The sequence below is a fragment of the Eleutherodactylus coqui genome, chromosome 13, assembly GCF_035609145.1.
Source record: "Eleutherodactylus coqui strain aEleCoq1 chromosome 13, aEleCoq1.hap1, whole genome shotgun sequence".
Classification (NCBI taxonomy): domain Eukaryota; kingdom Metazoa; phylum Chordata; class Amphibia; order Anura; family Eleutherodactylidae; genus Eleutherodactylus; species Eleutherodactylus coqui.
The window spans coordinates 124,131,689-124,200,393 of record NC_089849.1 but is presented as its reverse complement, the minus strand read 5'-3'; the positions used below and the strand labels follow the sequence as shown (position 1 = coordinate 124,200,393).

The 68,705-nt window shown below is 44.2% G+C and overlaps 1 protein-coding gene across 1 annotated transcript; it reads left to right on the top strand.

Annotated features, from left to right (window-relative positions):
* The first annotated feature begins 8,958 nt into the window (after positions 1 to 8,958).
* Positions 8,959 to 40,422, top strand: LOC136588092 (oocyte zinc finger protein XlCOF7.1-like). The gene is made up of 8 exons (XM_066587041.1): positions 8,959 to 9,046; positions 14,701 to 14,846; positions 18,461 to 18,619; positions 20,488 to 20,608; positions 20,692 to 20,786; positions 22,931 to 23,042; positions 33,110 to 33,316; positions 38,655 to 40,422. Exons 2-8 carry the CDS (start codon positions 14,739 to 14,741, stop codon positions 39,497 to 39,499), a joined length of 1,647 nt encoding a protein of 548 aa, XP_066443138.1. The 5' UTR covers positions 8,959 to 9,046; positions 14,701 to 14,738; the 3' UTR covers positions 39,500 to 40,422.
* The last annotated feature ends 28,283 nt before the right edge of the window (positions 40,423 to 68,705 follow it).

The window sequence follows — 68,705 nt, the reverse complement described above, 5'->3', positions numbered from 1 at the left end:
TATAGAACGCCTGACACCTTTTCTAAAGTTAAGCCTGAGGGATCCTTCACACGGCTGTAGGCGTTCTTACGTGCGCCGCCGACGCCGTAAAAATGTGTGAACGGGCACACAAATCAAATGTTTATGCGCCTGTTCAGATGTCATGGGCCCCGGCGTGTACACGCCGAGCCCGCAATGCTGATAGGCCTCCCCTCCTTCCCCGGCTCACCTCCTCTCTCTTCCCTTCCGGCTGTTTGCAATGGGAGATGGTGGGACGGGCGGAGCTAAACTCTCTCCCCTTGTCCGCAGCCAGCCCCCTCACATTGCAAACAGCCAGAGGGGAGGAGAGAGAAGAGGGAGGGAGTTTAACAGTCACGCCAATATAGCACCAAGCGCTTTCACGCCGCAGGAATATAGCCATGTGGTCCAATGCACAATGAAAAAAAGCGATGCTCGATTGCGAAATTGCCCTAAACGAGTACCTTCGCTCATCTCTAATCTGAATCTATGAGCTGATAGGAGTATAGGTTGTCTCGTTGTGTATACCCCTCCCCCCCCCCCCCCCATTGTGTTTGTCCCCTAAGGTTGACAAGTTTTACACAGGCCACTGAATCCCACACAGTATAACGGGAAGACTTCAGTGCTACGAAGCGGCCTTCCCTGGACTCAATGCTCATGCCTTCACGTGTGGGACCTGCGAGTCCGCTTTATTCATGTTACTTACTTTATTCTTTTGACTGAAGGATCAGATGTTTCAATCCTGCTTGTTCAATAAAAAGAGATTCGGGACTGCAGCAAGCCTGCAGCGCTGGATCCTGGTGACCGCAGAGGGGTACGTGTACCTCACTTTATTTTAATGCAGGCAGCCCTATTAAAGCAGGCTTGTCCAGTAACCAGACAATCCCTTTAAGTCCTGCCTAGGCTTCAGAATGCCATGTGACCCCATCAGCAACCCCTGATCAAGTCGTGGGGGCGGGGGTGAAGAGGCACTTGAGCGGGTTCTCACCTCCCTGTAGCTACTTGGTGGCAGTTCTGAGAGTGGCAAACAAGGGTCCCAGAATACTCCAGTGTGAAAATATATCTAAATAAAACAATTTAGATGGATTTCAATGGTTTTCCACGTTTTTATAGATTTTTCCACTTAGGTACACTTAGAGACTATCACCGTGTGCGCTGTCTTCTATCTCTGTGTACATTTCTCCAGAGCAGCACCAGCCCTCTGGAACGCATTACCAAAGGATACCCGGGCAATCCAGGACTCGAAAAACTTCAGGCGTGCTCTAAAAACGCACCTTTTCAGGGAGGCATACCGCATACCCTAAACCGACTCCTCTGTATGCCACCTGATAACATGCTCCCTGACCTATTGACTGCAATACCTGCTAGCTGTCATAAACTGCCCCTGCAGTCATACCGATTCTGCCGTCACACGGCCAAACATCTGACCATTGTTTGTGTATAGAATCCCTCACTCTCCACCCCGCCATACCGTGCACATCTCCAGCCCTTTATCTTTTGTATTCCCCCATTACTTGTAGTATGTAAGCTCGTTGGAGCAGGACCCTTCCCTATTGTTTCCACCAACTGATTACGATTGTAACCGTGGTTCTGTAATTTTTTGTACTTTTGTCTCTCTGTATTCCCCTGTCTATGTAAGCGCTGCGGAATATGTTGGCGCTATACAAATAAAGATTATTATTATTATTATTTATATTTTTACTAGCTGATATACCCGGCTTCGCCCGAGTTAATTTGGTACTGGTGTTTATCTGGTGTTCGGACGGAAAATCTTATGAAGTCGTGGTTACTTTAGAGATACTGAGGAAAAACATATGGTCACCATTTTGCATCGTTCTCTGCGTTACCCAGGAAACACCACGTAGAGGCAACCATGCGACGTTTCCTTTATATAAAATGACCTCAGGAAGTGAGAGAATTAGATTATGTACATAAAATTTGGACACTAATTCTTTTGCGCTTAGATTTCAATAATCGAGTAGGGACCCATTAGCTTTTCATATTTATGACACAATCAATGCTTGTGCCAAATTTCATGTTTCTATGACATTGGGAAGTGAGAGATTTAGATTATGTACGTAAAATTTGGACGCTAATTCTTTTGCGCATAGAATTGAATAATGGAGTTGGGACCCATTAGCTTTCCCTATTTATGACATAATCAATGCTCGTGCCAAATTTCCCGTTTCTATGACACCGGAAAGTGAGAAAATTACATTCCGCACGTAAAATTTGGATGCTAATTCTTTTGCGCATAGAATTGAATAATGGAGTTGGGACCCATTAGCTTTTCCTATTTATGACATAATCAATGCTCGTGCCAAATTTCCCGTTTCTATGACACCGGAAAGTGAGAAAATTACATTCCGCATGTAAAATTTGGACGCTAATTCTTTTGCGCATAGAATTGAATAATGGAGTTGGGACCCATTAGCTTTCCCTATTTATGACATAATCAATGCTCGTGCCAAATTTCCAGTTTCTATGACACCGGAAAGTGAGAAAATTACATTCCGCACGTAAAATTTGGATGCTAATTCTTTTGCGCATAGAATTGAATAATGGAGTTGGGACCCATTAGCTTTTCCTATTTATGACATAATCAATGCTCGTGCCAAATTTCCCGTTTCTATGACACCGGAAAGTGAGAAAATTACATTCCGCATGTAAAATTTGGACGCTAATTCTTTTGCGCATAGAATTGAATAATGGAGTTGGGACCCATTAGCTTTTCTTATTTATGACATAATCAATGCTCATGCCAAATTTCCCGTTTCTATGACACCGGAAAGTGAGAAAATTAGATTCCGCACGTAAAATTGCGACGCCAATTCTTTTGCGCTAGAACTGAATAATGGAGTTGGGACCTATGAACTTTTCCTATTTATGACATAATCAATGCTCGTGCCAAATTTCCTGTTTCTATGACATCGGAAAGTGAAGAAATTACATTCCGCACGTAAAATTTGGACGCTAATTCTTTTGCGCATAGAATTGAATAATCGAGTTGGGACCCATTAGCTTTTCCTACTTATGACATAATCAATGCTCGTGCCAAATTTCACGTTTCTATGACACCGGAAAGTGAGAAAATTACATTCCGCACGTAAAAGTTCGACGCCAATTCTTTTACGCTAGAATTAAATAATTGAGTTGGGACCCATTAACTTTTTCTATTTATGACATAATCAATGCTCGCGTCAAATTTCCCGTTTCTATGACATTGAGAAGGGAGAGATTTAGATTATGTACGTTAAATTTTGATGCTAATTCTTTTGCGCTAGAATTGAATAATCGAGTTGGGACCCAATTACTTTTCCTATTTTGGAGATCTATGCTTCTGCCAAATTTCATGTTTCTACGACATCGGGAAGTTGGAGAACTTTTGGCGAGTCAGTCAGTGAGTCAGTGAGTCAGTGAATGAGTCAGTGAGGGCTTTCAGCTTTATATATATAGACTAGCTGATATACCCGGCTTCGCCCGAGTTAATTTGGTACTGGTGTTTATCTGGTGTTCACACGGAAAATCTTATGAAGTCGTGGTTACTTTAGAGATACTGAGGAAAAAGATATGTTCACCATTTTGCATAGTTCTCTGCGTTACCCAGGAAACACCACGGGGAGGCAACCATGCGACGTTTCCTTCATATAAAATGACATCAGGAAATGAGAGAATTAGATTACATACGTAAAATTTGGACGCTAATTCTTTTGCGCTTAGAATTGAATAATCGACTTGGGACCCATTCGCTTTTCCTATTTATGACATAACCAATGCTCGTGCCAAATTTCACGTTTCTATGACACCGGAAAGTGAGAAAATTACATTCCGTACGTAAAATTTGCACGCCAATTCTTTTGCGCATAGAATTGAACAATCGAGTTGGGACCCATTAGCTTTTCCTATTTATGACATAATCAATGCTCGTGCCAAATTTCCCGTTTCTATGACACCGGAAAGTGAAAAAGTTACATTCCGCACGTAAAATTTTGACGCCAATTCTTTTGCGCTAGAATTGAATAATTGAGTTGGGACCTATGAACTTTTCCTATTTATGACATTATCAGTGCTCGTGCCAAATTTCACATTTCTATGACACCGGAAAGTGAAAAAATTAGATTCCGTAAGTAAAATTTGGACGCTAATTCTTTTGCGTATAGAATTGAATAATCGAGTTGGGACCCATTAGCTTTTCCTATTTATGACATAATCAATGCTCGTGCCAAATTTTAAGTTTCTAAGGCATTGGGAAGTGACAGATTTAGATTATGTACGTAAAATTTCGACGCAAATTCTTTTGCGCTAGAATTGAATAATCGAGTTGGGACCCAATTACTTTTCCTATTTTGGAGATAATCTATGCTCGTTCCAAAATTCATGTTTCTACGATATCGGGACGTTGGAGAACTTTTGGCGAGTCAGTCAGTCAGTCAGTGAGGGCTTTCAGCTTTATATATATAGATACATATTGTAGCAAGTTTAGTACACAGAATGGCCTGCGGGGGGCTGGACAACAGGCAGACAGAGTCCTAATTAGAAGGCATAGCTGTAGGGGTGTGGTTGGAGGAGGTAAAACCTCTAGACCAGTGATGGCGAACCTTTTATAGACCGAGTGCCCAAACTGCAACCTAAAACCTACTTATTTATCGCAAAGTGCCAAGAGGTCAGGGGGTGGGGCTTATCACCACGTATGATTTTACCCCTGTCGTTCTAAAAAGGACCGGGCCGCATCTAAATAGACCGGGTGCAGATCTTAACTGCTTTTTAGATGCGGAAATACTGCAGAACGTCCTCAACGGAAAATACTGGGGAAAATTCTGCAGCATTTTCGCATCCAAAAAGTAGTCAAAATCTGCACCCTGTCTATTGTGAGACAGCCCTGCCCATGTCCGCCACATGTAAACATACCCCAGCAGTAATAGTGACCCCCCTCTCCCAGCAGTAATAGTGCCCCCCCAGCGGTAATAGTGACCCCCCACAGCGATAATAGTGACCCCCACCACACAGCAGCCTCAGCGGTAATAGGGCCCCCACCCCCCAGCAATAATAGTGACCCCCCCCCAGCAGCCCTGGCGGTAATAGTGACCCCCACCCCACAGCGGCCCCAGCGGTGATAGTGATCCCCACCCCACAGCGGCCCCATAGGTGATGGTGACCCCCACCCAACAGCGGCCCCAGCGGTGATAGTGACCCCCACCCCACAGCAGCCCCAGCGGTGATGGTGAACCCCACAGCGGCCCCAGCAGTGATGGTGACCCCCACCCACAGCGGCCCCAGCAGTGATAGTGACCCCCACCCCACAGCAGCCCCAGCGGTGATGATGACCCCCACCCCACAGCGGCCCCAGCGGTAATAGTGACCCCCACCCCACAGCGGCCCCAAAGATAATAGTGACCCCCCCACCCCACAGTGGCCCCCCAGTGCATTAGGGACGCCCCACAGCGGCCCCAGCGGTAATAGTGTCCCCCACCCCCCAGCGGTAATAGTGACCCCCCACCCACCCCCCAGCGGCCTCCAGTGCAGTAGTGACACCCCCCAGCACCCCCCCCCCAGTGCAGTAGTGACACCCCCCAGCAGCCCCGCCAGTGCAGTAGTGACACCCCCCAGCGGCCCCCCAGTGCAGTAGTGACACCCCCCAGCGGCCCCCCAGGGCAGTAGTGACACCCCCCAGCGGCTCCCCAGGGCAGTAGTGACACCCCCCAGCAGCCCCCCAGGGCAGTAGTGACACCCTCCAGCGGCCCCCCAGGGCAGTAGTGACACCCCCCAGCGGCCCCCCAGGGCAGTAGTGACACCCTCCAGCGGCCCCCCCAGGGTAGTAGTGACACCCTCCAGCGGCCCCCTAGGGCAGTAGTGACACCCTCCAGCGGCCCCCCCAGGGCAGTAGTGACACCCTCCAGCGGCCCCCCAGGGCAGTAGTGACACCCTCCAGCGGCCCCCCAGTGCAGTAGTGACACCCCACAGTGGCCCCCCGGTGCAGTAGTGACACCCTACAGTGGCCCCCCCAGTGCAGCAGTGACACCCCACAGTAGCCCCCCAATGCAGTAGTGACACCCCACAGTGCCCCTCCCAAGACCCACATACTTACCTCCTCCTCCTCCTGGAAGCTCAGTTCCTCTTCTGGTCAGCGATGGTCCCAGCATGCATATTAACTTTTTCTTACCCACTTCTGCCTCAATAGGTAAATCCCAGCAACCTGATTGGTTGTTTGGTGAATCAGCCAACCCAAACAACCAATCAGGTTGCTGGGAATTGCTGATTGCGGCAGAAGTGGGGAAGAAAGAGTTAATATGCTCCCGGCACACACTCTCACTTCAGTGTGCTGCTGGACGCCTCCCTCCTCCTGGCGGAACCAAGTAGTAGGAGACGTCGGGGCAGGGGGGAGGTGGATTCCAGCTGCACACTGAAGTTAGTGTGTGTCGGGATCAGCGCGGCTAGCAGTGCTGTTTGTGAATGCCGGCAGGGGAGCCGCGGCCCTTGCTGGTATTCACAAGTGGTGAGCAGCCGATGCGGCGTGTGCCAGTAGGGAGGGCTCTGTGTGCCGCCTCTGGCACGCGTGCCATAGGTTCGCCACCACTGCTCTAGACGGAGCTGAGAGGGCTGCAAGACTCGGGTCCGGAGCGGACCAAGCTGTGGGGATACCACGAGTCTGAAAGGGGGGGACGCCCCCTAGACACCCTAGGAGCATGGAGCTGAGGTGCAACCCCATCTAGGTGGAGGAAAGATGGGGATGTGAGTGGTGACTGATCCCCTATTGTGTATTATCTACACTCAGGTACAGCCGGGCCTCGTGGGTTCGGGGGCCACATGTGTTCTTGAGTCATACAATGCTTACAGCCTGCTCTCCTCTGGATCTCACTCAATAAGGCATATAGATGTCTTTGTACATGTGAGTGTTTGGTAATGCTGAGAGGGGCAGTCACACCCTAAATGAGTCTGTTTACTAGTGTGTCAATAAAAGAGAAGTGGGGCTCATTCCTGGTTTCAGCCTCTCATGATAGGAAGGTCACATGGTACATCCATCTGTCTCATTGTAGGAAGGTCACATGGTACATCCATCTGTCTCATTGTAGGAAGGTCACATGGTACATCCATCTGTCTCATTGTAGGAAGGTCACATGGTACATCCGCCTGTCTCATGGTAGGAAGGTCACATGGTGCATCCGCCTGTCTCATGGTAGGAAGGTCACATGGTGCATCCACCTGTCACATGGTAGGAAGGTCACATGGTGCATCCATGCCTGTCACATGGTAGGAAGGTCACATGGTACCTCCACCTGTCTCATGGTAGGAAGGTCACATGGTGCATCCGCCTGTCTCATGGTGGGAAGGTCACATGGTACCTCTGCCTGTCTAATGGTGGGAAGGTCACATGGTGCACCCACCTGTTTCATGGTAGGAAGGTCACACGGTACCTCCGCCTGTCTCATGGTAGGAAGGTCACATGGTACCTCTTCCTCTCATGGAAGGTCACATGGTGCATCCGCCTGTCTCATGGTAGGAAGGTCACATGGTACATCCGCCTGTCTCATGGTAGGAAGGTCACATGGTACATCCGCCTGTCTCATGGTAGGAAGGTCACATGGTACCTCCGCCTGTCTCATGGTGGGAAGGTCACATGGTACCTCCGCCTGTCTCATGGTAGGAAGGTCACATGGTACCTCCGCCTGTCTCATGGTAGGAAGGTCACATGGTACATCCGCCTGTCTCATGGTGGGAAGGTCACATGATGCATCCGCCTGTCTCATGGTGGGAAGGTCACATGGTACCTCCGCCTGCCTCTGTCCATTACCCTCTCTGTAGTTGTTGGAGTTCTCTCCGCAGCTTCAGACGTTTCCTTTTCTCCAGCGGGTCACTGAGTCCCTGGAGACGTGTCCTTCTTTTTCAGGTCGCTCCATCCCACCATAAGAAGGAATACATGCAGGAAACAAGTGGTTGTAGCGCAGCCGTTCTCTTAAAGAGGCGGTAGACGGATTTCTGAGCTCCACTCCTCTGTATACGATAGACACGTTTCGTTGCCGCTGCGCCCCTTCCTCAGTATTTAGCTGGGGACACACAGCCGGCGCTGGTATGTTCTTTCTACGGAGTAGTGGAGCTCTGCCCCATTGGAAGAAAGAAGGCCCCGGCTCAAGAAACTTCCTATAGTTTTCTGACCGCGGTGCAGCGCCGCCCTGGAGGCAGATTATAGAATAATTCCTAGAGAAGACTGTACCAGCAGCGGACAACTCTGCGCCCACCAGTGAGCCCTCCCAACAATCTAGCTTGGCTTTCTTCACAAAATTAAACGGATGTACAACGCCGGGGTTAGCGCTCCGCTGAGCTCCTACCAAGGGAAGACCTGAAGACAGTGACCAGGCGTCACCACAGCCGCTGCCAGCACTAAGAGGGAACACACAGAACACTACACGTTATCCCACAACCCCGCCCACCCGGAGTCACGTGTCTGGTCACATGAGCGGCTTCTAGGGACCTAGCAGCGCTGCTGAACTGCGGCTGAAGTCCTATATATGCCCTCCGGCAATGCTCCTCCCACGCAGGAGTCACATGTGCATGACGTCACCACAGGTCCTTTAACCCACTATGATTTAGCCTGTAGTCCACCAAGAGGCCGTTGCATGTGTGAGTTGCCCTGATTGTGTGCGGCTCCTCTCGGTGGTCCTGGGAGGTCTGCAGGGTGTGAGTACATAGCGGCGGCGCACACTGCTCTGAGCCGCCGTGGCAGCAGTCCCCGCCGGCTTATTACTCGTGTGATCGCCTCTTTATGCGGCGCCAGAAGTCGTCTGTCGACCACGCAATGTGAGTTGTGCCCCAACAAGTGTCATCCCTGCAGCGGAGCAGGAAGGGTTAATGGGTTATGGTCAAGTTGTGCCTGAAGAGGAGTTCTCCTTCAGAGCAGCAGTTCTAGGTACACTTGCACTCAGTTTTTGAAGGCACTCGGCAGGGAGGTTGTTCCAAACATCTTGGAGGACTAATCACAGATCTTCTATGGATGTCGGCTCGCTCCAATCCTTCTGTCTCTTCATGTAATCCCAGACAGGCTGGATGATGTGAGGTCAGTGGGGCCCATAGGAGAGGGGGCGCCATCCGCATGATGTCTGGAGACCAGACAGCCTCAGGAGGACCACCGCTGTGTGGGGGGGCTACAGAGCCTGGTGGGCGGTGGGACGTGGTATCCAACCTCTGTGTTATTAGATCTATTACTGACCAGCACAGGATCCGCCGTCCGGGGAGACCCTTCCTCAGCCACGCTGGGTGGGACGTCCCTTCTAGGACTAAGAGGATGGATCCCGAAAACTGCCGGAGGAACAGGAGAGGTGGGGGATGTGACTGAGGGAGGGGGCTCCCCGAAACACAGATCCTGATTGTCAATATACTAAATAAAACACAAGTTGGCTATATCCTACCGTCCACCATCTTTCCTGGAGAGTCGCACCTATCCACCAGTCTTTTGTTATTGTACGACTCGCCTCCCTGCTTCCCTGCTGCCTGCAGACACTCATTATTGTACTGCTCTCTCCACTATGCTTCACTGCTGCCTGCAAACACTGCTTATTGTACCGCTCTCCACCATGCTTTACTGCTGCCCGCAGACACTCATTATTGTACCACTCGCTTCCCTGCTGCCGGCAAACACTCATTATTGTACCGCTCTTTCCACCATGCTTCACTGCTGCCTGCAGACACTCATTATTGTACCGCTCTCCACCATGCTTCACTTCTGCCTGCAAGCACTCATTATTGTACCGCTCTCCACCATGCTTCACTGCTGTCTGCAGACACTCATTATTGTACCGCTCTCCACCATGCTACACTGCTGCCTGCAGACACTCCTTATTGTACCACTCTCCACCATGCTACACTGCTGCCTGCAGACACTCCTTATTGTACCGCTCTCCACCATGCTTCACTGCTGCCTGCAAACACTCATTGTACCGCTCTCTCCACCATGCTTCACTGCTGCCTGCAGACACTCATTATTGTACAACTCTCCACCATGCTTCACTGCTGCCTGCAGACACTCATTATTGTACCGCTCTCTCCACCATGCTTCACTGCTGCCTGCAGACACTCATTATTGTACCGCTCTCTCCACCATGCTTCACTGCTGCCTGCAGACACTCATTATTGTACCGCTCTCTTCACCATGCTTCACTGCTGCCTGCAGACACTCCTTATTGTACTGCTGTCCACCATGCTTCACTGCTGCCTGCAGACACTCCTTATTGTACTGCTGTCCACCATGCTTCGCTGCTGCCCGCAGACACTCCTTATTGTACTGCTGTCCACCATGCTTCGCTGCTGCCCGCAGACACTCCTTATTGTACTGCTGTCCACCATGCTTCGCTGCTGCCCGCAGACACTCCTTATTGTACTGCTGTCCACCATGCTTCACTGCTGCCCGCAGACACTCATTATTGTACCGGCTCTCTCCACCATGCTTCACTGCTGCTTGCAGACACTCCTTATTCTACTGCTGTCCACCATGCTTCACTGCTGCCCACAGACACTCATTGTACCGCTCTCTCCACCATGCTTCACTGCTGCCTGCAGACACTCCTTATTGCACCGCTCTCTCCACCATGCTTCACTGCTGCCTGCAGGCACTCCTTATTGCACCGCTCTCCACCATGCTTAACTTCTGCCTGCAGATACTCCTTATTGTACCGCTCTCCACCATGCTTCACTGCTGCCTGCAAACACTCATTATTGTACCGCTATCTCCACCATGCTTCACTGCTGCCTGCAGACACTGCTTATTGTACCGCTGTCCACCATGCTTCACTGCTGCCTGCAGACACTGCTTATTGTACCGCTGTCCACCATGCTTCACTGCTGCCTGCAGACACTCCTTATTGTACCGCTCTCCACCATGCTTCACTACTGCCTGCAGACACTCATTGTACTGCTCTCCACCATGCTTCACTGCTACCTGCAGACACTCCTTATTGTACCGCTCTCCCCATGCTTCACTGCAGCTTGCAGACACTCATTATTGTACTGCTCTCCCCATGCTTCACTGCTACCTGCAGACACTCATTCTTGTACAGCTCTCCATAATGCTTCACTGCTGCCTGCAGACACTCCTTATTGTACCACTTTCCACCATGCTTCACTGCTGCCTGCAGACACTCATTATTGTACCGCTCTCCACCATGCTTCACTGCTGCCTGCAAACACTCATTATTGTACCGCTCTCTACCATGCTTCACTGCTGCCTGCAGACACTCATTATTGTACTGCTCTCCACCATGCTTCACTGCTGCCTGCAGACACTCATTATTGTACCGCTCTCCCCATGCTTCACTGCTGCTTGCAGACACTCATTCTTGTACAGCTCTCCATAATGCTTCACTGCTGCCTGCAGACACTCCTTATTGTACCGCTCTCCACCATGCTTCACTGCTGCCTGCAAACACTCATTGTACCGCTCTCTCCACCATGCTTCACTGCTGCCTGCAGACACTCATTATTGTACCGCTCTCTCCACCATGCTTCACTGCTGCCTGCAGACACTGCTTATTGTACCGCTGTCCACCATGCTTCACTGCTGCCTGCAGACACTGCTTATTGTACCGCTGTCCACCATGCTTCACTGCTGCCTGCAGACACTGCTTATTGTACCGCTGTCCACCATGCTTCACTGCTGCCTGCAGACACTGCTTATTGTACCGCTGTCCACCATGCTTCACTGCTGCCTGCAGACACTGCTTATTGTACCGCTGTCCACCATGCTTCACTGCTGCCTGCAGACACTCCTTATTGTACCGCTCTCCACCATGCTTCACTGCTGCCTGCAGACACTCCTTATTGTACCGCTCTCCACCATGCTTCACTGCTGCCTGCAGACACTCCTTATTGTACCGCTCTCCACCATGCTTCACTACTGCCTGCAGACACTCATTGTACTGCTCTCCACCATGCTTCACTGCTACCTGCAGACACTCCTTATTGTACCGCTCTCCACCATGCTTCACTGATGCCTGCAAACACGCATTATTGTACCGCTCTCCCCATGCTTCACTGCAGCTTGCAGACACTCATTATTGTACTGCTCTCCCCATGCTTTACTGCTGCCTGCAGACACTCATTCTTGTACAGCTCTCCATAATGCTTCACTGCTGCCTGCAGACACTCCTTATTGTACCGCTTTCCACCATGCTTCACTGCTGCCTGCAAACACTCATTGTACCGCTCTCTCCACCATGCTTCACTGCTGCCTGCAGACACTCATTATTGTACCGCTCTCCACCATGCTTCACTGCTGCCTGCAGACACTCCTTATTGTACAGCTGTCCACCATGCTTCACGGCTACCTGCAGACACTCCTTATTGTCCCGCTCTCCACCAGGCTTCACTGCTGCTTGCAGACACTTCTTATTGCACCGCTCTTCACCAGGCTTCACTGCTGCTTGCAGACACTCATTATTGTATGCTCTCCCCATGCTTCACTGCTGCTTGCAGACACTCATTATTGTACGCTCTCCCCATGCTTCACTGCTGCCTGCAGACACTCATTATTGTATTGTTATCTTCACCATGCTTTACTGCTGCCTGCAAACACTCATTATTGTACCGCTCTCTCCACCATGCTTCACTGCTGCCTGCAGACACTCATTATTGTACCTCTCTCCACCATGCTTCAATGCTGCCTGCAGATACTCATTATTGTACCTCTCTCCACCATGCTTCACTGCTGCCTGCAGACACTCCTTATTCTACCGCTCTCCACCATGCTTCACTGCTGCCTGCAGACACTCATTATTGCACGCTCTCCCCATGCTTCACTGCTGCCTGCAGACACTCATTATTGTATTGTTATCTTCATCATGCTTCACTGCTGCCTGCAGACACTCATTATTGTATTATCTTCACCATGCTTTACTGCTGCCTGCAGACACTCATTATTGTATTATCTTCACCATGCTTTACTGCTGCCTGCAAACACTCATTATTGTACCGCTCTCTCCACCATGCTTCACTGCTGCCTGCATACACTCATTATTGTACCTCTCTCTACAATGCTTCACTGCTGCCTGCAGACACTCCTTATTGTACCGCTCTCCACCATGCTTCACTGCTGCCTGCAGACACTCCTTATTGTACCGCTCTCCACCGTGCTTCATTGCTGCCTGCTGACATTCATTATTGTACTTCTCTACACCGTGCTTTACTGCTGCCTGCAGACACTCATTATTGTAGGACTCTCCACCATGCTCAACTGCTGCCTGCAAACACTCATTATTGTACCGCTCTTCACCTTGCTTCACTGCTGCCCGTAGACACTCATTATTGTATTGTTATCTTCACCATGCTTTACTGCTGCCTGCAAACACTCATTATTGTACCGCTCTCTCCACCATGCTTCACTGCTGCCTGCAGACACTCATTATTGTACCTCTCTCCACCATGCTTCACTGCTGCCTGCAGACACTCCTTATTGTACCGCTCTCCACCATGCTTCACTGCTGCCTGCAGGCACTCCTTATTGTACCGCTCTCCACCGTGCTTCATTGCTGCCCACTGACATTCATTATTGTACTCCTCTACACCGTGCTTTGCTGCCTGCAGACACTCATTATTGTAGGACTCTCCACCATGCTCAACTGCTGCCTGCAAGCACTCATTATAGTACCGCTCTCCACCATGCTTTACTGCTGCCTGCAAACACTCATTATTGTACCGCTCTTCACCCTGCTTCACTGCTGCCCACAGACACCCATTATTGTACCGCTCTCTCCACCCTGCTTCACTGCTGCCCACAGACACCCATTATTGTACCGCTCTCTCCACCCTGCTTCACTGCTGCCCGTAGACACTCATTATTGTATTGTTCTCTCCACCCTGCTTCACTGCTGCCCGTAGACACTCATTATTGTACCGTTCTCCACCATGCTTCACTGCTGCCTGCAGACACTCATTATTGTACCGCTGTCCATCATGCTTCACTGCTGCTTGCAGACACTCATTATTGTACCGCTCTCCAGCATGCTCTACTGCTGCCTGCAGACACTCATTATCTTCTTCCGCTCTCCAGCCTTTTATCGAAGAAACTCTCTTCTGTTACAGCCAAATATTTCAAGTTTTGACCCCAGAGCACGTGCTGCCATTTTTTTTTTGAACCCCAGTTCTTTCATGTTTGGGCATAGTTAAGTCTTGTGGCCTTGTTTCTATGTTGAAGATTTGGCTTTCTGGCCATAAGTGTCTTAAGAGTAGATGGGGGTGTACCTGGGTCCCTCTGGTTTTCGCCGGTTCTGAGCTTATGTTCCTGCTGGACATCTTCTGATTTTCAAGGGAAGTAAGTATGATGCGTCTTTCATCTGCGGCACTAAGTTTCCTTGGCTGACTGCTGTGTTTATGGTCCTCAACGTTGCTAGTTTCTTTGTGCTTCTTCAAAAGAGTTTGAGCAGCACATCTTGACACCCAGGTTTGCTGTGAAATCTTTGCCTGGGAGAGACCGTGTGTCTTTTTGTGTGCTCAGTCTTGTCATGGTGTATGACCTGTGACCGGAAACTGTCTTCCACAACCTCCCCTTTGTACAGAGTTTGGCTGTTCCTCACCCAGGTTTAATCTTTTTACGCAGCTGTTTCTGTTTCAGTAATGACTGTATTTCAATCTTCAGTATGTTATATAACCGCATGTCTCTACTACTGTTAGCTTGTACTTTGTATACGGTATTCTTATGGCTTTTCTCTCCTTTTTTTTCAGATTCCTGAAACCTACAACTCTAAATCTCCTTCTCAAAAATGAGTCTGTTCCTTAATGACCCGCAAAGGATGGAGAAGGGTAGAAGACACATTGCTGAGAGTATATTAAACCTCACCCTGGAGATTATCTACCTGCTAACGGGAGAGGTGAGGCATTCTGGGAATTAGGTCACATACCTTTTTGAAGATCATGGAGATATTCCCAGCCTCGATATCTTATTTTTTAATATGTGCAAAGTTGCAAATCACTCCGCTCCCCCATAAGATGTTTGTTTCCAGAATGCTCCCTTCTCCAGATATTGCAGCTATTGATTCTTCTGGCTGATAACTGCTTGTTGCCGGCGAAGCCGACCACCTCCTCTATAGAAGGGAATAGCAGAGCACAACGGTAGCTGGTGGGGCTGAAAGCTACTGAGATCCCGGCCATCAGGTGTAAATGAAGGAAGTGCGCATGTGCCGGCCTCCTCTGGTATTCTGTCCATAGGGATCAATATCAGGAGAACGGAGCTTTTTGGGAATAAACCTTTTATGGGGGAGCACATTGTTTTACCATTTTTTTTTTTTTTTTACAAATTGAGATGGGATTCTCGAGATGGGAATACTATTAAGGGGTTTGCTGAGATTCATGGAGGGAATGTATGCCTCTTTGCAGAAGAGTATGGTTTCTCCTTAGGCCAGCTTTACAAGAGCATGCGCCTGAGTGCTGCTTTTTGGCAGAATGAGGGATGCTTTTTTGTTTGTGCATCGGCGTACTCTATTGCACTTTTAGCCCTGTATGGTACGTTCACTTGCACACAGCAAACAGGCGCACTGAAGGAAATGGCTGATTAGTTCCAAATCTGTTCTTTTTACAGTGCAATTACAGTGTTTCATGCATCTCTTTGTGCATTGTGTGTGCATTTAACCCCCCCCCCTACCCCTCCCCATTGGGTAAGAATACAGAGAGGGAACAACAGAAAGGACACCATTGTAGGCATTTACTATAGGCCACCTGGACAAGCAGAAGATATGGAGGAACTCTTTATACATCAGATGGCCAAGCTCTCAAAGAAGCCCAACATAGTGATCACGGGAGATTTTACCCATCCAGACATTAGTTGGGAATCTCTCTCAGGTAAAAGTAATGGATCCAACAGATTCTTATCCGCTCTTGCTGACAACTTTATCTTCCAAAAGGTAGAAGAGAAAACAAGGGGATCTGCTATCTTGGACCTAATTCTTACCAACAGGGAGAAAGTGGTTGAGGAAGTAAGGGTGGCTGGGACCTTAGGAGGCAGTGATCATGATATCCTTGGATGTTGGATAACAAGGGGAGGAAGACCTGAGAAGACTTAGACCTCAAGGTTGGATTTCAGAAAGGCAGATTTCAATAAACTCAGAGGAAGAATCCAATGGCTGGATGTTCTTAAGGAGAGAAATGTCCACAAAGGTTGGGAAATATTGAGAAGTGAGATTCTCAAAGCACAATTGTTACCAATCCCTAAAAGAAGGAAGAATGGGAAGCATTTAAAGAGACCCGGATGGATGAACACACAAATCGATATGATACACACATAACCTATAACCTTGAGGCATTATCAATTATTCTTCTCCTTTGGGTTATTGACATCTCCTTATTAGTAAACCCTTTATTCTTGATTTATGTATAACTGTATGTTTGTTCATTCATAGATAACTTTTATTACATAGTTTAAAATCTATATTTTATTTTAGTTGTTGGTCCAAACAGTGAATTGCCAGTTTTAATTTTGGACTTATCTTGCCCCAGTGACTCAGGGTGGATGAACACAGAACTTGCACACATGTTATAAAGGAAGAAAAATATGTTTATCAAATGGAGAGAGGGGGAATATCTAAAGAAGAATATAATGGGGTCTCCGGAAACTGTAGGGCAAGTGTAGAAAAGCTAAAGCTGATAATGAGTTGAGGTTAGTAAGAGAGGCCAACAGCAATAAAAAGGGTTGGGGGGGGGGGGACCATCAAAACCTGTGAGCCTGACTTCTATACCGGGTAAGATCTTTGAACAAATTATTAAACCGCATGTATGCCAGTGCTTGGATGAGAATGGAGTAATTAACCAGAGCCAGCATGGGATTGTAACAAACAAGTCATGCCAGACTAATCTAATGTCCTTCTATGACAGAATCACTGACTGGGTTGATCAGGGAAATGCGGTGGATATAGTATATCTTGACTTTAGTAAAGTATCTGACAAAGTATCTCATACTATATTTATTGAAAAAATGACCAAATCTGGGATTGACGAGGCAACTGTTAGGTGGATTCACAACTGGCTGAGTGATTGTACTCAAAGAGTGGTCATAAATGGCTGCACATCCAAGTGGAAGAATGTATCAAGTGGGGAACCACAAGGCTCTGTCCGAGGCCCAGTGTTGGTCAACATTGTTATAAATCATCTGGAGGCGGGAACTGATGGGAAACTGATCAAATTTGCTGATGACACAAAGCTAGGAGGGATAGCTAACACTAGGGAAGAGAGAGAGGATTCAAAAAGATCTAGAAAAGCTTGCACAGTGGGCAGCGACTAACAGAATGGTATTTAACAAGGAGAAATGCAAAGTCCTACATCTGGGCAAGAAAAATTGGAAAAAAAACACAGAATTTGAGGAATTGAGCTAAGCAGCAGCACATGTGAAAAGACTTGGGTATACTAATAGATCACAGACTGAACATGAGTCAACAATGTGATGCAGCAGCTAAAAAGGCAAACACAATTCTGGGATGTATTAAGAGAAGCATAGAGTCTAGATCACGTGAGGTCATTATCCCCCTCTACTCTTCCTTAGTCAGACCTCATCTGGAATACTGTGTCCAGTTCTGTCTCATAAGCAAACTGAAGCAAGTTCAGAGAAGAGTTACCAAGATGGTGAGCGGTCTGCAAATCATGTCCTATAAGGAATGGGTAAAGGATCTGGGAATGTTTTGCTTGCAGAAGAGAAGGCTGAGAGGAGACTTAATAGCAGTCTACAAATATCTGAAGGGCTGTCACAGTGCAGAGGGATCAGCCCTATTCTCATCTGCACAAGGAAAGACTAGAAGCAATGGGATGAAACTGAAATGGAGGAGACACAGATTAGATATTAGACAGTGGTGGGATCAATGAGTGGAACAGGTTGCCACGGGAGGTGGGGACCCCCATTTCTTCAGTAGATCCTTCCAGTTTTCACAGACCGCTGAGAAAACATGCCTTTTACAAGTTGGATTTTAACCTGTTTGATTCTTTGTTTCCCCCAGGGATAAGTGGCGGCTGGGGTATCTAGCAGCTGCTTATCTCACTCGCATAATGAAATAACATGTTAAAAGTGTAATTAACTTTGGAAACTCAAACTGTTCCTTGTATCTTTTTAACTCCTTCCCAGTAACTGGAGGAAACTCATGATTCTATGGGACCTTTGGTGTGCAAATATGCAGAAAAACAGAACATGTTCTATATTTTTTATTTTTATTTTTTTGCACAACGTAAATGCGCATGAAAAATTCGGTAATATGGAAATCTATGGGTTCTATATTCTCCTTTTTACACGTGTAAATATGCCCGTGTGAAGCCGGCCTTAGGGAGAGCAGCTGGAAGATGTGGGGAGACTTATCAGGCCAGGCATGCTTGTCTTATATTCCCCATCATTGTTATAAGGCTTGTGAAAAGATCTGATATTGACTTGCAGGAATGTTGCCTTCTAATAGGTGGCACTATAGAGGCATCGTCCCATCTTCCCATTTGCATTGTCTCTTTTCGATCACAGGGTTACACACTAATGAAGATAACTGATGAGGATGATATTTGGAGCAGGACCCAGATCCCCATACTAGCATCTCCACCACATTTACTGAAGAATGAGAGGAGCCATAGCCAGAAGATTCTAGAACTTGCCAACAAGATCATTGAGCTGCTGACTGGAGAGGTGAGCGCTGCTGGGGAGGATGGAGCATTGCGCGATAATATACAGTAAGATGGCGGTGAGATGGCGTATGATGGCGGCAGGCGGAGGCCGTTTCATGCAGTAAAGTAAACATTTACTAAACAGGAAATATTCGAGTTCATCACCAGACAGGAGGTTCAGGACATAGAGCGGTCGTCTGATTGATGGCCTGTCCACAAGATGGGTCACCAATAGATGCTCAGCAAGGTTCCCTTAGAATCCTTGGGTGTATTCCATCTGGGTCGGGCGATTTTTATCGATATTTTTTTTTTTATTTTTTTTTTTTGTACCCCCTTTATTCGGTCTGGTTTGTTGGTTAATAAGTCCAGAGTGGCCCTCCTTCTAGTTGGTTCCCGCACAAGTTGGAAAAGGTAGTTATCTTTAAGTGTTCTCCATAACGTATCACCCCTGTGAGATTTGCAGGTTTTGTTATGCCATAGTATATTTGGATAAATAAAGTTGCGCCTCCATGTCCATACATTTTCGTGATCCCTTTCAATCTAATTGTTACGCTCCATTAGAAACGGTTCGGCGTTACCGGATCTGCAGCACCTTTGTATTTTCCTCTCAGGAATGCTCTTTTCTGCATGACAGCCCTCTTTTTATTTACTCCCTTTGGATATTTATTACTTAGTCCCAGGTCATCGTCTACACTGTCTTCTCCTCTATCTCTCTGGTTGCCCCCCCCCCCCCCCACCAGTTTAAACACTCCTCCAACCTTCTGGACATTTTTTTCCCCCAGCACAGCTGCACCCTCCCCATTGAGATGCAGTAGAACCTGTAGCCAACAGCAAAGTCAGCCCAGTTCTCCAAGAACTGAGACCCCCTCCTTACACCAACTCTGGCGCCACTTGTTCACCTCCCTTTCTAGTGTGGCACGTGGTGCAGGTAGTATTTCAGAAAATACTACTTTGGATTTGTCTAGCCTGCCCTGCCCTCCTATTCCCCTTCTTACTGGAGCAGATATTGTGCTGCAGCAGCCCTAATCCTGTAATGCGCCCCCCCCCCCCCACCCCTATCTGCCAACTTTGTAAACTTGTTAGGGTGTGCCAGTTCAGGACTAGCCTCCCTGGATCTCTTCCCTCTACCCCTCCTCCTGTCACCCAGTCAGTTGCCTGCTCATCCTGCACCCCCAAACTACCATCCACCCTCACATCTACTCCAAACTCCTTTCCATGGTGCCAATGGATCTCAGTTTTTTTTTTGTTTCTTTTTAAGGATAAGCTCAGCAAGCGAAGTGATGCAATGACTAATTTTACGTAATTATGTTACACTTAGAGGTCGCGCCAAATACCCACAGACTTTTTTTGATTTCCTATTCATTCAGATTTAGATGAGGGGAGGACTAGGTGGGCCGTGGGTTCCTTACCAGTAGAGGGGAACACCCTGACCCGGGGATGGATGGGTGAAAGAATCCACAGTGTTGGTATCACAATTGGACACATGCTGAGATGTGAGGAGGGCAGTGACCGCCCCCCCCCCCCCCCCCCCAACCGAAATAGTCACAGCAGATTCAGTTGACGCAGCTTTCAGATTTTACCCGGGGGGGGGACTATAATGCACTAATTCCAGTATTGAACCAAATACCTTTTTGTTGAGCTCGGTGTAATAATGTAGATATTTGTGGGGTCGTTCTTATTGAATGGGTTGTTTTCAAGGAATCATTTAAAGCATAATCAATAAACCGTTTTTCAAGGTAAACAGTGGTTGACGTCACTATTGGAAAAGTTGTTGTATTTTATGTGTTTTTCATCAGAAAATTGTTATTCCTGATATGAAAGCCTTTGTCCTTTGAATCAGCTCTTAAATCTTGTGTTGGGTTTTCCACTTAATATCCTTGCATTCATCAGGTTCCTATAAGGTGTCAGGATGTGACGGTCTATTTCTCCATGGAGGAGTGGGAGTATTTGCAAAGACATATGCATCTATACGAAGACGTCATGGAGGACCACCAGACCTTTACATCACTGCGTAAGAGAAGACTTTCCTTGGCTATACATTGAACAGCAGTTGAGTAGATCGCTAAGAAATCACTTGGCTTACTTCTTCTACAGAGGGATCCAGTATGAAGACCATGCCGGAAAGACTTACCACAATTCTTACACAGAATTGTCCTGAGGAATATTGCCACGCCGCAGAGGATTTTGAGGTAGATGAAGATGAGCTCTTACTAAATGGCTTTATATGATATTGTTCCATCTCAGTTCAGTGTTCACCTCTTGTATTACTTTACCAGCTAGTGGTTATTGAAGGGATGTTCTGATCTTAACCAGACGTGGCCTTCACGGGAACACTACTTTTCACAAGGTGGTCAGGATTACAGAAACAGCCCAGTGTGGTGGACTACACTGTTGCTGTAAGTCCCCCGGAGGTTAGTGGGACTTACAGAAAGGGCTCACTATGCTACAATATTCGTAATACCCATTGATTACTATGGGAGTCACAGAAACACCGTAGCGAAGCCCACTCAGCTGTTTCCGTAATTCAGATCCCCCCCCCCCCCCATCCTCCCGCTAGCCACCTCATACAGCTAGAATGGGGGTGATGGGGTCAGGACAGGAGATACTATGTTTCCCCGAGGATAAGCCCTACCCTTATTTTGGGGGGATGGGAGCTCGAAATATAAGCCCTACCCGAAAATTAACCCTAGTTGATTTGTATTAAAAAAACATCACCTAACAAACGCGGTCTGTGTCCTCCCACTGCTCTTTTGAGCTCTGGCGTACTTGCTTGCAGTCCTCAGCCACCGACAGAAGATCGCTTCCTGGTTCAGGGCTTTATAAATCCCGCCTCTAGGAAGCGATGGCTCTAAATTGGTTCTCAAGCGCTGCCAGCCAACAAATGAAACGCTCGATGAAACAATGCGATGGGTATAATCATCGAGCACTGTATTGATTGGCCGAGGAGCACACTAAGAACCAATCACAGCCCAGCGCTGGTTGGACGAAGAACCACCCACGCTGGGAGAATTCAAAAATAAGGTCAACCAAATTTTACCGTGGGAAAGGAGTATTTACACTAAGCGTAAGACCAGTCAAAAATATCAGGACATATGGCTGAGATGGATACACGCCCAGAGCAGTAATGTTGGATCAAATACATAGGGAGTGGTGAGCCGTGTGGGGAGGCACCAGTAAATCGGGGATTTACTAAGACATAACAACGTATGTAATGGATATATATAAAGTGTATTGGGAAATGTAGAACAAATTACAGACTCGATATACAATAAAATAAAGTGGTAAGGAGTAATAGGGAAAAGTTAAGAAAGGAGGGATTGGAGAGAGAGAGACCGGGCAACGGGCAAAAGAAATATGACCCCCCCTCGAATGCAACAAAAAATCTAACCCTGAATCAATAAAAGAAAACAGCAAGAAGATAAGCAACACGAAGACCAAAGAAGAAAACAAATATACGTTACATGAACTGTTATTATTGTTTACGACACAACACTGTGTTCATTCAGAGACAGTTTACCCAAAGAACAGAACGTTGAGAGAGAGATCTTAGGGGGGGTGGGGGAGGGAGGGGGGAGAGGGGAAGGGGAGGGAGGGAGGGGAAACCAAAGATTTGTTAAAAAAAATGTTTTAAAATATGCAAAAGGTGAAAAAGTTTAATAAAAAATACTTTAATTAAAAAAAAAAGAACCAATCACAGCCATTGCGTTGTGGAGGTGAGATTTATGAATTGGCTGAGCGGTGTTTGTTTCTGCATCTCTGGCGGCGATAGTGATGTCTTCCGCGGAGTGAGGAGAAACCACTGCCGGAGATGCAGAGACTCCACTGAGGCGAACGCCGCTCAGCCAATTAAAAAATCTCGCCTCTACAATGTGATGGCTGTTTGGCTGAGCAGCACTCTAAGTACCAATCAATACAGCGCTTGATGAACCAATCACAGCCATCGCATTTTTTCATCAAGCGCTGCATTGATTGGCTGGCAGCGCTTGAGAACAATCCGAGCCATTACTTTCTGGAGGCGGGATTTATGAATCCCGCCTCTAGGAAGCGATCTTTTGACGGTGGCTGAAAACTGCAAGCAAGTGTGCCAGAGACCAGCCGGAGAACACGGACCACGGCTGCTGGTTGAGTATAATAAAAGATTCCTAAAAAATAAGACCTAGTGCCTTTTTGGGTCAAAAATTAATATAGGACAGGGTCTTATTTTGGGGGAAACGTAGTGTAGGTCTCACCTACATTATCTATCTACATTATCTTGTGGGTATGCCAGAAAGGCTGAGAAGGGAAAACCCCTTTAATGTTTTATACATTATTTGTTCTGTTTGTTGGGAATTAGGCTGAATATCTGACTGATGTCAAAGATGAAGTTATGTCAAATGAAGAAGAGATTCTTGAAGTAGTGATCCAGCAGTGTAAAGAGGAGGAAATTCCTACAAGTATCAGCAAAGGTGAGTGATAACCAACAGTACTCTATGGATGTGAGTGATAACCAACAGTACTCTATGGATGTGAGTGATAACCAACAGTACTCTATGGATGTGAGTGATAACCAACAGTACTCTATGGATAGGAGTGATAACCAACAGTACTCTATGGATGTGAGTGATAACCAACAGTACTCTATGGATGTGAGTGATAACCAACAGTACTCTATGGATAGGAGTGATAACCAACAGTACTCTGCGGATAGGAGTGATAACCAACAGTACTCTGCGGATAGGAGTGATAACCAACAGTACTCTATGGATGTGAGTGATAACCAACAGTACTCTATGGATAGGAGTGATAACCAACAGTACTCTATGGATATGAGTGATAACCAACAGTACTCTATGGATAGGAGTGATAACCAACAGTACTCTATGGATATGAGTGATAACCAACAGTACTCTATGGATAGGAGTGATAACCAACAGTACTCTATGGATAGGAGTGATAACCAACAGTACTCTATGGATAGGAGTGATAACCAACAGTACTCTATGGATAGGAGTGATAACCAACAGTACTCTATGGATGTGAGTGATAACAAACAGTACTCTATGGATAGGAGTGATAACCAACAGTACTCTATGGATAGGAGTGATAACCAACAGTACTCTATGGATATGAGTGATAACCAACAGTACTCTATGGATAGGAGTGATAACCAACAGTACTCTATGGATAGGAGTGATAACCAACAGTACTCTATGGATAGGAGTGATAACCAACAGTACTCTATGGATATGAGTGATAACCAACAGTACTCTATGGATAGGAGTGATAACCAACAGTACTCTGCGGATAGGAGTGATAACCAACAGTACTCTATGGATATGAGTGATAACCAACAGTACTCTATGGATAGGAGTGATAACCAACAGTACTCTGCGGATAGGAGTGATAACCAACAGTACTCTGCGGATAGGAGTGATAACCAACAGTACTCTGCGGATAGGAGTGATAACCAACAGTACTCTATGGAAAGGAGTGATAACCAACAGTACTCTATGGATAGGAGTGATAACCAACAGTACTCTATGGATATGAGTGATAACCAACAGTACTCTATGGATAGGAGTGATAACCAACAGTACTCTATGGATATGAGTGATAACCAACAGTACTCTATGGATAGGAGTGATAACCAACAGTACTCTATGGATAGGAGTGATAACCAACAGTACTCTATGGATAGGAGTGATAACCAACAGTACTCTATGGATAGGAGTGATAACCAACAGTACTCTATGGATGTGAGTGATAACAAACAGTACTCTATGGATAGGAGTGATAACCAACAGTACTCTATGGATAGGAGTGATAACCAACAGTACTCTATGGATATGAGTGATAACCAACAGTACTCTATGGATAGGAGTGATAACCAACAGTACTCTGCGGATAGGAGTGATAACCAACAGTACTCTATGGAAAGGAGTGATAACCAACAGTACTCTATGGATAGGAGTGATAACCAACAGTACTCTATGGATATGAGTGATAACCAACAGTACTCTATGGATATGAGTGATAACCAACAGTACTCTATGGATAGGAGTGATAACCAACAGTACTCTATGGATAGGAGTGATAACCAACAGTACTCTATGGATAGGAGTGATAACCAACAGTACTCTATGGATAGGAGTGATAACCAACAGTACTCTATGGATGTGAGTGATAACAAACAGTACTCTATGGATAGGAGTGATAACCAACAGTACTCTATGGATAGGAGTGATAACCAACAGTACTCTATGGATATGAGTGATAACCAACAGTACTCTATGGATAGGAGTGATAACCAACAGTACTCTGCGGATAGGAGTGATAACCAACAGTACTCTGCGGATAGGAGTGATAACCAACAGTACTCTATGGATATGAGTGATAACCAACAGTACTCTATGGATAGGAGTGATAACCAACAGTACTCTGCGGATAGGAGTGATAACCAACAGTACTCTGCGGATAGGAGTGATAACCAACAGTACTCTATGGAAAGGAGTGATAACCAACAGTACTCTATGGATAGGAGTGATAACCAACAGTACTCTATGGATATGAGTGATAACCAACAGTACTCTATGGATAGGAGTGATAACCAACAGTACTCTATGGATATGAGTGATAACCAACAGTACTCTATGGATAGGAGTGATAACCAACAGTACTCTATGGATAGGAGTGATAACCAACAGTACTCTATGGATAGGAGTGATAACCAACAGTACTCTATGGATAGGAGTGATAACCAACAGTACTCTATGGATGTGAGTGATAACAAACAGTACTCTATGGATAGGAGTGATAACCAACAGTACTCTATGGATAGGAGTGATAACCAACAGTACTCTATGGATATGAGTGATAACCAACAGTACTCTATGGATAGGAGTGATAACCAACAGTACTCTGCGGATAGGAGTGATAACCAACAGTACTCTATGGAAAGGAGTGATAACCAACAGTACTCTATGGATAGGAGTGATAACCAACAGTACTCTATGGATATGAGTGATAACCAACAGTACTCTATGGATAGGAGTGATAACCAACAGTACTCTATGGATAGGAGTGATAACCAACAGTACTCTATGGATAGGAGTGATAACCAACAGTACTCTGCGGATAGGAGTGATAACCAACAGTACTCTATGGAAAGGAGTGATAACCAACAGTACTCTATGGATAGGAGTGATAACCAACAGTACTCTATGGATATGAGTGATAACCAACAGTACTCTATGGATAGGAGTGATAACCAACAGTACTCTATGGATGTGAGTGATAACCAACAGTACTCTATGGATAGGAGTGATAACCAACAGTACTCTGCGGATAGGAGTGATAACCAACAGTACTCTATGGAAAGGAGTGATAACCAACAGTACTCTATGGATGTGAGTGATAACAAACAGTACTCTATGGATAGGAGTGATAACCAACAGTACTCTATGGATAGGAGTGATAACAAACAGTACTCTATGGATAGGAGTGATAACCAACAGTACTCTATGGATAGGAGTGATAACCAACAGTACTCTGCGGATAGGAGTGATAACCAACAGTACTCTATGGAAAGGAGTGATAACCAACAGTACTCTATGGATAGGAGTGATAACCAACAGTACTCTATGGATATGAGTGATAACCAACAGTACTCTATGGATGTGAGTGATAACCAACAGTACTCTATGGATAGGAGTGATAACCAACAGTACTCTATGGATAGGAGTGATAACCAACAGTACTCTATGGATAGGAGTGATAACCAACAGTACTCTGCGGATAGGAGTGATAACCAACAGTACTCTATGGATAGGAGTGATAACCAACAGTACTCTGCGGATAGGAGTGATAACCAACAGTACTCTGCGGATAGGAGTGATAACCAACAGTACTCTGCGGATAGGAGTGATAACCAACAGTACTCTGCGGATAGGAGTGATGACCAACAGTACTCTGCGGATAGGAGTGATGACCAACAGTACTCTGCGGATAGGAGTGATGACCAACAGTACTCTGCGGATAGGAGTGATGACCAACAGTACTCTGCGGATAGGAGTGATGACCAACAGTACTCTGCGGATAGGAGTGATAACCAACAGTACTCTGCGGATAGGAGTGATAACCAACAGTACTCTGCGGATAGGAGTGATAACCAACAGTACTCTGCGGATAGGAGTGATAACCAACAGTACTCTGCGGATAGGAGTGATAACCAACAGTACTCTGCGGATAGGAGTGATAACCAACAGTACTCTGCGGATAGGAGTGATAACCAACAGTACTCTGCGGATAGGAGTGATGACCAACAGTACTCTGCGGATAGGAGTGATGACCAACAGTACTCTGCGGATAGGAGTGATGACCAACAGTACTCTGCGGATAGGAGTGATGACCAACAGTACTCTGCGGATAGGAGTGATGACCAACAGTACTCTGCGGATAGGAGTGATGACCAACAGTACTCTGCGGATAGGAGTGATGACCAACAGTACTCTGCGGATAGGAGTGATGACCAACAGTACTCTGCGGATAGGAGTGATGACCAACAGTACTCTGCGGATAGGAGTGATGACCAACAGTACTCTGCGGATAGGAGTGATGACCAACAGTACTCTGCGGATAGGAGTGATGACCAACAGTACTCTGCGGATAGGAGTGATGACCAACAGTACTCTGCGGATAGGAGTGATGACCAACAGTACTCTGCGGATAGGAGTGATGACCAACAGTACTCTGCGGATAGGAGTGATGACCAACAGTACTCTGCGGATAGGAGTGATGACCAACAGTACTCTGCGGATAGGAGTGATGACCAACAGTACTCTGCGGATAGGAGTGATGACCAACAGTACTCTGCGGATAGGAGTGATGACCAACAGTACTCTGCGGATAGGAGTGATGACCAACAGTACTCTGCGGATAGGAGTGATAATCAGAGATGAGCGAGCACGCTCGGTAAGGTCAGTTACTCGAACGAGCCTTGCTCATCTGGAGTAGGGAGGCGGGGGGGAGCAGCGGGGAGGAGGGGGGGGGGGAAGAGAGAGAGATCCTTCCCCCCCGAGCACGCTTGGAGGAGAAGACAGCTACTTGAAATGAGCAAGGCTCATTCAAGTAACTGACCTTACCGAGCGTGCTCGCTCATCTCTAGTGATAACCAACAGTACTCTACGGTGATGAGTGATTCTGTTTACTCAAAGGAGGAAAACTAGATTTTTCAGTAGAGGTCTCAGAATTTCTTATCCCCCCTAATGGACATCAGAAATAACGTCCCCCCAGGACCATAAAGTGAGTTATGAGGCTGCTAGGCGACGTCACAGGGAGCCCGGTGATGTATCTATGCTCCTATGGACCAGGGGTGACCTCCTCCTGAAGGTAGTGCACAGCACAAAAATCTGCCTGTTTTCAGAGTCCTCTTTGCGCTCTCCCATATACTTGTACAGGATTCGCGCATAAATTTCTGGTGCTGTGGGGCATGACAGGTTCCCTTTAAATGACATCTTTAGGGAGAACACATATATAATTGTGCATGTTGTATTCGTATCACTTTCTATACAAAAAAAATTACAATTCTTCTAGTTTTCCCTCTGGCTCCCAGAGTACTTCTATTTACCTGCGCTGCTGGCCAGGAGCGGTGATCACTGGAGCAAGGGGCTCATGCTTACAGGTGAAAGTCCTGCAGGGCTCTTCACGCTGAGCTTGGGCTATACAGCTCAGGCCTGCTTGTATTATATAATATACACTCATTCATTCATTGTGAAGAGGAACGGGTTGTAGTTGTGCTCAGTATATGCCTCATACTTAGTAACATAGTATGTAAGGCCGAATGAAGACAATGTCCAGCTAGTTCAGCCTGTTTAACTTCCTTGTTGATCCAGAGGAAGGCAAAAAAAACACCAAGAGGCAGAAGCCAATTAGCCCTTTTGGGGGAAAAATCAGACTAATCCCTGGATCAACCTCTAATACTTCCTACCTGTCTGTAAGACCCGGATCAACAACCTACTGGTCACCTAAAATTTATATCCTGTAATATCCTTCTGCTCTAGAAAGACATCTAGTCCCTCTTCAACTCCTCTATGGATTTTGCCATCACCACCTCCTCAGGCAGAGAGTTCCACAGTCTCACCGCTCTTACAGTAAAGAACCCTTTTCTGTGTTGGTGATGAAACCTGCTTTCTTCTAGACGTAGCGACGGGTTTATTCTTTAGAGGATGGCAATTGATTTATTTTTTTGCATAGATCCAAAACCGATATATGCAAATTAATGTCAAACATTAGCATATGTCAGTATAAGACTGCACAAAATAATTTTAAAAGTACCGTATATACTGGAGTATTAGCCAACCAGAGTATAAGCTGAGTCAATAGGTTTTACCACAATAAACTGATAAAACTTATTGACTCGAGTATAAGCCTAGCTATACTCGAGTGTATATTAGGTAAAAAAAACGCAGTACTCACCTCCCTGCCGGCGTCTGTGTCCCCAGCGCGATTCTCTCCCAGGTGGCGTGGCAAGCTGCTTCAGACTTCTCCCCGCTGTCATCTCCCTGGCTCAGTTTTGAATTTCCCCATGGCCAGCGCTGTTATTGGATCGAGCACCAGCCAATCACAACCGGCGCTCGATAAACCAATCACAGCCATTCAGTGATGTCATTCACTGAATGGCTGTGAATGATCGAGCGCCGACTGTTATTGGCTGGGCGATTTTCTTTATCGATTTTAATCCTTTGTAACCGGCTCTGCACTTCCTCCTGTGTTAGGTATGCAATATTTAGTGGGGGGGTCGTTTTATCCCCCTGCATCTTGTGTGACATTTCCTTTTCGTTTGTGAATACACCTAAATAGTTTTTTTTCAATAAATTTGCCTCCCCCCCCCCCCCCCATTGTCTTCTATGATTTCTCCTGCATCATTTGTTAAAGGGCCAGTACACTCAGTGCAAATCCTTTTGCTCTTAATATAGTTGAAGTATGGTTTGAGGTTGTTTTTGCTCTCTTTGGCGATCAATCTTTCTGCCTCCTCCTTAGCAATTTTGATCTTTTCTTTACATATTTAGTTTTTTTCCCTGTATGGTTTTAGCTAGAGATGAGCGAGTATACTCGCTAAGGCAAACTGCTCGAGCGAGTAGTGCCTTATGCGAGCACCTGCCCACTCGTCTCAAAAGATTCGGGTGCCGGCGGGGGAGAGCAGGGAGGAACGGGGGGGGGGGGGAGGAGGAGATCTCTTACCCTCTCACTCTCTATCCCCCGTTCCCCCCCCTCCTCACTCCCGCAACTCACCGCTCTTCCCCGCCGGCACCCGATTCTTTTGAGACGAGCGGGCAGGTACTCGCATAAGGCACTACTCGCTCGAGCAGTTTGCCTTAGCGAGTACACTCGCTCATCTCTAGTTTTAGCGCTTCTTCGCTGCCTTGTTTTAAAAGTTTAAATGCTTTCTTTTTTTCGTTTATTGCCCCCCTTACAGTCTACTTCTGGATCGTGTTTTTTTTTTTTTTAAAGGATATGAACTGCTCACATGAGGTGATTAGGATGTTTTTAACTTTTCCCATTTGTCCCCTGCACTGATATTTTTGAGGATGTTGTCCCCATTAATGTAGTTCTGAGCTGATCAAATTTTGCTTTGCTAAAGTTTAGCTTTTTTGACAGCTGGAAATTGTATTGTCGTCCCTATTTCCCAAGTATCCCTCAACCTGCACCCCCGAGATTCTGTCCGGTTTGTTAGTTAGTACTAAGTCCAGAGTGGCCCTCCAAGACTCTTGTTGGTTCCCGCACAACTTGGATAAGTTAGTTATCTTTAATTGTTCTCAGGAACAATTGAGATTTGCAGGTTTCGTTTTCCCATATTATATCCAGATAATTAAAGTCCCCCATGATAATTACTTAGAAGAGGTGTCAAACCGCAACTATCTGCCTTAATAATAAGATTTCAGTTCATTCTGTTGCTTTTGGTGGTCTATAGAAAACCCCTATCAGGATTTTGTTATTTTTTTTTTCCCCTGTATTTCTACCCACAGAGATTCCACGTGTTCATCTTCTGCCCCTATATCCTCTCATAGCCTCGGCATTAAATAGGATTTAACGTACATACATACCCCTCCCCCTTTCTGTTCCCCACGGTCTCTTATGAAGAGATTGTAACCCAGTAAATTCACCCATGGCACTTATCATCCAGCCATGTTTCCGTTATTCCAACTATATTGTACTTGTCATCAGTCATTCTTGCTTCAAGCCTGCCCACTTTGCCGATCAGACTTCTTGCATTTATAGCCATACAATTTATACAGGTATTTTTGTTCTTTAAATTCATTTTGCTACTAATGGTTCTATTGGCTGTTCTGTCAGTTCTAACTGTACTAACCCCACCCCCTACTCGACCCCCCCCATTGCCATTACTTGGACCCAGGTTGCTATTTACACTGTTTACCCCCTGTTTCTCTTTTTGCCCTGCCCCCAGTCCCTAGTTTAAACACTCCTCCAGCCTTCTAGCCATCTTCTCCCCCAGCACAGCTGCATCTTCCCCATTAAAATGCAGCACGTCCCTACGGTAGAGCCTGTAGCCAACAGCAAACTCAGTCCTATGGTTCGATAGAACATAATAGCTGCGTAATTCACATGCGGATTTCCGCCCCTGGGAAATGCGGTAGAAATCCATCCATGGACATTCACCATTAACCCCTTAACGACCAATGATGTACCTGGTACGTCATGGAGCGTCGGGGTATGTATGAAGAGGGGTTGCGATGCAACCTCTCTTCATACAGTGCGGGCATCAGCTGTTTATAACAGCTGACATCCGCGGGCAATAGCCGCGAGCGGCCGCGCGGCCGATCGCGGCTATTAACCATTTAAATGCCGCTGTCAATTCTGACAGCGGCATTTAAATCCCCCAAACGATGTTCGGGGGTCCCGCACGGCCCCCCCGCGGTGAGATCGGGAGAGCCGTGCATGTGTCATGGCAGCCGGGGGCCTAATGAAAGGCCCCAGGGCTGCCTTAGCAGACTGCCTATCAAGCCGTCCCCGTGGGGTGGCTTCATAGGCTGCCTGTCAAAAAGCAATATGACGTAATGCTATAGCATTACGTCATACTGCAGGAGCGATCAAAGCATCGCATCTTAAAGTCCCCCAGGGGGACTTCAAAGTAAAGTAAAAAAAAAAATCAATAAAGTTTTTTTTTAATTGAAAAAAAAAAAAAAGTTGTAAAAGTTTAAATCACCCCCCTTTTGCCATATCTATTATTAAAAAATCTAAATAATAAATTAAAAATATGTATTTGGTATCACCGCGTCCGTAAAAGTCCGAACTATCAAAGTACCACATAATTTTTCCCGCACGGTGAACGTCGTTCGAAAAAAGAAATGAAGAACGCCAGAAATGCATTTTTTTAGTTACCCTGTCTCCCAGAAAAAACGCAATAAAAAGCGATCAAAAAGTCGTATGTATTCCAAAACGGTACTATCAGAAACTACAGGACATCCCGCAAAAAATGAAACCTTGCTCAACTACGTCGACGGAAAAATAAAAAAGTTATTGCGCGCACAAAATGACCGCAGAAAATAATTGAAAAAAATTTTATGTCTTTAAAAAAAAAAAAGAGGAGTATAGTAAAAAAAAACCTATACAAGTTTGGCATCGTAGTAATCGTACCGACCCATAGAATAAAGTTATCATGTCGTTTTTGTTGCCATTTGTGCGCCGTAGAAGCAAGACGCACTAAAAGATGGCAAAATGTCGTTTTTTTTTCATTTTACTCCACTTAGAATTTTTAAAAAGTTTTTCAGTACATTATATGGTACTTTAAATAGCACCATTGAAAAATACAACTCGTCCCGCAAAAAACAAGCCCTCATACAGCGACGTGGATGGATAAATAAAGGAGTTATGATTTTTTTAAAGGGGGGAGGAAAAAACGAAAATGGAAAAAGAAAAATGCCCGCGTCATTAAGGGGTTAAAATTGATGAAGGACAGATCATAAACTTTTTTAGAAAGCTGTATTTCATTTACGCCATGATTGAAACGGCTTACAGAATTAGAAAAAACTGGTTACTTTCTTACAGAAGCAGCGCAACGTTTGCATGTATGCTAGTTGTCACATCAGCTTTCACATAGTGCAAGAAACATCCGGACAACTTAAACACCAACTATAAATTATGACATTTTATTCACTGCTTAACTTAACCCTCTCCAATCCACTGTCTGACATCTAAAGACATTATGATTTAAGGCTGTACAGCTATGATGTTGGAAGATGTCCGTCAGGGTTCTCTTACTGTATATTGCCAGCCTCTCTGCTGTCGGAGCCTATCCAACGTGCCACCTCATGCAGTACTGGCTTTAGCCAGCAGATAGCACCATTGTATAATGGCAGAAAAAGAGTAAGCCCCCTAGGAAAACCAGGATACAAATTGGATTGGAAAGGGTTAAGTGTCTCAGTAAAAAAACTGATATTAATAAATACGCTTCAGATAGGAATATACAATATTGTGCTTTTCGATCTCTATGAAATGTCGTTTTTATTTTGAACAGATGACCGCACCGAAAACCTGGAGGGACGTCTCCTTGTAGCTGCAGATTATACAGTAGAATATAATGCTACTTATGGAGCAAACACTATCACCACAAATATACCCTCAGCCCTTCACAGCAGAGATCTGTCTACTGATCCCAGTGATCACAAGGAACCTCCATCTGCTCAATCACTGGATGACCGACAAGTTACAGGTCACATAGCAGGTAAAATCTTTGCTTGTTCTGAATGTGGGAAACGTTTTAAGACAATAGTAAATTTTTCTGCACACAAGAGAATTCACCAAAATCAGAAGCCCTTTTTTTGTTCAGAATGTGGAAAATGTTTTAACCATAAATCGGACCTTGTTAGACATCAAAGGATTCACACGGGGGTGAAGCCATTTTTATGTGCAGAATGTGGGAAATGTTTCACCAGGAAATCACATGTTGTTAGACATCAGAGAACTCACACAGGGGAGAAACCATTTTTATGTCCAGAATGTGGGAAAGGTTTTAGTATAAAATCACATCTTGTTGGACATCAGAGAATTCACACAGGAGAGAAGTCGTTTCCATGCCCAGAATGTGGAAAATGCTTTAGTTTGAATGCACAGCTAGTTGGACATCGGAGAACTCACACAGAAGAGAAGCCATATTCATGTCCAGAATGTGAAAAATGTTTTACTCAGAAATGGGCTCTTATTAAACATCAGAAATATCATAGCACTGAAGCTGTGTGTACGTTCAGATTGTAGGATTAACTCTAGCTGAAGTAGAAAAAAAATCCTAATACGGTAATTCCTCCCTTATCCTGATCATTGATCATATCTTCATTTAAGTGGGGGATTCGGTGTTTAAAGACTTCTTCTACAGTATAAATGTCCCAGGAGATCAGCCAATTTCTCTGCTTCTCTCACTAACTTCAGATCAGATCTTTGTCATGCGGTAGGACAGCTGGTTGTATCAGGAGCTCTTCCCCACCGCTCTGTCTGCAGTAGTGGCCAACCACCTTAGCGATGCTTGGTGGTCTCAGTCATGTGTTTGCTGAAAATGGAGGATAATGTTCTCTAACACCGCCACTAGACTGTTTCAAGAGCATGCAAAATCCTATAGACTGACAAACAATGTGGGCAAGTGCGTCTCCCAAATCTACTTTATTGAATTGAAAATGTAACGACAGACCAATAAATGCAATTTCTGCAATTGCACACAAGTGATATATTTCATATGTGATGCATAGCACTGAACATTGTTGGGTATGGTTAATGGACAAAAGCCTTGTACAATAAATACTTGTGTACATAGTGGAATAGAATGCCGCTGCTACGCAGGATTCCTACTGAAGTGAATTCATGTCCAGAACGACTCCTTAACCTCTATTTTATTAATTTCTTTTCACATAAGCGGCCCGTATTGTAGGTCATCACATGTGGGATGCAGTGCCGACTTCTAATGTCTAGCGACAATCCTACCATGAGAGAAGCCTGTTTAAGAACAGATTGAACCGTAGCTTTATAAAGGGAATTATCGCCTATAAGTTTAACTCATTAACACCCGATAGTGAAACATGTTCTACTTTTCTAATTTGTTTTTATTTATTTATTTTTTGTCGCTTTTTTTTTTTTTTCCATTGCCTGTACATGAATATGGGGTTGCCATCTTGTCTTTGCTGCAGAGATATGCTTTACAGCAGCCTCATGGGACAGGTGGGGGCCCATTGACTTGTATGGGAGAAAGTTCTAGGCATGTTCTATGACTGATGTGGAGGTCATTGTGCGGGAAGGGTAGATGAGCTGTGTCCCCCACCTATTGTGAATGGTCCCGTGTTGGGGCCCTTTACGCAGAACAATGATTATTCAGGTAATCGTTGGATTGTGCAAAACTGAACGATAATCAGTCAGTGTAAACATGGCGAATGATTGAACAATGAATGATAATTAATGCGCCTATCATTCATCATTCATTTTATGCAGGCATAAAAACCTGATGATAAACAGGCAGTTGCTCATCTATATACCACTGCCTGTTTCCACTGTGATCTCCGCCTCCATTCACTGAGCTGCTATCACTCTTGTACGAATGCTCAGGAGCGATAATCATTGGGACGTCCGTGGGGCGCTCATCTACTCAAAAGTCATCTGGTGTAAAAGGCCCCCTTATCTGTATACAAATGTCCACCTTTCATTGTGATGATGATGATGATGATGAGACTGCTGAAAGGTGTTCTGTACAGAACAGGAAGGGTCAGATTATTATTAAACTGATCAGTGTGAAAACTGCAAGACTTCAGGATTTTTGTAAAACAGATGATAACACAGAAAATTAATCAGAAATTTTTAAAAATAAGAAGCATTTAACTAGATTGCATGTAAAACACCACAGATTAAATTAGGCGTCCACTAACAGAGAGATTTGTCATTCCTTCCAGTTAGGAGCACTTTTTTTCTTCACACCATTATATTCTAAACTAACCATAATGCACAAAGAAGCTCTCATAACCAAATCAAGGCTTTCTGTAACCGAACACTTAACCCTTTGAGTGGTACGGCCGGAAATTTTCCGGGACGAGCTCCACTGCTCATAGCGATATAGCCCGGAAGATTTCCTGGCTATGTATCGCTATGGGAGCTGCAGAGCACAATGCCACAACCTGTGGCAGTGTGCTCTGCCTGCACAGTCCCACAGAGAACAAAACAAGACATTGAGAAGCAGGAAGATATTGCCGATATGCCGGCAATCTCCTGCTTCTAATGTCCTGCTGTGTATACAGGTTGCTATAGAGACCATCGGCATGTCAGAAGCAAGCTGATGGTCTCTGTTGCAGGGAGAGCTGGTGCTTGGCTGTCAGAGGACAGCTAGGTACCAGCTCTTACAGCAGAGATCAGAGAAAACCTCTGATCTCTGCTGTGTTAACCCTTTACATGCTGCAGTCTATGTGACTGCAGCATATAAAGGGCTGTCACCATGGGACCCCCCCCAGAATGTGATCAGGGAGTCCTGATGGGTCTCTGTGGAAGTCGCCTAAAGGGATAAAAATTTTAAAAAAAGTTAAAAATTATTTAAAAAATAAAATTAAAAACACTTGTCTCCCTTTACTTTGTGGAAAATTAAAAATAAAATTACACATATGGTATCCCTGCGTCGTAATGACCCAGAGACGGAAGTTAGTACATTATTTAACCCCTTAATGACACGATCCCTTTTTTCTTCTTTCCCCATTTCTTTTTTTCCTCCCCCGTTTAAAAAATCACAACTCCTTTATTTATCCATCGATGTCGCTGTCTGAGGGCTTGTTGTTTTTTGCGGAATGAGTTATATTTTTCAATGGTGCCATTTAAAGTACCATATAATGTACTGAAAAACTTTTACAAAAATCTAAGTGGAGTAAAATGAAAGAAAAATGACATTCCACCATCTTTCAGTGCGTTTTGTTTCCACGGCGCACAAAGTGCAACAAAAATGACCTGATAACTTTATTCTACGGGTCGGTACAATTCCTACGATACCAAATGTGAATCCTTTTTTTTACTGTAGCACTTGTATTTTTTTCAGACATTTAATTTTTTTAAATTATTTTCTGCCGCCATCTTCTGCGCGCAATAACTTTTTTATTTTTCCATCGACGTACTTGAGCAAGGGCTCATTTTTTGCGGGGCGTACTGTAGTTTACGTTGGTACCATTTTGGAACACATACGACTTTTTGATCGCTTTTTATTGCATTTTTTTCTGGGAGACAGGGTGACTGAAAAAGTGCATTTCTGGTGTTCTTTATTTTTTTTTCAGATTACGTTCACCGTGGGAGGTAAATAATGCACTATTTTGATAGATCAGACATTTACGGACGCGGCGATACCAAATATGTATTTTTCTTTTATGATTTAGATTTTTTTATTATAGATATGGCAAAAGGAGGGGGATTTAACTTGTATTACTTTTTTTCCCTAATCTCCCTACAAAGTTTTTCACAAAAGTTATGCCATACATTATATATACCCAAAAATGATGCCATCAAAAAGTACAACTTGTCCCGCAAAAAACAAGCCCTCACATGGCCGTGTCAATGGAAAAATGAAAAAGTTATGGCTCTTGGAACGCGACTGCAAAATTAGTTGAAATTAAATGATTGTCCCATTTAAAAAACCTGCCCTGATGGGCACGACAGAGGGGTAAGAAACCCGCCACTCAAAGGGTTAAAAGATTTGTTCACATTCACGCGGGAATGGCAATTTGACATAAGGCGTTAAAATAATCAAAACTCTTATGACCAAACGCGGTAAACATACGGCGCTTGGTACTGGGCTTTAATCTAGTCGACTAGATCAGCCCAGTTAGCGGCCATTATTACTACAAGGGGATGTTTTCCCTGTAACTGGGGCTCCTATGTGTATACACGGTATTGAGGATTAACTGATGTAATTAATGTAAAGGTACGTTCACACGTAGCGGAATTGGTGCATTATAGCCATTTTGCACTACACCACTCGTACGGATTTTTACACAAATTTTGAGATGGATCCACAACAGACTTCAGCCCTACATTTGAAAGGGTGAAATCTGCTGCAAATCCCCACTTGGTGCAGAATAACACAGCCATAAATGCTACAGATTTTGGTGCATGTCCGAACCAAACCTGCTATATTGGAACATACCCTTGGGGTGTCTTCTGGTACCTCAGGGGACTCTGCAAATGCGACATGGCCTCCATAAGATCATTCTTGCAAAATTTATCCTTCAATAGCCGAGCAGCACTTGTGCCCCAAAATTGTGATTTTATTTTTTTTTTTTTGCTGGCACAAAGTGAACTGTTTTCTGTGGGAGTCGCCATAATTTTTATTAGCCTCTTGGAGTATATATAAAATGACCAAGTTTCATATATTTTATGGTGGGGAATGGAAAAATAGGAAATCCAGCAAAAGTTATTTCTTTCCATGTATTCTCACGATTGTCGCGTTACTAAATGTGTATTTTTTTTTTAATGGTGAGCCATTTAAAAAACATGATTTTTAGCGAAAAGGGAGGTTTTATTTTCTTCAGGCTGGATTCACACGAACGTATATCGGCTCAGTTTTCACACCGAGCCGATATATGTCGTCCTCATCTGCAGGGGGGGGGAGGATGGAAGAGCCAGGAGCAGTGCTCTGAGCTCCCGCCCCCTCTCCGCCCCTCTGCACTATTTGCAATGGGAAGAGGCGGGATGGGGCGGGGCTAATTCCCAGAACTTCGCCCCGTCCTGCCTCCTTTCATTGCAAATAGTGCAGAGGGGATGGAGAGGAGGCAGAGAGGGGGCGGAGCTCAGTTCCAGCTCCTGGCTCTTCCATCCTCCCCCCCCCCCCCTGCAGATGAGGACGACGTATATCGGCTCGGCGTGAAAACCGAGCCGATATACGTTCGTGTGAATGCAGCCTTAGTTAGTTTAATGCTAATCTTTTTTTGTCATCCTTGGGATTCCTAGTTCAGTTGTAGAATACTTTGGAATGCTTTGCTTCATTTAGAAATGCTGTATATCCAATACCTATTTGTCCAAATGAGGGCAATAATTCCATTTGTTTTTATTCTTAACAGACCACTGCACCAAAATTCTGCAGGGTCACCTTTTATCTACAGGTTGTGAAGTGGAATATAACAAGATAATACTGGATAATATACAAGATAATTCTGGAAAATCCTCCAATACCTCCTGTATACCCCCAGTTCATCCCAGCAGAGATCTGTCTACTGATCCCAGTCATCACAAGGAACCTTCAGCTGCTCAATCACAGAATGAAAAACAAGTTACAGGTCAAATAGAAGGTAAAATGTTTACTTGTTCTGAATGCGGCAAACATTTTATAAAGAAATTAAGCTTTTATGCACATAGGAGAAATCACAGAAATGGGAAGCAATTTTCATGTTCGGAGTGTGGGAAACGTTTTAATCATAAATCCGATCTTACTAGACATCAGAGAATTCACACAGGAGAGAAACCATATTCATGTTCGGAATGTGGAAAATGTTTTACTGTGAAATCGCATCTTGTTGACCATCGGAAGATTCACACAGGAGAGAAGCCGTTCGCATGTTTAGAATGTGGCACTTGTTTTGCCAGGAAATCAAATCTTCTGAGACATCAGAAAATTCACACAGGGTTGAAGCCCTTTTCATGTTCAGAATGTGGGAAATATTTTAATACAAAATCCCATCTTGTTGACCATCAGAGAATTCACACTGGGGAGAAGCCATTCCCATGCCCAGACTGCGGAAAATGTTTTACTCTTAAAGCACATTTGATGGGACATCGGAGAACTCACACAGAGGAAGCGAAGATCTTCTCATGTCCAGAATACGGAAATTGTTTTTCTCAGGAACTGGCAGTTGTCAAACATCAGAAGTTTCACAGCGCTGAAGCAGTTTGTATGTTTAGATTGTAGGATTTCAGGTGGATTCATATGCAGAGAAATGTTTGCAGGTTTTGGGTGCAGATTTGCAACTGAATTGGTGCGGATTTCACTTTTTCATTTGTCCGTTGCGTAAAATGGCACATGTGAACCAAGCTTGGCTTTTAAGAAAATCTGTCACCTACTTTTAGGCGAAGCTTTTGGACTGACAGTAGGTGACCCTTTGAGTCTGGGGATGTGTTCTACTTATCTTCCCCGCTGTGAGTTCTGGAAGCTGCCACTGCAGGGGATTATACAATTAGCCCGCCTATTATAATCTTACGGGCAGAATACATATGCAGCGCTGACCTATGCATTGAGCAGCAGGTTCCAGCACTGACACTAGGGAAGGTAAGTATAACACTTACAACCACTGACTCAGCGGGCCACCTACTGTCAGCCCATAAGCTTAGCTCATAGGGCTAAAACTAGGTGACAGATTCCCTTTTAAGTGTGTGGTTCCTGCAACATTAACACCCTAAAATTTTTCTTGCAAGTTTTTATTTTTTTATTTTATTTTTTTAATTGCAACCAATCAGGAAAATTAGTACAAAAATATTTGCTCCCCTGTCCGGGACCCCCACAGCTCACGCACCATATCTCCCGTTCTCCCAGTTGGGTTCGCTTACAAGCTGCAGTCCATCTGTATACAGAAGTTGAACACAGGCAGCCGTAATCATGGGCCTCACCGGTGCTTCATGATTTGCTGCAGCTGTTTGTCATGTTCTTCTTACTGACTGCTGTTTGTAAACCAACCCAGTGGAGAAAACAGGCTGCAGCTGCAGATGTCCATTAAATGGGGAACACCATTTTTGGTGACTGAGATAGTAGAACTTGTTTGGGGGATTTTGAGGTCATAGATTCTGAAAATGTCATCCGTTTTTCTCCATCAGAAGTCAGTAGGTATATATGCTTTTTGGTAGATTTTTTTTAAACTTTCCTTTTCTTGGGGGGGGGGGGGGGGGTCAATGCCATTTTTTTGCAATCACAGCACGCTCTAGGTTTGGTATTTATACTGGCATTTTTGCATACGCTTCTTTCTAGGACCAAAAAAAACCTCCAGAAAACAAACGCATTAAAAATGTGTATATTAAAGAATGGGTAACGCAAAAAAGACTGGAAAAACATATATAACTGTTAAGATAAAAAATACTGTGGCTTTTTTTAAATGATGGTCTTGGCGTAAAAAAATGTATGCAAAAGTGTATTTGGAAAAAAAACTATGCAAAAAGGCAGAAGAAAAGCCAAAACTGTGGCCTGGTGAAACTTCAAAAAATTACCACTTGCCCAAAAAAATGCATGACAAGTGTGAAAATAAAATGCCACCAACAGAACCACACTGTAGCGCATTTCCCGTTGACCTACAGACCATCACATTTTTTGCAGTAAAAGCTGTGCCAAAAACCTGCACTAAAAACAAAATTTTTGTACTTCCTCTAAAATCTTTCTTATCTTGTTAATTGGGGAGCACAGCTCTTGACCCTGGGTATAGCTACTGTCATTAGGAGGCAGGCACTCCCACTAGCTATATCCATCCCCTGCAGGGACCATGCTAACCGGTTTTGTATCCAAGTGTTAGGTTACACAAAAAACACAGTTAATACAACAACATGATAAAAATATAACTCTAGATAGCATCATGAGCGACCATAAAGGAAACCCTCCAACAAGGAGGAAATATATTAAAGAAACTACTACCCAATTGGATGGGTACTGCGTCACTCAATGAGCGAGACGAGAAAGGGATTTTTATGGCGGGTACAAAAAAATCTTGTTTTCTTGTCCGTATCATTGGGGAACACAGCTTCCACCATGGGATGTGCAAAAGCAGATAGATGAAGACTAGAGATGAGCGAGCACGCTCGGATAAAGCAGTTACTCAAGCAAGCATCGCTCTACTCGAGTAACTGCTTACTGGTCCGAGGAAGAGGTACTTGCCTGGTGTGGAACGCCCTTCAGATGACAGGCGTCCACGTTGCCGGTCTAAGAGGGGCCTTGTTATATATCCAATGCGCAAAATCCTTGGGCGTCGTCAAGAGGCACAGAGAGGCCATCAAGGGGGAGAACCCACAGGATGAAGAATTCCTCGATCACATGAAATAACAAAATAACATCCCTGCGCTCCTGGTGAGGGGATATTAGCAATGTGAGGGATATACAGCGTTTCCCTGAAAATAAGACCTACCCCATAAATAACTCCTACCCTGATTTTCAGGCAGGATCTCTAAATATAAGACCTAACCCGAAAATAAGCCCTAGCTACACTACATGGAAAAAAAAGAAAAAGCTATACATTACCTAGGAGGCACCGTCCTGGTCCTCTCCACTGGTCTTTGGAGTTCCAGCATGCTTGCAGTTCTCAGCCACCGACATTGCATTGTACGGCTGTGATTAGCAGAGCCGCGACACTCGCGAACCAATCATTGCAGCACTCGATGAATCAATCAGAGCAATTGTTTGCTGGAGGTGGGGTTTACAAACCCTGTTACCAGCAAGCGATCTTCTGTTGGCGGCTGAGAACTATAAGGAAGCCTGCTGGAACTCCAGAGACCAGCGGGAGGTACCCGGGCGGCGCCTGCTAGTTAAATATGATAAGACCTCTCCTGAAAATAAGACACTGTGCTTTTTTGGGGGTAAAAATTAATATAAGACAAGGTCTTATTTTTGGGGAAACACAGTATATGCACACACTTTGTAGAGGAGTCCTGTTAAAGGTAGGACTCCTCTAAGTCCAAGTAGGTCCTCAGTAATCCAAGGGATTCAGGTAACTTCAGTCAATTCTTTTTATCCAAGGATGACAAACAACATACAGACATCATTCAGACAGCATAATGTTGGAACTGCAAAGTATTTCGAAGGTACATAAAATACCTTCCTTTATCAATCTTGGTGAGCAGGCTTAGCATTTGGGTTTTATAGTTTTTGTTTCATTGAAAATAACTGAGGGGAGGAGAAGAAAGTGTTGTCCTACCCTAAATTTACATAGACTCGTATTGGAGGGCCAGTTAATTCCAAAAATTTCACATGACTGGTAAACTCTGTAATGAGCCCCCTGACTGGGTCAACGTGACCGGCGTGCTGCACACTTCCAGTGTAATGCAGACACTGGCAGCATTAGCGCGACTGCTTGCCCAGGATTGTGTGTAGTGACATGGCTGGCGACCTTGTGACCGGGGTGTCCTGTGTCTCATCATCCCACGTAGAGCTGCACAATCCATATTCTCATGGGACTACCTGCTCGTAGACCAAGAGACTCCATATGCTCCTGCCATGTGCCCTCACCAGAGGGGATGAGGGAAGGGGGGGGGGGGGGGTCGTGTGGCGACCTATTGGAAAGCTCCATCTGGAAGTGCAACCCAGAGGTATGTGCAGTGAGCACCCACCCAACTGCAGGAGGAACCACTGGTCCCATTCCCTTAGCACGCGCTCTAGGAAGCACACAGCTCTAGGGGGACTTATGCTAGGAGGCGACGAAGCAAGGCTCCTTCACCCCTGACACAAGCCCCACACGCCAGCAGGGAAGGATCGGGGCATCCATTTGGGCTGCTACCACCCGAGGCGGCCAAAAAAGGTGACCCTATGAGAGATAAGAGCAAAAAACTGCTGGCAGCTGGGACTTTATCTTCTCCCACCCCCTACCTCCTTATTGCTGACCCTCATTAATTTAATGAGAAGAGTAGAGTGTAAAAACAAATGCTGCTGCTGCTCTCTGGTGTCAGCGTTGGGACGATTTATGCCTCTGCAATTGCCCAAGGGATAATGAGACGGGATAGATGTGATGGGCAATATTTACCTAGGTAAATCGCGGAAGACCCCAAGCACCCTTACCCAACTTCATGGATGGCTCCATAATTCCAGCATCCCCAAATGGCATGCTCCATGGTTCCAGCAACCCTGTGCCGCCCGCCCCCAAATCCTTCCTGACACTCACCTGCCTTTAATGAAGGAGGGGGGAACAATATGCTGGCTGGTCAGCCACATTCAAGTGAATGCTTGCATGTGCCGCCTTTTCTTCTGAGGCTGTGCAGACAACAGAATGGTTGGCTTTTCCTCCTTGGTGGGGTAATAGGGAGAGTCCTGCCTCCCCGTATTCCCTCGAAAAAGCCGATGATGAGGTCTGCCTCCTACGGGCACTAAGCTAAACTGGTTAGCTTGGTGCCTGTGGGGGGGGGGGGGAAGCTAGTAGGAAGAGCTAACACTTTTTCTGCTTCGTGTCCACCTCCTAGTGCCAGTAGCTATACCCACGGTCAAAGCTATGTATGCAACTGTCAGAAGGCTCCCTATACACAATTTTTAAACTTGTAAAAAAAAAACACGAGGAATTTCATGCTTTTTTTCACCCTCCAGTGTGTTTTTGGTGGTACTTTTAATCATACAGGGTTTTTTTTAGACCTTTTTTTTTTTCCCTCTATAGAAATTGTCTAAAAAATCCCGTACCAGAGCATGCTGCACGTGAAAGAAACATAATAGACCATCCAAAGTTCTGTATTGTTTTACATCAAACATTTAGTAATTGCATTTTTAGTTGTGAAAAAAGCTGCAAAAAAGGCGATTGTATTCCAAAACAATTGATATTCGATCCCCCCCTTTTTGTAACTTCCATATGTAATATACACTGTATGTATATAACCGCACCAATGCCTTATGTTTATGTGCACACATTGTCATTTTTTACTGCATGTATTAAATACATTTTATGTATATTACAAGGTTTACAATTTTAACCCCTCAGTGATGGAGCTTTTTTGTTGTTTTCTATTTTCCTGTTTTTCTATTTTCGTCCTACCCCACCCCCTTTTTAAAAATCGTAGCTCCTTTTATTTATCCGTCGCTGTATGAGGGCTTGTTGTTTTTTGCAGGAAGAGTTGTATTTTTCAATGGTGCTATATAATGTACTGAGAAACTGGAAAAAGAAGTGGAGATAAATGGGAAAAAAATGACATTCCGCCATCTTTCAGTGCGTATCGTTTCTATGACGCACAAACCAACAAAAATGACTTGATAACTTTATTCTATGGGTCAGTACAATTACTACGATACCAAAGTTATATAGTTTTTTTTTTGCTGTATTACTTCTGCGCGCAATAACTTTTTATTTTTCCGTCGTCATAGTTGTGCGAGGGCTCATTTTTTGTGGGATGTCTTGCAATTTGCGTTGGTACCATTTTAAAATGTATACAATTTTTGATCGCTTTTGGGTGCCTGCACACGAACGGAATTTCTAGCGCTTTATTTTAGGCACATTATGGCCGCCTGCACACGAGCGTTCCGGATTCCGCTAGCGGATTTTCATGCGCGTATGGCACCTAAATGTGCTTGCGGATAGGTGCGGATGCGTGAAAAATCACGCGCGGATATACGCGGATGTGTTGCGGAAAAAAACGCGCAGAAAAACCAGCAGACACCCCTTATTGTAAACCCAACCCCTAGAGAACTGCCCATTCCTTGGAAAACAGCTTAAAAACCAACACCCAGACTCCGTTTTGTCCCTTTTGCGAGCACCGTTAAATTATTCTGGCAACATGCTTTCACCCGGTGAGCAGATGTCTTTGTGGGCATGGTTGATCCATGTAACTTTTTTCGGGCGCTTCTCCAGCGTGACTTTATTTCAGTCACTGCAAAAAAATTCACAAGAGGAATTCATTACTACAGATTTTGCATTCTTACATCCTGCATTGGCAAGAAATACTACCTATCTCCCTCTACACATTTGCCTGTGAAGCTCTGTGCTGTGTGTTGGGACGCCTCCTACCATGCCTACTTCCTGTAGTCATAGCAACCAGTGACTCCATCTGCAGCTGCACTGCGGATGTACTGCGTGAAAAAACGTACCCATTCACTTGTATTGGAGGCTTCACGCGCAGAATCCGACCCAAATTAGAACAGGTCGCAGATTTTTTCACGCGCGTGAAAAAACGCGATACAAATCCGTCCGTCTGGGGACAACTGCGGATCCTCATAGGAGTATATTGGCTGCGGTCTGGGGCAGATAATGTGCCTAAAATAACGCGCTGGAAATTCCGTTCGTGTGCAGGCACCCTATCTGCCCCAGACCGCAGCCAATATACTCCTATGAGGATCCGCAGTTGTCCCCAGACGGACGGATTTGTATCGCGTTTTTTCACGCACTTGAAAAAATCTGCGACCTGTTCTAATTTGGGTCGGATTCTGCGCGTGAAGCCTCCAATACAAGTGAATGGGTGCGTTTTTTCACGCAGTGCAGCTGCGGATGGAGTCACTGGTTGCTATGACTACAGGAAGTAGGCATGGTAGGAGGCGTCCCAACACACAGCACAGAGCTTCACAGGCAAATTTTAGCAGCAGCACTGTCCTTCCAGTCACCTCATCCACCAGCCTGCAGCCACCAGCCTGCAGCCACCAGCCACCAGCCTGCAGCCACCAGGCGTAACGAATAATGATCGACATGGGCAAACTTGTCGCAATGATGCAGGACTTCCCTAGCACATGGGACAGTAACTGCCCAGAGTACTTAAACAAGAATCAAAAGGAACAATCCTGGCTTCAACTCTCCGCTCAGGTTTATGGGGATGTCTGGACAAACGCAATAGAAGCGGAAAAGAAGAACTTGCGTGAGTATTATTCGCAATTGCGTCAAATCTCTTTTTTTTTTTCATTTTAACCCCTTAGTGGCCAAGCAGTTTTACTTTTGTTTTTATTGTGCTTTTTTCCATCCCCACTTTTAACCCCTTAGTGACAGAGCTTTTTTGCTTTTTTCCTTTTTTTCCCCCCTACTCCCTAAAAAAAATCGTAGCTCCTTTATTTATCCATCGACGTCGCTGTATAAGGGCTTGTTTTTTTGCGGGACGAGTTGTATTTTGCAATGGCACTATTTATTGTACCATATAATTTACTGAAAAACCTTTAAAAAATTGTAATCGGAGAGAAAAAAAAAGACATTCCACCATCTTTCGGTGCATCCTGTTTCTGCAGCGCGCAAAGTGCAACAAAAACGACCTGATATTTTTATTCTATGGGTCAGTACGATTACTACGATACCAAACTTATATAGGATTTTTTTTGCTGTAGTACTTGTATTTTTGTTTTTAAGATATTTAATTTTTTAAAATTAATTTCTGTGTCCATTTTCTGCGTGCAATAACTTTTGTATTTCTTTGGCGACATAGTTGTGTGAGGGCTCATTTTGTGCGGTATGTCCTGACGTTTCTGTTGGTACCATTTTCGCATACAGTTGACTTTTTGATTGCCTTTTATTACATTTTTTCTCGGAAATAGGGTGACCGAAAAAGTGCATTTCGGGCGTAGTTTCTTTATTTTTTTTGACCACATTCACCGTGCAGGGTAAATCATACATTACTTTGATAGATCAGACTTTTACGGATGCAGCGATACCAAAACGGTCACACTGCAGGACGGGCGACTCTCCGCAACGCTGGCAGAAAAGAGCACATGACTGGCTCCATTGCCGGACTTGTGTTCTTTCCTCCAGCTCTGTGGAAAGACGTCCATCCTGCATTGCGGCCGTCTTGTGCAGGAAGACGGGTGTATCAGCCGCCAGGATGCACCCAAGTTACTAAGTCCTCCCTGTTTGTTTTTTGCGGGAACAGTTGTATTTTCCACTGGTGTCACTGAAGCGGCATTTATTGGGTTAATAGCCTTGTTCAGCAGACACCCGCAATGTGTAGAGGGAGATAGGTAGTATTTCTTGCCAATGCAGGATGTAAGAATGCAAAAACTGTAGTAATGAATTCCTCTTGTGAATTTTTTTGCAGTGACTGAAATAAAGTCACGCTGGAGAAGCGCCCGAAAAAAGTTAGATGGATCAACCATGCCCACAAAGACATCTGCTCACCGGGTGAAAGCATGTTGCCAGAATAATTTAACGGTGCTCGCACAAGCAAGAGGGACAAAACGGAGTCTGGGTGTTGGTTTTTAAGCTGTTTTCCAAGGAATGGGCAGTTCTCTAGGGGTTGGGTTTACAATACGGGGTGTCTGCTGGTTTTTCTGTGCGTTTTTTTCCGCAACACATCCGCGTATATCCGCGCGTGATTTTTCACGCATCCGCACCTATCCGCAAGCACATTTAGGTACCATACGCGCGTGAAAATCTGCTAGCGGAATCCGGAACGCTCGTGTGCAGGCGGCCTTAAATTGCATTTTTTCTTGGATACAGGGTGTCGTTATTTATTTTTTCTGATGACGTTCATCATGCAGGGTAAATAATATGTTACTTTGATATATCAGAGTTTACAGGCACAGCGATCCCAAATATGTATTTTTGATTTATTATGTAGATTCTTTTATTATAAATGACAATTTTTTTTGTTTTTTTTAATAATTAGCACAACTTTATTGATCTTATTTTACTGTTTTTTCTTTAGTCCCCAGAGGGGACAAAAACTTGTGATGCTTGGATCGCTCCTACAGTTTGATGTAATGCCATGGGGATGGCTTGATAGGCATTCTGCCATGACTGCCCTGGGGCTTTTCAGAAGGCCCCCGGCTGCCATTACACCCGCATGGCTTCCCGTACGTTGTTCGGGGATTTTAACCTTTTCCAATTCACTGTCTGACGTCTGAAGACATTCTGATTGAAGGCTGTACAGCTCCGATGTTGGAAGTTGTCCGGCAGGGTATTCTTACTGTATATTACTGGCCGCTCTGTTGTCGGGGGCCTCTCCAGCATGTCCCATACTGTAGTACTGGCTCTAGCCAGCAGATGGCGTCATTGTATAATCGCAGAGAGAGAGAGCCCCCTAGGAAACCCTGAATCCAAAATTGGATTGCAAAGGGTTAATGCCGCTGTCAGAATTTACAGCAACATTTAAAGGGTTAACAACCCTGTAGAGCCACGCTGCTTGTCAGAGCCGTTGCCGCCAGGTGTCAGCTGTAAGAAACAGCCGACACTAGTGATATGGAGGAAGATCACTGTGCGATCTCCCTTCTCACATGTCCTGCACCGCAGGACGTAAAAACACTATAGGGCTGTCACTAAGGGGTTAACAGGAATTTTAAAAAAAATGTAAAGCACATTGTGTTTTCATGCACTAAGCCAAACGTGCAGCCGCTAAGAATTGCAAGAATATTACAAACCCTCAACAAGTGAGCACATTTTGAAAACTCCCTTCAAGGTATTCGGCTATGGTATATACCCCACATATTAATGCACAGCAGGAACAAAAATGTAAATTAGCTTATTTTCTGAAATGTGTCTTTTTATAATGTATTTTGTATATGGTACATAAAACTGATGAAATTCACCGCATCATTTTTTTGTGCTACAGCTGGAAGAAAAATGTTAGTGAACCCTTTTGAAAGTATCTAGATTTTTGCATTGATTGCTAATAAAACGTGGTTAGATCGTTATCTCAGCCACAAATATAGACTCCAATTAAAATAATAACCTAAAACCAGCTGGGCTGCTCACGTCTTTTATTGAACACAATGAGTAAACTTTCACAAACTTGCAATTTTTGTGCAATGCATTATTAGGTTCCATTGACATTTGCGTAAAAAAAAAAAAGCTGCGATATCGCATTAAAAAATGTGCGAGAAAAACGCAAGTGTGCAAGAGCCCTTCTAGAGAAACTAGAGAAGGCTACAAAAGACTTGAGTGACGTCGGTCCACGGTTGGACAAATTATCTACAAATGGAGAACATTCCGGATTGTTGCCTCTCTCTCTGGACGTCCTATTAAAATTCTCCCAAGACATGTTATGGTTGGGCAGTATATTGCCCTCAAGCGCTGCAGAAATTTCTAAATATCTTTTGTTATAGATCATGATCACCAACATGGACATCATGTTTTCCTCACAAGTGTGACTTAAAATGACGCACTACATGGGTCAACTTCGCACCGTAATTACCTACCTGTTTTTTACCCATCTCCCCTAGTTAGGTACAACCATTCGAAAGGTCTGTGCTGGGTTAGCCCAGATAAGTACATAACATTGTCATCTCTCCATGTAGTTGGGATGGGTGCTCCAAATCTACCTAGTCCAAAAGTTGGATTGGCATACATATATATTCCCAATGTGTAGAGTCATAAGTCACAATGTAAGAGGATTTAACTCTCCGATCAAGCATAGGAAGGCCTTCCTTGACTACGAGAAGCACAGACCTGACATCATTTGCATTCAGGAGTCTCACTTCTCACAAGATTCCCACCCAAAACACTTTCATTCTCAGTACCAATCCCACTATCATTCTCTGTTTGCCACAAAGAAGAGGGGAGTGTCAATTTTCATTCGTAACTCCCTGCCATTTAATATAACAAAGGTTGTAACAGATGCACAAGGGCGATACTTAATACTAATAGGAAACATGTATAATAAAAAAAACTGCGTATAAGTATGCCCCTAACATATCACCAATTGAATTCTTCTTGACTTTGTGTGATAACTTGTTACAGCTAGAATATTCCAGGCTGGTCTGGTGTGGTGTGGAGATTTTAACTTCACCATCGACCCTACTGTGGATTCCACATCCATTACCTCCCTAACGAGAACAAAACCCCAAACTTTAGAACTAGCCTCAGCATTCCAGACGCTCACATTGGTCGATACCTGGCGAAAGTTCAACTGTCGAAACAAGGGATATACGTATTATTCCCCAGCTCATAGGCACCACTCCAGGTTGGATTGGATTCTTTCCAATTCCATATCAATCCCTCTTTTATCCTTCTCGCGCCATATATAATATATGCATGGTCTGACCACGATGCAGTGCTCTCAGAATTCCTTTTTACACCTCGTACCTGCATTCCATATAATTGGAGGCTAAATGAATCTCTACTAACTAACCCAGAACTGGCTAACGCCATTCAACAGGAAATAGAAAAGTATTTTTAGCTTAATAGCCCTGAAACTACCTCTACAGACATTCGTTGGCACACAAAACAGTAATTTGGGGCACACTGATATCCATGGCCTCCTGCATAAAAAAAGAAAGATCCCGGGCCCAGCAAAACTTAGAACATAAAATTATTAAACTAGAGCAAGCTTACATACAAAATCCCTCACTCTATTTACTTAAGATTCATCAAAGATTCCAGACTAGAATTAAATGCCATCTTAACCCATAAAACTGAAAAGGCACTAACTTGGACACAAACCACATACTACCAGTACGCAAATAAGCCAGATCGCTTGCTAGCACGTAAACTTAGGGAGAGACAAACACTCAATGCTATACATCAAATTCAAACCCGACCAGGTACCCTGACCTCTAACCCAGACAAAATATATTGTACCTTTCACCAATACTATCAAAAGCTCTATACAGCACCCCAGTCTAATTCTGATGCCCAAGCAAATGCCTTTCTTTCTCAACTTAATCTCCCTATGTTAGGGAAAATTTCTAAGTACAGCACCAATCAGGCCCACCCCACTTGCCCCGCTGCCGGCGGTAAAGAAGAAAACACCACACGGAGGTCTGGTATCGTTCCTCACACGGGGACATGGCTGCGCTGCGCGCTTTATTACAGATTACATGAGATCTTATACCCTTTGGTCTCATCACTAGAAATGGGTGATGGGCTCATTGGCTCAAATTCACCGCATAACCATATATGGAAAGTCCGGATTTCCGGCCTGAGACAGTGAAAGTTCAGATGCATAGTTGAACGGTCTTCATCTAGATATGGCGCTTCTGGGAAAACGGCCAAGTACACGGCCTTGTGTCTGGTTCTTCTTTGCTGTGTTTAAAATACATTTTGTCTTCGCCTGGCAAGGCCTTTGGAATATCTGGTATAAGGCGAAGTATTAAGTTTTTCATAGAGTTAGTACATATGAGAATAAAGTTAGTATACATATAAAAAGAAAGGCACATAACTATATCTATATAAATGTATATATTCCAGTGTTTTCTTTTCTACCTACAAGGATATATATGTATCCTTCTCACCTAGACCATCGGACTCCGCCCTCTCGGGCCTTAACCTGGATGTCACTTCAGAAGAAGTGGAATTGGTGATCAAACGTCTCAAGAGAGGCAAAGCTCCTGGACCAGATGGTTACACTAGCCTTTATTATAAGAAGTTCGCTCCTATACTAATGCCCCACCTGGTTGAATTATACAACCACATCCTACAACAAGGACAAACTCACCCAGACTTCCTACAAGCCCTCATAACAACCATACCAAAACCCGGCAAGGATCCTACAATCCCAAATATTGCCTTTAGCGAGTATCTCCCCTGCTTGAGACTGCAGGTTCGGGTGCCGGCAGCGGGCACGGAGCTGTGGGAGAGAGCGGGGCGGAACGGAGGGGAGATCTCTCTCTCCCTCTCTCCCCCTGCTCCCTCCTGCTGACAGCCGCTACTCACCGCTCCCCCGCGCCGGCACCCGAACCTGCAGTCTCGAGCGGGGGAGATACTCGCTAAAGGCAACGCTCGCTCGAGCAATTGCCTTTAGCGAGTATACTCGCTCATCTCTATTCCTTATCCATAGAAAGATGGCGACACTGCAGTGAAAGCCTAAGCAAAAACAGTAGGCAAGTTAGTCTTACTGAAGCATCTTTAACCCTTTCCAATCCACTGTCTGACGTCTGAAGACATTCTGATTGAAGGCTGTACAGCTCCGATGTCGGAAGATGTCCGGTAGGGTATTCTTACTGTATATTACTGGCCGCTCTGTTGTCGGGAGCCTCTCCAGCATATCACATACCGCAGTACTGGCTCTAACCAGCAGATTGTGCCATTGTATAATGGCAGAAAGAAAAAGCCCCCTAGGAAACCCTGAATCCAAAATAGGATTGAAAAGGGTTAAAGGTGTTACACAGAGCCTATTTGGTGCCAGCTCGCATACATGCTATTTATCCCGAGGTCTCTAATCTATGCTTTAGGGGATGTGACAACATTGGACCGCATCTACACATCTGGTGGGCATGTCCCGTAGCGCAGGCCTTCTGGAAAAAGGTTACTCATCATATTTCCTCAGTCACAGGATGTTTTCTTAGATTAGATCCATACATATTGCTATTGGGTAATAAACCCCAAAAGATACGCAATGCCTCCTTTAACCCCTTCCCGCTCCAGGACGTACCGGTACGTCCTGGGGATAGCGCGAGATCACATAAGATCCCGCGCTATCCCGCAGCGGGAGCCGGCTGTCAGTCAAAGCCGGCGTCCCGCTGCAACAGCGGGGAGGCATCGGAGATGCGCCCCCCGCTGTTAACCCCTTCCCTGCCGCGATCTAAGTAGATCGCGGCAGGGAAAGAGTTCACAGAGGGAGCGCGCTCCCTCTGTGTCTCCGGCCGGCTCTCGCGATGTTATCGCGAGAGCCTGGCCTGTCACCATGGCGTCCTGTATTGCCACTGGCGTCCTGTATTGCCTGTGCCTATAATTGCTGTACAAGCGATAAGGCATGGCAGAGCAGTAGCTCTGCCATGCCTTATCACAGCGATCATAGGTACAGTGCTGTAAGTCCCTCAGAGGGACTCAAATAGTGTAAAAAAAAGAAAAATGTAAAAAAAACCCTTTTTTTATGCTTTTTCTAATATTAGCATAAAAAAAGGGAAAAAAATTAAAACCCCACATATTGGGTATTGACACGTCCGTAATGACGTGTACAAAAATTGAACACACTTTTTATTTTGTACGACAAAAAGGGTAAAAAAAAACGCTAAAAAACAGAGGCAAAATGCTAATTTTTAGCATTTTGCCTCCCAAAAAATGCAATAAAAGTGATCAAAAAAGCCAAAAATTCCCCAAAATGGAACCAACAAAAACTACAGCTCGTCTCACAAAAAATAAGCCCTCATAGAGCTCCGTACATAGAAAAATAAAAAAGTTACAGGACTTTGAATGCAGCTATAGAGAAAAAAAAAAGATTTCCAAAAAAAAGGGGGTTTTATTGCAAAAAAGTGTAAAAACCTAAAAAAAATATAACAATTTTGGTATCGTTGTTACCGTACCGACCCGCAGAAAAAATGTAGTGTGTCATTTATGCTGCATGATTAACGCTGTAAAAAAAAGAAAAAGAAATCTATGGCAGAATTGATGCGTTTTCTCTTCCGGTTATCATTAAAAAAAAAAAAAAAAATTTACGATATTGTCTATGTACCCAAAAGTGGTACCGATAAAAACTACAGCTCGCCACGCAAAAAACAAGCCCTTATACGGCCGCGTCCACGGAAAAATAAAAAAGTTATGGCTTTTGAAAAATGGAGATGGAAAAATACCAAAAAATCGCTTGGTCCACAACGCCAAAATAGGCCGTGTCATTAAGGGGTTAAAGGGGTTGTCTCGCGGCAAACCTCAAAATTTAACATTACCCCATTCCCCCTGTCACCCCCCCTGGCCTAAAATAGCAATTTAAAGCAGTTTTTAAACCGCTTGCTACTCACTGATCCGACGAAATATGGAGTTATAAAATTCTTCTCCAAAGATGGCCGCCGGTCCTTTCCCAGGGATGCACTGCGGTTTTCTCCCATGGTGCACCGCGGGTCTTCTCCCATGGTGCACCATGGGCTCTGTGCGTTCCATTGCCGATTCCAGCCTCCTGATTGGCTGGAATCGGCACACGTGACGGGGCGGAGCTACGCGGTGACGCGTAGAAGGGGGCGGAGCCAGAACGCTGCTCGTGCCCGGGCCAAACAAGAAGCAGAAGACCGCACAGCGCAAGCGCGTCTAAAATCTCCAGAAGACATCAGAATTAGACGGATCCATGGAGACGGGGACGCTAGCAACGGAGCAGGTAAGTGAATAACTTCTGTATGGCTCATAATTAATGCACAATGTATATTACAAAGTGCATTAATATGGCCATACAGAAGTGTATAACCCCACTTGCTGCCGTGGGACAACCCCTTATGCAATTTATAACTATGACAGCTCGTACACACACTGCTTATAATTTGAGACAATCGCATCTATCCTTTAATCCCCTTATCACCCGAATTAACAGGACTCTTCTGAATGAGAGGTTGATTGCCATACGCCAGGACCAGATAGCACAATTTGAGTCAGTATGGGAACCATGGATCACTTTTGTCAATATCCCTAATCTACATTACCACCTTCAACGCTAGCTTCTTACTGCATTGACTGTTTGAACCTAAAGTGTATCATCAATGAGAGAGCTAAATGATTGCATAATTTAAGAAAAGGGGAAAATGTATGTATGTGTGTATGTATATGTGTGTATGTATATATGTGTATATATATATATATGTATATATATATACATATATATATAATAAAATTCCACCATCCCGACTTACTGTGATCAGAAACGCTCTTTTCTCCTTAGGGAGAGCAACTATATACTATAAACTAAGTGAGGAGACTCAAATGGCCACGCACGCTCCTCTGGATAATATGCAAATAAGGGAGATGGAATAAATCCTCCACAGTGCCACCTATTGAAAGGCAGCATTCCTTCAAGTCAAAGTGGGACTTTTTATACAAGTCTTGTTACAATGACTGGGAATTAAAAGCAAAGCCAGACTCCATGTACATACAGCTGTTTCCAGGTTATTGCCCTTCATCAGTGTACAGTAGGAGTCTGGCTTTTGCTAGTGAGAGGCCTGGGACAGAGGTCAGAAACGCTCTTTTCTCCTTAGGAAGATATACTATATACTATAAACTAAGTGAGGAGACTCAAATGGCCAACCCTGAAACAGCTGTATGTACATGGAGTCTGGCTTTGCTTTTAATTCCCAGTCATTGTAACAAGACTTGTATAAAGAGTCCCACTTTGACTCGAAGGAATGCTGCCTTTCAATAGGTGGCACTGTGGAGGATTTATTCCATCTCCCTTATTGACTTACTGTGAAACACCAACAAAGTGCCTATATTGTGTTGTACTGTTATACCCTGCCCCCCCCCCCCCCATCCCTATACATTGTTGGTTATATAGCTGTACAAGTTTATACAAGTTGTTTCTTGGAATCAATCGATTCTAAATATGCCAAGAATTCCTGTTATGCCAAATTTTTTTTCCCCCTGCGTGGGGTCTATGCGGCAGGAATGTTGCCGACAGTTTATAATTACCTTCAATAAATACTTTTGAAACATAAAATTATCCCAAGAACACAATGGGCAATCCTGAAAGAGGCGAGAAAGACTCCACAAACTGCATGAATCTCCATTCCTATGTGCACTATTAGGAAAACATTGAATTAGAAAGGTTGTCATGGAAAACATATGTCCATCCAGTTCAGCCTATTATCTCCCAATGTTGATGCAGAAGAAGGCAAAAAAAAACCCAAGAGGCAGAAGCCAATTTTCCTCACTTAACCCCTTAGTGACCAAGCCTGTTTGCGCCTTAATGACCAGGCCAAATTTTGGAAATCTGACGTGTACTTTAACATAGAATAGCTCCGTAAAGGTTTTGCATATCCAAGTGATTCTGACATTGTTTTTTCGCCACATGTTGTACTTCATTTAGGTGGTGAAAATAGTCCGATAGAATTTGTGTATATTTATTAAAAGTGCCAATATTGGGAAAATTTTGAAAAAAATATCGTTTTTTCCCATTTTCAATTGTAATATATCAAACATGTGCAAACATACCGTACAAACTTTTGCTAAGATATACATTTCCATCTATTTACTTTATTCTGGACGCACATTTGAAAAACTTTTGTTTTTTTTAACCATTTAGGAGATGTACAAATTTAACATTACTTTTCAGCATTTTGAGGAACACTTTTTTTCCTGCACCAAGCCAAGTTTGCAAAGGCTCATGAGTGTCAGAATAATAGATACTCCCACAAATGACCCTATTTTAAAAACTACACCCCTTAATGTATCCACTGAGGGGTGTCATGAGTGTTTTGACCCCACCAGTTTTTTTTCAGGAATTAATTCAATTTAGAGGAGAAAAATTAAAATTTCATATTTTTGCAAATATGTCATTTTAAAGACATATTTTTTTCTATAGTTTACATGAAAATGAGGATTTACACCCCAAAATGGATCCCCCTGTTTGTCCTGTGTTCAAAAATATACCCAATGTGGCCCTAATCTTATATGTGAATGCACAACGGGGCCCAAAATGAAAGGAGTAGTCAGTGTATTTCAGAACAGAAATTTTGGTTGAAGGCGTTTTAGGCCCCATAGCACACATGTAGAGTTCTTGAGCGCCCAACACCATAGAAAACCCCCACAAATGACTCCATTTTGAAAACTAGATCCCTTAACAAATTTATCTAGGGGTGTACTGCATATTTTGACCCCACGGTTTTTGAATGAATTCAAGCAAAGCCAAAGGAAAAAATTTGGGGGGGCAATTCTGTCCTTTTAAAAACAGCTTTTTTTGTACAGCTAACATATAAATGAAGACTTTCACCCCAAAATGGATACCCCTGTTTGTCCTATGCTCAGAGACATACCCATTGTGGCCCTAATCTTCTGTCTGGATGCACAACGGGGCCCAAAATGAAAGGAGTAATCGGTGGCTTTCAGAACAGAAACTTTGCTTGAAGTCCTTTTAGGCCCCAGAGCACACATGTAAAGTTCTTGAGCGCCCAAAACAATAGAGAACCCCCACAAATGACCTCATTTTGAAAACTAGACCCCTTAACGAATTTATCTAGGGGTGTACTGTGTATTTTAACCCTACAATTTTTGAATAGATCAAAGCAAAGCACCGACAGCATGGAGCTGTCACGTCCAGAGCCCACGGGGCTTTATTCTCTGTAGGACGCATGTTTTTACGTCCTCAGAGAATAAAGCCCACTTGGGCAGGACGTAAAAAGGCTATGGGCTGGTCGTTAAGGGGTTAAGGAAAAAGAATTCCTTCCTGACATGCAATCTGGCAATCGGAATAATCCCTGGATCACCGACACTTCTGAAGTTATTAATGATTGTAACATGTAATATTGTAACACTCAAGAAGCATCTAGGACCCTCTCAAACTTTTAGCAAATTTTCCATCACCACGTCCTCAAGCAGAGAGTTCCACTGTGTCACTGCTCTTACAGTAATGAATCCCCTTCTATGTTGTGTAGAAACCTTCTTTCCTTGAGACGTAGAGGATGCCTCCTTGTTACAGTCACAGTCCTTCGTAGAAATTGATCGTGGGAAAGCTCTCTGTATTGTCCCCTGATATACTTATATTAGGTCGCCCCTAAGACATCTTTTTTTCTAAACTAAATAACCCCAATTTTGATAAGCTCTCTGATTATTGTAGTCCGCTCATTGTTTATTACTTTTGCTGCCCCCTTTGTACCCGCTCAAGCGGTAATCTTGAATGTCTAAAGTTTCAGGGAATTGAACTGTTGAGACCAGACTGCAGAAAAGCTGACATTGATCAAATGTTGCTCAGAAGAGAGTCGGCCAGGATTTATCACCCGAGTCCCTTCAACTAACTGGGTTAAACAAACAACTATCCTTTAGCTGTTTCCTCAGAGAGGACCTTGAGCTGGCATTCTTCTCTTTTGACATGCTCTCCATGATCGTTAGATTGTCCCTGCCAGGGATGTTGTCCGCTGTTTAGCTTTCTTATACCTGCTGCTGCTACTTCATTCATGATATCCTATCATCGATGCCATGTTTTCTATTCCCGCTAGGGTGCCTTTACGAAGATGCAGTGCTATCAACCATTACAAATGACCAAGTACCACTCCGGGCGAGAATAACACTATTGTTGCTACATCTGTCCCATCAGTGGATTATTCACTGAGTATACGGCAAAATGTTATTTTTTATTTAATTACCACTGATTAATTATTTTCTCTGATAAACAATGGGCTGTAGTTATCCTTTGATTATTGTTCAATATATTGTTGGTATACTTAAATGGCTGTTATTTATCTAGCGATAAACCAGGTCCAAGATGTCGCCGACGGTCTATGCCCTTTGATGACATCATCACGTCACCCCATGTGATATAGACATTCATGCAGGCGATGACGCAGCATGCTGAATGCTGCGCTTCATCACGTCCTTCCGAAAGATGCCCCAGCTATCACGAGAGGCCAAACCTCCTAACCGCATCATTCCCTGCCTCTCGCTCGTGATTGGAGGTACTATGTAACCATCCACCGCTTACTTACACAGTAGTATCGGCACATATACTCCGGCAGACAATCGGCTGTGGCACAACCTAATTTTATCATCATAACGAATCTCTTTAGCTAGAGCGGCGGCTATTTGGCAGTTTGGGCACAGGCACGAGGTGCAGGGCAGCTACCCTTTATAAACATTATGCGTGGATGTATTAGGTGGACCTGGTGATTGGTCGGTACCTCTTGGCACTTCCCTGGTGGGGTTGACCAACCACACTACATATTTTGGGTTTGGCGCATTCAGTTCCATACACCCTGCCCTACCATCAAGGCCATGGGCTTTGCTTTTCTTTTTTTATTTTATCTAGAGACACTCTTAACTGGGATGGTTGTACAATCTCTTAGACTATGTCAATGGACTTATGAGATCGAACTAATAGACTGTCAGAGGGACGCATCTTGTATGCGGGGCGATTGTGCTAGGCTTAGACACTATGCAAATGGGCTTTTGACCTTTAAGCGGCAGTGTCTTGGCGGAGTACTATGTGCAGTCTTACCACTGCCCATACTGTACAAGTAAACTTCCCTGGCTGCACTATGCCAGGTGTCCATCTGTCCTGGTGACACAGTCCAGATGGAATACATGTATGCCTTTTATAGGCATGTATAGATCCTAGCGGACTAAAAGCTTTTTGTCCATAATCTTTAGTTGGGTGGCTATTTACCTTACTAACACGGTCCGCATAGTCACCATCGAGGTATACGCTCCAGATACACTGTGGCCATATAGGGTGATTGTGACCCTAGTGCTCACTGCAACAATTTGCACAGTGAGGCTCTCAGATTTTACTACGATAGTCACAATATCCATTAATGATCTGAACTTGCAAAGTTCTAAGTATCTGCCTCTTTAAGAAAGTTCTCAAATCTCCTGAAGATATGCGTTATTCGCAATGAAATGCGTTGAATTATAAAATCGAGCTTACTCCACTGAATCCAAGAGCAGGGTGGTGTATCTTTCTGACAGAATTCCAATTGCCATCGTGAAGGTTGAGACTCGGTTATTTTCCCTATCTCAACCAATTCACTAGATCTGTCTAATTTTAGGATGGGAACCCTATAGAGTGCCAACCATTTAGATTTGATGGACTATCTAACCTAGGTCCAAATCACACTGCCCCTTGAGACCTTCTCTTTGAGAATTCATTTTCTCTTGTTTGTGTCTGAGTGTTTTGTTTTGTCTATCGTTGCCTCTTTGGTTACGCATCTAGCCACCATCGCTGATAGGGCATGAACTACGCCACAATCTGTGCCCTGTGCATCTAATAAAATATATAGTTTTTATTCTTTGGAGTCTATTCTGTGAGGGGCAGATATATACATTAGCGTAACTGTGTGTAAATTCGTTACCCATCAGGGTACCTTTCTTTTGTAGATAAAAATGATTGTTAAAAGTAAAATAATAGGGTGGCGTCCACTAGAAAATCCTGTTGATGGTGTGGCATTAAGGGATCCTGGTCAAGAAAGTGTTTGGCCTGGATCCCTTTGTTGTGGGGAATATTGGTATGCAGGGACTTGATGTCTGGGGATTCCCAGAGATAAGAATCCTTCCATGGCATTATCAATAAGGCTTAAAAGATGGCTTGTATCTCTCAAGTGCGATGCTAGATAAGACACAAAGCGTTGGTGGTCTAAATATTCAGATACATTGCTAGTGATGGAACCAACACCCTGCAATGATAGGTTGCCCGGGGAAATTGGTAAGAGATTTGCGAATTTTACGTAAGAAATAAAAATATGGGGTTTCTAGAATGTCAATGCAAATAAAATCCATTTCACCTCTGGTTATACAGTAAATGCATCATTGACTAAAAAGAACAGTGTTTGGTATGAGCAGTCGATCTCCTATAATACTCCTGCTCTCCCAATATTCGTAATGCCCCTCGGTCATATGCTGTACTGTCCATAATAGCTATGCCACCCCCTTTATCAGCACTTTTTATAATGATGTCGTAATTAGATGGTTCATTTAGAGTTTCTCTCTGAATTTTATTAAAATTGTTATGTTTGCCTATACTAAGCTTTATTTATAATTTAAAAGTCTTGTAGGACTTTGTTGTAGAAGGTTTCGATGAATGGACTCTGATATTCCACAGGATATAAAGTGCTGGGAGGTTTAAGGTTGGTGGTAAGTTGTTCATTAAAGAGTAGTTTCAATGTATCTTCTACTGCGGAATATGTTGGCGATATAGAAATAAAGATCATTATTACTTCTTGAGGGGAGGATTTCTAGTACCATCTCCTCCAATTTTGCACCGGTTTTTAAGGTCCAGACCAACCAATTCCACCTCCACAACACCTGCAACCCCTTCCTCCAGTCTGAAATCCAGTCTTCCTTCCTCAAAGACCCACGCACTATATGTAACCCCTCCACTCACATCTCAATTAGTCTGGTTCAGTACTACAAACCACTATCATCCATATCCAGGAAAATATATATTGAAACTACTCATTAATGAACCATTTACCACCAACCTCAGTGTGACATATTGTGCGGTCACATGACCAGAAGAATGCTGATCTGTAAACACGTGATATAAGGGACACCTACTTCTGGGTCACGTTAGTCACGTTATCAGGGTAATAAAATATTCTAAGTACAGCACCAATCGGGCCCACCCCACTTGCCCCGTTGCCGGCGGTAAGAAGAGACACCACACAGGGATCTGGTATCATTCCTCACACGGGACATGGCTGCGCTGTGCCGACGTGCTTTATTACAGATTACATGAGATCTTATACCCTTTGTCCCCTCACCAACAAGGGGTGATGGGCTTATAACCACATATGGGCAGTCCGGATTTCCGGCCTGGGACAGTGAAAATTATGTACATGGTTGAACATCTTGATATTGCGCTTCTGGGAAATCGCCAAGTACACGCGGCCTTGTGTCTGGTTCCGTATCTTCTCTGAATTTCTAGAACATCTCTCTCAGCCTTCTAAAGCCTTGGAATATCTGATGTAAGGCGACATATAAGTTTTTTTTTCATTTGGAATTGAATAAAACTTGCATATAGGTATAAAGCATAAAAAAAAACATATGGCAATATATATATATACCCTCACAAACCCCCCTAAAAAACTTAATATGCAGATCAAGCATCAGACTTTGCACTCTTCCTCGGTCGTCTCTCCCTTGCGTCAGGGTTTCTCCACTGCCCGTATGTCCCTACTCCTAAAAGGGAGGGATCCCTACCTCACCTCAGAAGGAGGCCATGGCTTCCCTGGGCTTATTTCCGGGCATCCATACCCTCTATCTGTACGAGTTAATACCCCGCAGGGTGTGCCCTCGCCGGAACCTAAGGTCTTCTGCACTTTCCCTAGGCAAATGGGAAGTCCACTGACAGTCCATCTTATGAGACTGAGGCAGGCACAGTACTAGTACATCTCTCCATTCTTCTGGTAACGTATCTGGTTGTCATTATCGGAACTGGCTCTTCATCTTTTTCAAACAAGGGAAATTTTGGTCACATTAAAGGGATAATACACAAACAGGAAATTACATACCCCACCTCCTTCTGCTAAAATCATATCCAGGGCCACTCTAGGGCCATGGATGCAGTGGGCCCTAACTGGTCAGCTAACCCTTGTAAAGCATCTCTGGTGTAGTTTACAAACCTCTGCTGATTGTAAAAGATATAATTCATCCAATCTACATTATTATTAACAGTGATAAAAGCAAATAAGGACTCAAAACCTGCTTTAACCTGATCTCTAGAATTAAATTAATCTGGCACCCCCCTTGGCACTCCTATTGCATCTATGTGTACATGTGGGTCAAAGTTACCACCTGGAGTGTCAACTTCTCTCTTAGCACGATGCGGTGTTGGATTCTCACCCTCAGTGTAGTCTTCATATTGCACATTTGATTGTATTAATTTGTTCTGAAACAGGGGGCTAGTGTACAGTAGTCAAAGGTATATGTGGCTGTGGGTGTTAGAGGAATTGTACCACATTATAGCATGTAAAGGATATGCAGGATCATTAGTTTTTTCAGTGCGAAGTGTGGATCCAAGTGGGCTTTCCTTCGAGCTTGACTGCAGTTGGGTGAACAACATCTGGTAAGGACATTCAAACCGGGTTTCTCTCTCAAACTTTTTCACATAGACCCTGTCACCTGGTTTCAGATTGTGACACTCATCTGTAGGACCTGGGAGAAAAGCAGAGACTACAGAATGCATTACTAACAATTCCTTGGAGAGGCCTATGACAACATTAACAAGAAAATCATTCCCCAAACTTGGCTACTGTGGCATGTATCCTCCTAAGAAAAAGAAAAACTAATGGGAGACACTCAATTCAAAATTTACCCATTTTCCTCATTGCCTTTTGTATCCACTTTCCCACCACTCCGCGGACGGTAGGGTGTGTGAAAAGCCTGGAATATACCCAAAACAGACATGATGTGTTGCATTATTTCACCTGTGAAGTGCGTACCTTTGTTTGAGTCAATCACTTCCGGTACCCCATACCTGCAGATTACCTCATTCATGAGCTTCTGTGCGGTTACCTGCTTATTTACTTTGGTAACAGAGTAGGTCTCCAACCTGAAAAGACATCAACAACAACAACAAGCACATTTTCATGCTTCCCAACAAGTAGGAGCTGAGTGTAGCCAATTTGCAATCCCTGAAATGGGTAGAGTGGTCTAGGCAAGCGTGATGTGGCAAATTTACTTCTGCCCTGTTGCTTTACGGCAAAGATCATGCAAAATTGGAGAAATGATGCAGCAGCTACAGAAAACCAAGGAGCCACCCGTCCTTGTTCAAGCGTCGACATCATTGCTGCTTTAAGAGGTGCGTCTTTTCGTGCGTCAGCTGGGCCATCATGGGGCACAGGGACTATGGTAAGCAAGTTCTGTTGACTGTTCACCATACGCCGTCCCTTTTTAGTCCATTTTTCCTTTTTCTTAACTGTAAAGTCTTTAGCATATCAAAGGCCAAATTTTTATCAAAGTCCAAGTTCAAATCAAAGTTCAAGGTTTTATCGAAGTCCAAGTTTTTATCAAAGTCCAAGTTTATTATCAAATTCTTCTTTTCTTCCACGGCTTGAGGGCCGCTGCTTTTGCTGTGTGGCCTGTGATGGCGTTGCCTCTTGTTTCTCTGGTGTAGGAATTGGTGTGAGCTTTCCACCTTGTCAGGTAGAAATAGGGTCTCCATGAGACTGCACCGCTGCATCATTCTTAATTGGCTGTCCTGCTGAGGTAAAAAACTGTCTGGCCTTCCGTTATTGGGCCATAATCATGAGCTATGCCAAATGCATACCGGGAGTCAGTGTAAATGTTTGCCGTCTTACCTGTGGCCACTCCACACGCCTCCGTGAGTGCTTTTAATTCCGCTTCTTGTGCTGCGACATGCGGAGACATTCTGCTTTTAGGACATCTTGTTGTGTAACCACCGTATATCCAGTGTGGAGTTGTCAATCACCCTGGGTACCATCTATAAAAAACAACTCAAAATATGCATTATTAACAAGGGCTTTGAGTAACTTTTTAAAACTTAAATTTTCTTGTTGCATCACTGCTAGACAATCAGGCTGGTATTATATTTCAAAAAGATCAGAACCTTGTTGCAAAAAATTTAAAAATGGCTTGCAAAAAATTTAAAAATTTAAAAATGGCTTGCAAAAAATTTAAAAATGGCTGACTTGCAATACCTAGATCACCTATGCCTTCTCCTCCCCCCCTTTAAACCAGGGTACTCAATTGGAACAATAGTAGCCGGGTTTAAGTTAGTACAACATTGTAAAAAGATTTGATGGAAGCAGATAAGGCCTGTAAAATGTTAGCACCTATAACAGAAACATGAGTTACACCGGGGCAGAATAACCTACAAAACATCTATTAATATTTGAAATGTGATATCCCTTTAAGTGAATTCATTATTAGTCTGTTCCTGCCTGCAATATCTTATAAAATCAGAGACCGGAGAGAAAAAAAAAAAAAACAACAAAACTTTTACTAGCTGTTCAAGATCCTAACCCCCTCCCTTGTACAAGAGGGATGAAACATTACATACTATTACATCATCTAGCTCCACCCCTTCGATATTGGCACATTGCGTCTCTCTTCCCAGCTCCATTTCAGCGTAACAGTCCACACGTCCACATCTCAACCAAGCAAAGTCCCATGCATGGGGAGGACTCCCATCCCCAGTCAACCATCTGCACCACACACTCCACCACAGCTTGAACACGGGTCACTAACTCTCATCCATCCATGCTCTCAAGTCTGCTCCGTCATCCCCCATTGAAGGTGTCCCAGTACATACAGATGCACAGACAAAAAAAAAAAAAAAGTTTGGCAAACAAACATACATCAGTTGAAAAACATTGAGGTGAGTGCTTTTAATTTTATAAAGTACATGATTCTATTGAGATGAGATTGTGAATGAGCGCTATCTTTGACAAATTATGTGAAAAAGTTTGCTGAGTGACTGAAATATTCTATATTTCTTATCTACTGAAGCTATTATATGCTGTATTAAACGCTGAAGTATTTTAGAATCTCTGGGTATTTTTCAACCCCCCTTATCTCTCTTTCTCTGTATTTGACCCTGAACAAAAAGTGAAGTCTGAAAGCCCCCACCTTTTCAAAATAAATCTCTGAATATGCATTCACTGACTGAACAGCCCTGCATTTGAACTCATAATTACAGCGCAACATGTTCTTCATTTTCAACCCTGTATAAGTAAGAATATAACTTAGAATGCTAGGTTTCCTGCCTACTAAGACGGTATAACTAATTAAATTCATTTCAATTCATTGTAAGTAAGCAAAGATATTAACCAAGGTTGTTATTGCATTTTTTCTCTCTGTTATCTTCCGACCTTGAAAAGCTTACACAGACTCGCAGCTACATGTCAACAATCTTTCTCATCTAAAAGCAAGCTCAGTTAACTATTTGCACTATTTGCACATACAGTATATACATATATATATACACATATATATCCATATCTATTATCCATCTTGTATTATACACATTTTCATCTCTCTTTGCCAACAAATCACATGCATTATAACTTTCTTATCGACTTTGCCTGCTCCTTCAGCACTTTTCTCCCCTACCTAACTGCCAATATAACCTTCAATAGACACTCTCCTGACGCCCTCTTGATCACTTACTGTACTTTTCAACATTTCACTTACGAATACTTTCTTAAACAAATAATGTGTACATACCTAACTTACTCTGACTATCTATCTCTCTCCTCCTCCTCCAGCATTTTCTAGCAAACCTTGGTCTTCCAAGGCACCTCTCGGTCCTAAAGACCTCCTCCCAGACACCATTTTGTAATCTGCCGTGCGGGTCGGTGTCACACATTTTCATTAGAGTTTTCTTACATTTTACAGATTCATCCTCACGGCGGCAGCCCTTGAGGGGCTCTATCTTCTTTAATAAGATCTTACGCATATTAGAACAACAACAACAACAATAATAATAATAACACGCTCCATAGAATGCATCCCTCTTAATTTTCAAATTGTCAGCCCCTTATATACCGGCAAGACAACCGAGGGTCCCTTCTCCTTATGGAACCAGCCCCATAAAATGCATCTCTCTGAAATCAGATCGTTAGCCCCATATATAAGGCAAAACGACCGAGAGTCCCTTCTCTTATGAAGCCTATCTCACAAAATGCATCCCTCTCTGCTAAACCATTAACAACTAACTAAACTAAACTGAGGGTCCCGTGTAGAACTCTTAACCCAACCCGTCCGGTCACAAACCACAGATAGTCCCTCCTGCTGCAAGACTCTCAGTGTAAAACACAACATAAATATATGCCGGTCTTACCTGGAGTTCTTGTAAGTTGATCAGGCTCGGTTTGCAGCAGGACGGCTTCTCAGTGGCGTGGATCCGGGTGAATTGCGCTGTAAGCTCCTGGTTTTACCGCCCAGTTGGTTGCGCCATTTATCAGGGTAATAAAATATTCTAAGTACAGCACCAATCGGGCCCACCCCACTTGCCCCGTTGCCGGCGGTAAGAAGAGACACCACACAGGGATCTGGTATCATTCCTCACACGGGACATGGCTGCGCTGTGCCGACGTGCTTTATTACAGATTACATGAGATCTTATACCCTTTGTCCCCTCACCAACAAGGGGTGATGGGTTTATAACCATATATGGGCAGTCCGGATTTTCGGCCTGAGACAGTGAAAATTATGTACATGGTTGAACATCTTGATATTGCGCTTCTGGGAAATCACCAAGTACACGCGGCCTTGTGTCTGGTTCCGTATCTTCTCTGAATTTCTAGAACATCTCTCTCAGCCTTCTAAAGCCTTGGAATATCTGATGTAAGGCGACATATAAGTTTTTTTCATTTGGAATTGAATAAAACTTGCATATAGGTATAAAGCATAAAAAAAAACATATGGCAATATATATATATATATACCCTCACAACGTGTTCTTGCGGCCCGTGTTGACCATGTGACTAGGCAGCCTATGCTGACCATGCGAAACCGCAGTACCTAGTGGAGACTCGCAGGGTCCCAGTGGTTGTGACTGCACATTAGATGAGTGGCAGCACTGCACATAATGCGAGGTACCCATGCAAATTGCAATTAATTCACCACAGCGAGATGACGTCCTATTCATTGGGGCTTGTCCTGCTGGTTGTTCCACCACCAGGGGCTTGTCTGGTGAGGTAGGGAGTGTCCCAAAAATTAGCATACTTGAAGGGAAAATCCCCAGTTTACTTTCAAAATCTACTATAAAAGATTCTACTCTGCATATACTCCCTAAAGTTTTGTAGAGGAAGCATTTGGTGGACCTCCATAACGTGTAGCTTACACCATTTACTGTGACTGTTCACAGTCTACTTTCATTTTTTTATTTTATTTGTTTTGTTTCGGTCTGACTTGGAATAATAAAGAAAAAAAATGGATTTCTGCACCATCTCCTTGAATTTACTACAGGCCATTCTGGATTTTAGAGGTGTCCCATCCCACAGTGGACTCCCCTACTAAGTGAGTTAGCTTCCTTTTTTCATTAAATAACCATTCTCCTAATGTGCGGAGATTTTCTTTCCTTCTGTTCTGTTTCATACCACTGAGGTGTATCCTATTCCCTGGAATTCCCCCTACGACGCCCTCCCTGGGTGGTGAAGACCTCTTTTTCAGGATTTGGTGCTTTGGATATTTAAATACATATAAAGCTGACTTGGACCAACGGTGTGGATGCCTATCGTCCACCAGGCGGTCTGCACCAGGTGAGTCCTTCTTCCAATCTACTTATCTACTATTGTTTGAGCACTATCAATATATTTACTCCTAGGAGAACTTTAGAGTACTTTTACATGGGCCGACTATCGGCCAAAAGAATTCACTCAAACAAGCGATTTTGACTGATTTTCAGGTCCGCTTTTATACTGGACAGCTGAGTACTGAGCGAGAAATCAACCATTAGTGCCTATTCGCTTTGTTTCAACTCACTGAAACGAAGTGACTAATGAGCGACTTCAGGCTCAGTGTAAACATGCAGTCGTTCATCTATGGATGACTGCCTGTTCACTGTGAAAAGAGGCGGGCAGCCAGAAGAGATCTCTGTTCCACTTCGTATTAGGAGGCAATGATTTCAGTTATTAGGTACCACATGTTGCGATGTTTACAGGGTGTCCCACTTGCTGGAGGTTCAGAAAAATTGGCTAAAACTAATGACCACATTTTTAATGAAAGTTACACAATGAGAATCAGGAACCCCTCCTAACATGTGCGGGAAGTATCCTCCAACTACTCCTGAACCCAACACTCATCTCTCCTCCAAAATTGTACCAATTACAATTGTAAGCTTGTACGGCAAAAAACAAGCGCTCCTACAGCATCGTAGACGGAAAAATACAAAGGTTATGGCTCACACACTGTAGTCTGCCAATTTTTGCCGCATTCTCCGTACTTCAGTGGGAACCACGCCACGAGCAAATGCAGCAACGCTTCTTTCTATTCAGGAATATAGAGAATGCAGCAGTGAAAGGGGGTCAGATAATATTTACATATAGTTGTACAACAGGCCCCTAGAATGAGTTCTGCTGGTGGGCCTGTTTTAGACAAAAATCAGATCTCATTATTTAAAAAAAGACAGACAAACTGGAGCAAGTTCAGAGAAGAGTTACCAAGATGGTGAACGGTCTGCAAATCATGTCCTATGAGGAACGGTTAAAGGATTTGGGAATGTTTAGCTTGCAGGAGAGAAGGCTG

Coding starts and splice junctions, on each gene's coding strand:
- LOC136588092 (XM_066587041.1), top strand. CDS start 14,739: ATGAGTCTGTTCCTTAATGACCCGCAAAGGATGGAGAAGGGTAGAAGA. Junction 14,847..18,460: donor TCTACCTGCTAACGGGAGAG/GTGAGGCATTCT, acceptor TTTCGATCACAG/GGTTACACACTAATGAAGAT. Junction 20,787..22,930: donor ACGCCGCAGAGGATTTTGAG/GTAGATGAAGAT, acceptor GTTGGGAATTAG/GCTGAATATCTGACTGATGT.